Raw genomic sequence first — 72,089 nt, forward strand, 5'->3', positions numbered from 1 at the left:
ACTACTGGGCAGATATCGGTTCTTCGACTCTGTCACATTAACAACTCAAAAATGAAGATTTTTGTGTCACTATTTGCAACAAGGGTACTATGTAAGCCTTGGCCGGCCAGTGTGGCCACGCGGTTAAAGGCGCTTCAGTCTGGAACCGCGCGACCGCTACGGTCGCAGGTTCGAATCCTGCCTCGGGCATGGATGTGTGTGATGTCCTTAGGTTAGTTAGGTTTAAGTAGTTCTAAGTTCTAGGGGACTGATGACCTCAGATGTTAAATCCCATAGTGCTCAGAGCCATTTGAACCATTTTACTATGTAAGCTATATCTACATCAGTTGCTCACGAATGCACGCAGAGTGTTCCAAACATTTAGGCCCTAAATTACAACAAGCGAGATGGTGTAGTAGTGACACTAGGCACGCATTCAGCAGGATGGCAATACAGACATTCGGGATTTGGACATTCCGTGGTTTCCCTGAATTTAATGAATATTTAGTTGTTTTTTTTTTATTTAGACATTGTTGTTGTTGTGGTCTTCAGTCCTGAGACTGGTTTGATGCAGCTCTCCATGCTACTCTATCCTGTGCAAGCTTATTCATCTCCCAGTACCTACTGCAACCTACATCCTTCTGAATCTGCTTAGTGTATTGATCTCTTGGTCTCCCTCTACGATTTTTACCCTCCACGCTGCCCTCCAATGCTAAATTTGTGATCCCTTGATGCCTCAAAACATGTCCTACCAACCGATCCCTTCTTCTAGTCAACTTGTGCCACAAACTCCTCTTCTCCCCAATCCTATTCAATACCTCCTCATTAGTTACGTGATCTACCCACCTTATCTTCAGCATTCTTCTGTAGCACCACATTTCGAAAGCTTCTATTCTCTTCTTGTCCAAACTGGTTATCGTCCATGTTTCACTTCCATACATGGCTACACTCCATACAAATACTTTCAGAAACGACTTCCTGACACTTAAATCTATACTCGATGTTAACAAATTTCTCTTCTTCAGAAACGCTTTCCTTGCCATTGCCAGTCTACATTTTATATCCTCTCGACTTCGACCATCATCAGTTATTTTGCTCCCCAAATAGCAAAACTTCTTTACTGCTTTAAGTGTCTCATTTCATAATCTAATCCCCTCAGCATCACCCGATTTAATTTGACTACATTCCATTATCCTCGTTTTGCTTTTGTTGATGTTCATCTTATATCCTCCTTTCAAGACACTGTCCATTCCGTTCAACTGCTCTTCCAAGTCCTTTGCTGTCTCTGACAGAATTACAATGTCATCCACGAACCTCAAAGTTTTTACTACTTCTCCATGAATTTTAATACCTACTCCGAATTTTTCTTTTGTTTCCTTTACTGCTTGCTCAATATACAGATTGAATAACATCGGGGAGAGGCTACAACCCTGTCTCACTCCTTTCCCAACCACTGCTTCCCTTTCATGCCCCTCGACTCTTATAACTGCCTTCTGCTTTCTGTACAAATTGTAAATAGCCTTTCGTTCCCTGTATTTTACCCCTGCCACCTTCAGAATTTGAAAGAGAGTATTCCAGTCAACATTGTTAAAAGCTTTCTCTAAGTCTACAAATGCTAGAAACGTACGTTTGCCTTTTCTTAATCTTTCTTCTAAGATAAGTCGTAAGGTTACTATTGCCTCACGTGTTCCAACATTTCTACGGAATCCAAACTGATCTTCCCCGAGGTCCGCTTCTACTAGTTTTTCCATTCGTCTGTAAAGAATTCGCGTTAGTATTTTGGAGCTGTGACTTATTAAACTGATAGTTCGGTAATTTTCACATCTATCAACACCTGCTTTCTTTGGTATTGGAATTATTATATTCTTCTTGAAGTCTGTGGGTATTTCGCCTGTCATACATCTTGTTCACCAGATGGTAGAGTTTTGTCAGGACTGGCTCTCCCAAGGCCATCAGTAGTTCTAATGGAATGTTGTCTACTCCCGGGGCCTTGTTTCGACTCAGGTCTTTCAGTGCTCTGTCAAACTCTTCACGCAGTATTTTATCTCCCATTTCGTCTTCATCTACATCCTCTTCCATTTCCATAATACTGTCCTCAAGTACATCGCCCTTGTATAAACCCTCTATATACTCCTTCCACCTTTCTGCCTTCCCTTCTTTGCTTAGAACTGGGTTGCCATCTGAGCTCTTGATATTCATACAAGTGGTTCTCTTCTCTCCAAAGGTCTCTTTAATTTTCCTGTAGGCAGTATCTATCCTACCCCTAGTGAGACAAGCCTCTACATCCTTACATTTGTCCTCTAGCCATCCCTGCTTAGCCATTTTGCACTTTCTGTCGATCTCATTTTTGAGACGTTTGTATTCCCTTTTGCCTGCTTCATTTACTGCATTTTTAAATTTTCTCCTTTCATCAGTTAAATTCAATATTTCTTCTGTTACCCAAGGATTTCTATTAGCCCTCGTCTTTTTACCTACTTGATCCTCTGCTGCCTTCACTACTTCATCCCTCAGAGCTACCCATTCTTCTTCTACTGTATTTCTTTCCCCCATTCCTGTGAATTGTTCCCTTATGCTCTCCCTGAAACTCTCTACAACCTCTGGTTCTTTCAGTTTATCCAGGTCCCATCTCCTTAAATTCCCACCTTTTTGCAGTTTCTTCAGTTTCAATCTGCAGTTCATAACCAATAGATTGTGGTCACAATCCACATCTGCCCCTGGAAATGTTTTACAATTTAAAACCTGGTTCCTAAATCTCTGTCTTACCATTATATAATCTATCTGATACCTATTAGTATCTCCAGGATTCTTCCATGTATACAACATTCTTTTATGATTCTTGAACCAAGTGTAAGCTATGATTAAGTTATGCTCTGTGCAAAATTCTACAAGGCGGCTTCCTCTTTCATTTCTTCCCCCCAATCCATATTCATCTACTATGTTTCCTTCTCTCCCTTTTCCTACTGACGAATTCCAGTCACCCATGACTATTAAATTTTCGTCTCCCTTCACTACCTGAATAATTTCTTTTATCTCGTCATACATTTCATCAATTTCTTCATCATCTGCAGAGCTAGTTGGCATATAAACTTGTACTACTGTAGTAGGCATGGGCTTTGTGTCTATCTTGGCCACAATAATGCGTTCACTATGCTGTTTGTAGTAGCTAACCCGCACTCCTATTTTTTATTCATTATTAAACCTACTCCTGCATTACCCCTATTTGATTTTGTATTTATAACCCTGTAATCACCTGACCAAAAGTCTTGTTCCTCCTGCCACCGAACTTCACTAATTCCTACTATATCTAACTTTAACCTATCCATTTCCCTTTTTAAATTTTCTAACCTACCTGCCCGATTAAGGGATCTGACATTCTACGCTCCGATCCGTAGAATGCCAGTTTTCTTTCTCCTGATAACGACGTCCTCTTGAGTAGTCCCCGCCCGGAGATCCGACTGGGGGACTATTTTACCTCCGGAATATTTTACCCAAGAGGACGCCATCATCATTTAATCATACAGTAAAGCTGCATGTCCTCGGGAAAAATTACGGCTGTAGTTTCCCCTTGCTTTCAGCCGTTCGCGGTACCAGCACAGCAAGGCCGTTTTGGTTAATGTTACAAGGCCAGATCAGTCAATCATCCAGACTGTTGCCCCTGCAACTAATGAAAAGGCTGCTGCCCCTCTTCAGGAACCACACGTTTGTCTGGCCTCTCAACAGATACCCCTCCGTTGTGGTTGCACCTACGGTACGGCCATCTGCATCGCTGAGGCACGCAAGCCTCCCCACCAACGGCAAGGTCCATGGTTCATGGGGGAAGTATTTAGACATACAGCTTACAAATTTGAGAAATAACGCAGTCTCACAGCAGCTGTTGAAAGTATGCAATGAATAACTGTGCTGGATGGAAATGCCATGTGGCTAGGGCCTCCCGTCGGGTAGACCGTTCGCCTGGTGCAAGTCTTTCGAGTTGACGCCACTTCGGCGAGTTGCGTGTCGAACTGTGCTGAATAATCTATGGACACAGCTGAACTCTGGGTTTATCATTGTTAGCGGTAGATGTTCATGACCGGTGTAATCGTCGCTCAAGCAGCACTCTCGACTGTATTCCTCGAAACCAACGAAACCTGTGCAAAAAATTCTTGTTTGATAAGCCCTCTCAATCTCTGTGATTGAATGATCCAGTTTCTCGTAACTCGTTATCCACGGCGATAAATTTCTTCCGGCTTCGATGAATCCCGCAAAGAAATTTTATTTTCAAAACAAATTCTAGGGTGACTCGATAAGTCTGGTAAATTTCGATGAAAGAGCAGAACATTTTTGTTGGCCTTCAGAGTTGGTAAGCTTGATTATTCCAAGGATCGATGAAGAATTTCAACGATGTGCAGCGTACAGTTCATTGTTGACAGCCGTCTGAATTGATCAGTGTGTGGACTGCTATTGAAAATTGAGAAAACCGAGTTTCATGCTGTTATTAAATATTTTCATTTGAAGTGTTGGACTGGCGCACAAATCAAAACATGATTGGATGAAGTTCACACGGACTGCACCATCATTGAAGGGCATTTACTTTTGGATTATGAATTTAAACGTGGTCGAACAAGCACAGAAAACGAAGGGCACTCCGGCCGTGCGACTGAGGTCACCAAAAAGGAAAAAAAAAAAGATTGACAAAATCCACGACACGGTAATGCAAGGCAGCCGAGAAAAAATTTGTGGAGTTGCTGAGACTGTAGGCATCTCAAATGAGTGAGTGCATAATATTCTGCACGGAGAACTGCCTATGAAGAAGCTGTGTGCGAGGTTGATACCGCGATTGCTCTCAGTCGACCAAAAAGGCATCCGGCGCAACATTTAAACACAACGCCTGGCGATGTGTAATTGCAATCCGGCACAACATTTCAGTACAATGCCTGGCGATGCTTAATCGAAATCCGTCGTTTTGCGCCGATTTTTGACCGTTGATGAAACTTGGATCCATCATTACGCACCAGAGTTAAAACGGAATTCAGAGCAATGAAACAAGGATAGTGAAATTGCAGAGAAGGCAAAGGCCGTTTTGTCAGTCGGTAAGGTGATGGCCACTGTTTCGGATATAATATCCAATGCGAAGAGAATTAAACAAGAAAGCAAGAAACCAGAACACAAAAGTGTCTGCTGAAGTATAAGCCAAAACAAGGAATATGAGAGAAGGAGAGAGCAGGATGCTTATAAGTACAGAGTGAACTAGAGACGATGTAATACTTGGTATTGTTGTGATGGCTATGGATTTCTACGCTAAATTTTGGTATACCATGCAAATGTACTACAACCTAGCAACCAACAATTGTTTCTTAAAACAGACACCACAAATTATTTGTTTTACGGAGGTCATCGCATCAATGTGCATTATTCGAAGATTACGAACAGCACTTTTTGAACATGGGGAATACATACCTAACAGTGAAGGGAACTTTGCAGACCAATCATGCAGCCACGTTGCTCGGTGGATACTACACCGTTAGTGGCACACTTAAATTTTTGTTGCTGCTTTTTATTTCCTGTACGGTGCGTTCTGAAGTCTGAGTGCCATATCAAGAAACGCCCACTTTTTTCTGCCCGCGTTTGTTTTTTCTTTTATCTAAACGGTTAGTTTTTACTGCAATTACCGTATAATTATTATGTGGGTTGTTATTCTTCCTCTCGTACTTGGCACAGATTTAACATCGCTTACACAATCTTGCGCGTAACTTATAAACACCACAATTACACTGCACCAAACGAAATATCCATCCTCTTTACAATATTATTGGATTTCTCAGTATATATTATGAATTTGATGACAAAAAAAGTAAGGGCAACGGTTCATCTTAAGCAGTTAGGAATGATCTATGTGTGGACCTTTATATTGTGTCTGCGATGTGTAAGTTTCTCTACCGATGTAATTCGTATATACTTTTTTTTAACCTTTCTTTCTTGGGTATTAAATATTCGGCGCTGCAGGTACTCGATTTTCTCGTATCATTTCAAATATGAACTGGCAGAATTACCAAATCTATCGTTCGTCATTCCAGAACCCCTAATTCGCAGTCTACGTACATTCGTAGTCACACAGTGAAGACTAGCGTGTGTATAAAACTGTATAAAATGACAAACACGTTAGGTAAAACTTTGGAAGTGCCTGGGCGCCGTAAGAATCGTTGTGACTGGGAGAGTAGAGACATCTGGCGCCGTGTGCGGCCAACTAAACGAGGCATGGCCGTTCTGCTCATGCGCTGAATTGGGTTCTAGCGCGCTACCTCCTGCTATCGGATGTAACCCTGTTATAGAACTGTCCTCGGAAGGCTCTTTCGCTTTGAAGTTACGTTGCTGGTCAAGGGGGCGGCGGCGGTGACTGCAGCGGCGGCGTCTGTTGGCGGCTCCAAAGGCTGTTTGTCAGCTACATTGTATTTTATTTAGTAACATTAATTATAAACATATGTGTTTCTGGACGATATCGGTTTGATCCAATCAGTGTTTATAAACTCAGTTTGTCAGAAAACTTTAATGAATATATATAGTAAATGTGTCTTTCACAACGTCATTGCGATAAAAGTTTTTAACTATCTCTCTCTCTCTCTCTCTCTCTCTCTCTCTCTCTCTCGCGCGCGCGCGCGCGCGATTCCGCTCTTTCTCTGTTATTGGCCAAAGAGATGAAACCAAACTGCTGGCTGATGCCTCATTTTTTCAAAAAGAATTAGCATTTCCAACTCGTATCACATTTGCAATAGCAGATACTGGGTAAAGTGCAAATCACACTGCTTATTTCGATGGTCAGAAATTTTGTTTTGCGCTAATAACGTAATTGATGAAACGAAAATCCTTTTGCCGGAACGCGGGCACTGTGCGGCTGCGCGCTGCTGCCAGCTGGCAATGCGGCCACCTCCTGCACTTCTCTGTTAGCCTGGTTGCCTGGCGACGCGCGACACCTTGCGCGACTAGCGGACCGCAAGCGAGGAAGCGTTGCGGAAGGTCAGGGATAGTGGCGGCGCCACCAGTCAAGCAAGCTGTTCTCTCAGCGTTACACAACAGCTGAACGGGTGTAGGTCGCCCTTACACGCCAAGACTTGCTGCAGCCTGCCAATTAAAGCGGTACTGCACTCACATTAGAGCAAAATGAAACGTGACTTGGCATTTAACTAAACTGGAACAGTCTTCCTAAATAGCCTTCCAGAGAGAGAGAGAGAGAGAGGGAGAGAGAAAATAAATAGGCCTACTTTTTTTTTTTTAGCTACTGTTGCCAACTGATTTACAGACTTCTACAACATAATATGGTCATCTTCTGCAACAGCTGTCAAAAATCTTAAGCTTACTGCAATTAATTGAAGAGAATTTTACACCAGAAGCGTTTTATTTACAAAGAATCTTCTGTGGTCAAAATATGAATTGGATAAATATGTTTGTACATTTTTGGTTGTTTTAGATTAAAAAAAGCGCTTTGTTTATGAAGTTAATATGCAGTTTACTTACGGTGTTTCTGCCTCTTGTTTACATGCTCTCCAAACCACTGCTTCTTCCTCCGTTTTTAGCAGAGGTTGATGTGAAAATAAACTTCGTTACACATATACACTTCACAGTTTTCTTGCCTTTCTGCACTTTTTCTTACGCTGCATTTGCGTTATTTACACTTCACCTCACTTTTGAAGTAGAACAAAAGTTACCACAAGTAACGTCTCCTAGCAAAACACATATTATATGTGGTAAAAAAAGGAGAAAAGAATAATTGAACTGGTTGATTGTAATTGCGTGGACAACGATTGTGTGAACTTAATGTAATAAAGAGAAATCATTATGTGCCATGTTTTATACTTGTATAGAATTATGTACCGATTTTTTTAAGATAATATCTGTTTCGGCGAGTACTGAAACCGCCACAGACGATACTTATTAAATATCAAACAAAGATGAGAATATGTCACAACAAGTATAAATAGTAGTGACCGTGCATTAATTTCTCTGTCGTCTTCTTGGAGTTAGGTGAGTAGGAAGAGCCTGTGACGCTATATTGTATGCTTGTGTAGCATTCTTTTGTCAAGATTGAGAGAAGGACGCCATTAGGTACTGATTTGTAATGGTGTGTAATAATTTAATCTGTCTAAATGTTTTGAATAGAGTTACTTAGTAACAACTTGCATTATGATTTTTAATAACCTTGCCTGGTATTTTATCCCATCCTTGCAAGACATTTTCAGCTATTTAAATATTATTCGTGGTGCAGAGCTGCGCTACGAACGAACGAGCCGCTGCCGCGGCGCATTCAAACTGCATCAAATGAAACCAGTCATACCGCAAAGAAGCAAACAGGTAATAGTGAACTAAAATTATTTCTTTCAGCTTTCGGAATTTCAGGGCAGAGCAGCAGATTTTACGATGTGTTTTACAGGTGGACGCGGGTTGCGGATGATATATTATTAACAGTGCAAAAAGATAATTTACGTTCATAACATAAAAGAAATCTTGCTGTGAGCAGTTCTGGTCTGGCAAACATTATAGTAAAAACATCTTTTTCTCCGATAATAGTCATGTTCTCGTGTTAGTCGTGGTACTTATTGGTGTTTTACTGTTAACAAAAATCCACTGCAAAATTTTGATGTTGAAGAAACATTGCGTACTGTAACATCAGTACTGATAACGATATAATATTCAGTAACCTTTTCAATAACTGTAAAGTAAGGAAGATATGTTGAACTTCATAGCGAGTTACAGTAACGAAACAATGTTCCTTTAATAGAAAGCCAGATCCAGAATAATAAGAACATAATATATTTTATTTTGTTGAAAATTAATGATCCAAAGAAAGTCACAGCACAGCAACCCTAAAAAGTATTTCAGGGCTCTGTTCGTAGCAACATATTTTATCTCATATATTAGTTGTTACGCGAGCAATAACAAAGCAAACAGAGAGACAGCGAAACACAGTACTACAGTGTTTATGTCTGTTCATTTGTGAGCGACACATAACTTCTGCTCGGCTTCCAAAAGTGAGGTGAAGTGTAAATAACGCAAATGCAGAGTGCAGAAAGGCAAAAACTGCCAAATGTATGTATGTAACGAAGTTTATTTCGACATCAACCTCTGCTAACAGAGAGGAAAGGAGCAGTAGTTTGGAGAGTATGTGAACAAGAGGCAGAAACACTAAGTAAATTGCACGCCAACTTTATAAACAAAATGCTGCTTTTAATCGAAAACAACCAAACATGTACAAACACACGTATCCAATTTGCAGAGTGACCACAGAAGATGCTCTCTAAATAAAAGCGAAACACATTTGGTGTAATATTCTCTTTAATTAACTGCATTAAGCTTACGATGGAGAAACCAATAATTAGGTTTTGTCACATCTAATTATTTTAATGGCACTGACCTGTCTGGAAGACCTTAATTTCAACTGGCTGCGCCGAATAAAAAGTAGTTTTGACACCTTTCTTCCTCTCAAGACAGAACTGCTTGTGAAGTCTGTTGTGTTTCAGTCTAGGAACAATTCGTCGAAATCCTTAGTGGTGCGAGCGATATAAAGTGTGACCTTGAACTTCAACAAAATTTCTGAGGTTGTTCAGCAGTATTTTCTGAGTGTTTCGATATTAGAAATACGAGGACTCAAAAGTGGTTCAAATGGCTCTAAGCATTATGGGACTTAACATATGAGGTCATCAGTCCCCTAGACTTAGAACTAATTAAACCGAACTAACCTAAGGACATCACACACATCCACGCCCGAGGCAGGATTCGAACCTGCGACTATAGCAGCAGCGCGGTTGAGGACTGAAGCGCCAAGAACCGCTCAGCCACAGCGGCCGGCAATATACGAGGTCTCCTGCGGCTTGTTACAGAGTAATACGGTAATTACAGTAGGGTAGATTCGGTTTGTTACCTCAGCTGCTTTAGTTTCTGGTAAATTACCTTCACAAAAGCGAAAACTCGTGTAATATACAATCAGCAAAACGGTGTGGCGCATCTCTTATTTAAACGGGCTGTTGGAAACCTTGGTGATAACTTATGTATGTCCCAACTTCCCGTTCGTGAACGTTTGACTGAAGGTGAAACGTCCACCCAATACGATTCTAATACAGCAAACCCTCAAAAATACGCAACGAATAACTGATTAAGCAGTCTGTTTGTGACCCAGTACGTGTATTCCGCTACGCACAACACAAAAGTCTTTCTATTGTAAATATATATCTTTTCCAACAAGTAATTATATTGCTCGAATTTAGCGTAATATTCTTCAAGCGAACAAATATCTTGAACTGCCTGTAAAAAATTGAAAGTTCACATAATTGTTCATACTTTCTCAAAATATCAAGAAAACGACTTACTGCTCGAGCAACGAAACTTCAGCAGATATTCTGAAAGTAAATATTATAAGCACTGAGACTCGTAATCCCTGGCTATTTTTTAAATTCTTCATTCAATATTAATAAGAATCTCCATCCATTGTCCTGGCGCGGCACAACCAAAAATACAGGGTGATTCAAAAAGAATACCACAACTTTAAAAATGTGTATTTAATGAAAGAAACATAATATAACCTTCTGTTATACATCATTACAAAGAGTATTTAAAAAGGTTTTTTTTCACTCAAAAACAAGTTCAGAGATGTTCAATATGCCCCCTCCAGACACTCGAGCAATATCAACCCGATACTCCAACTCGTTCCACACTCTCTGTAGCATATCGGGCGTAACAGTTTGGATAGCTGCTGTTATTTCTCGTTTCAAATCATCAATGGTGGCTGGGAGAGGTGGCCGAAACACCATATCCTTAACATACCCCCATAAGAAAAAATCGCAGGGGGTAAGATCAGGGCTTCTTGGAGGCCAGTGATGAAGTGCTCTGTCACGGGCTGCCTGGCGGCCGATCCATCGCCTCGGGCAGTTGACGTTCAGGTAGTTACGGACAGATAAGTGCCAATGTGGTGGCGCTCCATCCTGCTGAAATATGAATTGTTGTGCTTCTTGTTCGAGCTGAGGGAACAGCCAATTCTCTAACATCTCCATCAGCTTTCTGTTGAGTGGTCGCCATCTTAGCATCAACTGACGTTGACGCCTAGTCAACAGCGCCTCAAGCGAACAAATGTACAACTAAATGAAACTTTATAGCTCCCTTAATTCGCCGACAGATAGTGCTTAGCTCTGCCTTTTGTCGTTGCAGAGTTTTAAATTCCTAAAGTTGTGGTATTCTTTTTGAATCACCCTGTATTACGTCAGACGCATACGAATACAGTTTAATGTACTGGCGTGTACACATTTTAAATCAAATGTCCTCCGGACGCCCTTTGCTGGTTGTCCGATTGTCGCGTTGCCATCGCCGGCCGGAGTGGCCGAGCGGTTCTAGGCGCTACAGTCTGGAACCGCGCGACCGCTACGGTCGCAGGTTCGTATCCTGCCTCGGTCATGGATGTGTGTGATGTCCTTAGGTTAGTTAGGTTTAAGTAGTTCTAATTTCTAGGGGACTGATGACCTGAGAAGTTAAGTCCCATAGTGCTCAGAGCCATTTGAATCATTTGATTTTCGGGTTGCCATCACCGGTCACGCTGCTTACGATCACGAACTACATACCCTGGTAGTCGAGTTAACTGCATGCTGGCATGGAATATATTAGAGCAGTTTTTAAATCGTTACATATAATTAAAATGTATGTATGTATGTGTGTGTATGTATGTTCCACATCTCCTCCTAAACCACTTGACCGATTTCAACCTAAGCTGGTATACACATACCTCACTATCAGTCAATAATCGTTGCAGTGATAAGAACCACCTATCTAGCAAAGGGGAAGAGTGAAGAAGCGTAGCCGGCGTCACGCGAATTCCCAAATTTTATTTAGCCAGTATTTGAGAATGAGAGCACTTAGCGACTTGCAAAAAGCTTCACACGTAATTTCAAACCTTTACGTAATTCTTTTCTCGCTACAAAATAAAAAAGGAAAAATGTGTATCGCTTACAACTTTTTCGCTCTTGATGCAATGAAAGTATCTCATGATGAAGTTACTATCCTTTACTACTAACCGTGTTCGTGACATATGTTACAGACGGCACGCACATATATCGCTGAATGCAAGTGAAAAATTATCTTACAGCACGACTCATAGTTCAGGACGAGGCCTTCGAGAAAGACAGGCCGCGGCGCGTACGTCACGAAGGTAGTCCTGAGCTCGTTCGCTCAACTCAGCAGAAAAGCTACGTCTCTAGACCTGTTAACTCGAAACTGGGTGTCTACGTACAAATGAGAATTGCGTCTTCTACTGGAATCCGCTATTATGGAGTATTACTGCTATTAGTCCTACAATGATCGAAAGTCCAAAGACGTACTTTTAGTTTATTACGGCTGTAATGCGGCACAGTGAAATTAAAATCATGCCAAAATGATTATCAGTTGCATAAGGTACCACTTCTTGTTTGAATACTTATACCCTATCATAAGTTTCTGTGACCATGTTATAGAATATAGACCATTCTTTGATTTAAATTCTGAGTAAGACACTCATAGCAGTGTTGAAATCAGGTTAATTTGTTAAAAATAGTGACCGAGGGCTGTTTTTCGTTCAGTTGTAAATATTCACGGTCTCTGAATGTGCAGCCATGTACAAAATTTTACAATGATTATTCATTTAGCTTTACTTCACGTTAAGAATTCTGGTGCCTTGTGTTGGTCTGATGCCGGGTGCTAAATTTGTCATGTAAAAGGATGAACTTTTCAACTATTAGAATACTCTTACCAAAGTTATAGACAATATTACCGTTGTTCAGGGCGAATTTGTTTGTCGTTTTTAAATACTGTTTGGGCCACTTTTTGTGATATTACATGCTGTCTAGGAGATGGGATAAAGACGCTGCATAAGACATATCCAGCTAAAACCATGCTGTCCAGTGTCATCATGGTATTCTACTGGATGAATACCGTGAATATTTTCTTGTTCAGTCCTTGTTACACTTCCCGCAAAAATACGTATTACAAGATTTATGTTTTTAAAAAACATTTGCAAAGGTCTGTATTCGCTGTTGTTATCAGTTACCTTAAACTAGAAAGCGTCTCGCAGAAAGTAGTTAGGTCTTTTCTGACGATCTTGTGTCGTAAACTAAAAGCACGGAGCGTTGAAGCATAGTTGTGATGCAAAACCAAATGCTAGATTAATACAATACAGAAAATCTAGACGCGTGAGTTCAGACAGCATTAGACCCAATAATCCTAAACGTTTCAACGCGCTGGAGGTATATATTCAGCATCATAGACATCTAAATACGAATTGTAATTACTGCGGAGATATTTTGTTGCAAATCGGAAATTGCTACTCCTTACAGTCAACTATTAACTTTGGTATACCGTAGAACAATTTCTTTATTCGCAGCATGCGTCAAACTATTTAGACCAAGCATCTTTTGAGTGAGCAGTAGATACGGGTAGCTTTTATAATCTAGTCGGAACACTAAAACCACCTGATAACATAATAATCATTGAAACTTCCTGGCAGACTAAAACTGTGTGCCCGACCGTGTATGGTAGAGCACTTGCCCGCGAAAGGCAAAGGTCCCGAGTTCGAGTCTCGGTCGGGCACACAGTTTTAATCTGCCAGGAAGTTTCATATCAGCGCACACTCCGCTGCAGAGTGAAAATCTCATTCTGCAAACATCCAGCAGGCTGTGGCTAAGCCATGTCTCCGCAATATCCCTTCTTTCAGGAGTGCTAGTTCTGCAAGGTTCGCAGGAGAGCTTCTGTAAAGTTTGGAAGGTAGGAGACGAGGTACTGGCAGAAGTAAAGCTGTGAGTACCGGACGTTAGTCGTGATTCGGTAGCTCAGATGGTAGAGCACTTGCCCGCGAAGGGCAAAGGTCCCGAGTTCGAGTCTAGGTCGGGCACACAGTTTTAATCTGCCAGGAAGTTTCATATTTGCGCACACTCCGCTGCAGAGTGAAAATCTCATTCTGGATAATAATCATTGCCTGAAATATTGTTAAGCTTGTCGTTCTATTATTCTGTTGGTTTTATTTCTGTCTAATTTATTCAGCATTAAATTCAGTAAATATATCTTTTTAGAACGCACTGAACGCAACGAAGAAAGAAGTAAAATAAACTATCACACACATGCGATATGAACCTGCGCCATTTTTATTATGAAAAACATTCTCCATTGTAGTAGGCATTACAATGGTTCAATGGCTCTGAGCACTATGCGACTTAACTTCTGAGGTCATCAGTCGCCTAGAACTTAGAACTAATTAAACCTAACTAACCTAAGGACATCACACACATCCATGCCCGAGGCAGGATTCGAACCTGCGACCGTAGCGGTCACGCGGTTCCAGACTGAAGCGCCTTTAACCGCACGGCCACACCGGCCGGCTAGGCATTACAATTATATCCTTTATTCATTGTGCGATATAGACTGAGGTGACAGAAGTCAGAGCATACCTCCTAAAACCGTGTCGGACCACCTTCCGCCAGGCGTAGTGCACCAGCTCGACGTGGCACGGACTCAACAAGTCGATGGAAGTCCCCTGCAGAAATATACTGAGCCATACTGCCTTTGTAGCCGTCCATAATCGCGGAAGCGTTGTCAATGCAATAGTTTGTGCGCGAACTGACCGCTCGATTATGTCCCATAAATGTTCGATAGGATTCATGCCGGGTGATTTGGGTGAACAAATCATTCACTCGAACTGTCCAGATGGTTCTTCAAACGAATCTCGAACAGTGGTGAATTGTCATCCATAAAAATTCCATCGTTGTTTGGGAACATGAAGTCCGTGGCTGGTTGCAAATGGTCTCCAAGTACCCGAGCATAGCCATTTCCGGTCAATAATCGATTGGACCAGACGACCCAGTACAGTCTATGAAATCACAGTCCACACCATTATGGAGCCACCATCAAGTTGCACAGTGCCTTGTTGACAACTTGGATCCGTGGGTTCGTGGGGTCTGCGCCACACTCGAATCCTAACATCAGTTCTTACCAACTGAAATAGGGGCTCATCCGACCTGGCCACGGTTTTCCAGTCGTCTAGGCTCCAACAGGTACGGTCACGAGTCCAGGAGAGACGCTACAGGCAATCTACATCTACATCTACATACATACTCCGCAATCCACCATACGGTGCGTGGAGGAGGGTACCTCGTACCACAAATAGCATCTTCTCCCCTTTTCCACTCCCAAAGAGAACGAGGGAAAAATGACTGCCTATATGCCTCTGCACGAGCCCTAATCTCTTTTATCTTTGTGGTCTTTCCGCGAAATGTAAGTTGGCGGCAGTAAAATTGTACTGCAGTCAGCCTCAAATGCTGGTTTTCTAAATTTCCTCAGCAGCGATTCACGAAAAGAACGCCTCCTTTCCTCTAGAGACTCCCACCCGAGTTCCTGAAGCATTTCCGTAACACTTGCGTGATGATCAAACCTACTAGCAACAAATCTAGCAGCCCGCCTCTGAATTGCTTCTATGCTTCTATGTCACACCGTCTGGTGCCACAGCCCACTAACGACAAATTCTGCCGCACTGTCCTAACGGGTAGGTTCGTCGTACGTCCTACTGTAGTTATTTTAGTTTCTGTAGTTATTTTACGCAGTGTTGCTTGTTTGTTATTACTGAAAACACAAACGCCGCTGCTCTCGGTCGTTAAGTGAAGGCCGTCGGCCACTGCGTTGTCCGTGGTGAGAGGTGATGCCTGAAATTTGGCATTCTCGGTACACGTTTGACGCTGTGGATCTCGTGATATTGAACTCCGTAACGATTTCCGAAATGGAATGTCCCTTGTGTTTAGTTCCAACTACAAGGGTCACTCCAAAAGAAATGCACACTCTTTTTTTAAAAATCGATCTTTTATTCCACATGTTTGAAAGTTCTACAGTGTGTAGATACATCCTTTACGAACAATATTTTCATTCCTCCACATAATTTCCAGCCCCCTCAACTGCTTACGCCGTCTTGGAACCAGCGCCTGTATACCTGCAAGGTAAAATTCTGGATCAACCTGTTGGAGCGACTGTTTGGCAGCGTGCACAATGGAGTCATCATCTTCATACCTTGTTCCACGAAGAGAGTCTTTCAGTTTCCCAAAGAGATGACAGTCACATGGAGCCAGGTCAGGACTGGAGGGCGGGTGTTTCAGTGTTGTCCATCCGAGTTTTGTGATCGCTTCCGTGGTCTTTTGACTGACATGTGGCTGTGCATTGTCGCGCAACAGCAAAACATCTTGTTTTTCCGATGTGGTCGAACACGACTCAGTCGAGCTTGAAGTTTCTTCAGTGTCGTCACTGCCTCGGGCATGGATCTGTGTGATGTCCTTAGGTTAGTTAGGTTTAATTAGTTCTAAGTTCTAGGGGACTGATGACCTCAGTAGTTAAGTCCCATAGTGCTCAGAGCCATTTGACCCATTTTTTTAGAATTTATGGTGGTTCCACTTGGCATGATGTTCACTCTTGCTCCTTCAGAATCGAAAAACACCGTAGCCATAACTTTTCCAGCAGAAGGTGTGGTTTTGTATTTGTTTTTTCCTGGGTGAATTTGCATGATGCCATTACGTTGATTGCCTCTTCGTCTCTGGTGAAAAATGACGGAGCCATGTTTCATCACCTGTCACAATTCTTCCAAGAAATTCATCTTCACCATTCTCGTACTGTTCCAAAAGTTCGCTGCATACGTTTTTCTTGCTTCTTTGTGAGCCACTGTCAACATCCTGGGAACCCACCTGGCACAAACCTTTTTTAATGCCAACACTGTGAGTATTCTGCAAACACTTCCTTCCCCTATCCCAAAGTAGCGTGACAATTCGTTCACTGTGATGCTTCGTCAGCAGTCACCAATTCGTTGACTCTGCACATCGTCAGGAGTGTGTGCAGTACGAGGCCTGCCGCTGCGAGGACAATCCTCAATATTGCCATGCCCGCTTTCATCACGTAACCTGCTTGCCCACCGACTAACTGTACTGCGATCGACAGCATCATCTCCATACTCCTTTTTCAACCTCTTGTGGATGTTTCCCACTGTCTCGTTTTCACAGCACAGGAATTCTATGACAGAACGGTGCTTTTGACGAACGTCAAGTGTAGCAGCCATCTTGAAGACATGCTATGACGGCGCCACTCACGGGAACAGGTTGAACTAAGTTTGAAATCAAGCGGGAAGGATGTATCTACACATTGTAAAACTTTCACACATTCAGAATGAAAACTGTATTTTTACAAAAAATAGTGTGCATTTCTTTTGGAGTGACCCTCGTACCATTCCGTGCGACCATAACCACGTCGGAAACCTTTTCACATGAATCCTCTGGGTACAAATGACAGCTCCATCAATGCAATGCCCTTTTACATGTCGCGTACGCAATACTACCGCCATCTTTTATGTGTGCAATCGCTATCCCATGACTTTTGCCGACTCATTGTATTCCATAAGCTCATACACAGGGTGAGTCAGGAGGAAAGATACATGCTTTGAGACGCGATAGTATTAATGATTCTGAATAAAAGACTTCTTATGGACATTTGCCCTATTGCGAATGGTTTCCGAGATAGAAGACGTTTAATATCGCTTTGGATGTTTTTCTCTAATAACTCTAAAACCCCACACTCCAATGAAAATGTGTCTCAGTACACACTTAAACTAAATTAATTTTGCTACAGAAAAAGGTCCTAAGACTAACAGTTTACGCGAAGAGAACGCGAGAATATTGAAAGTCTCGCGTGACGCCCGTGCGCTGTAGCTTAGGTACTTTTCGTAGGCCAGTTTGAGCTAATTTTCCGACTTGATAGACAACAAACGTCCTGTATCAAAATGTCCGTCTCAACTTCCTCTGTATTACCGTGGCACGTTATAAACGATGACAGTGAATAACACCGAAAATAAATAGAAATGTACATTAAAAGTGATCTCAGAAACCATTAAGAATAGGACTTATGTCCACATCAAGTTTTTTGTTCAGAATAACTAATGCCATCAACCATCAAAACACCGACTCGCCCTGTATATGCGCTCGAAAATGATTTAGTGCCGCAATTGGCCAATCGTACGAAGAATGTAATTGTACATCCTACTATGGACAATGATCTCTTTCACAAAATTTTTGGAGGCTGAGGACCCGCATAACAACAAAATTTTCAGGACTTCTTACTAACCAGTGACGGCTGTATTTCACCGTCACACTACTTACACTCGTACCACAAGCGAACCGATTTATTACTTGGAACACTGGCTCCGATATCAACAGGCAACGTTGACCCAATGCTGAATAAATATCTGTTTTGAATTTCTGCGTACTATTAATTTTCTCTCTCCGTCTGCCCTTTTCCCGCCTGTTCGACGGCGAAGTCGTTTCTTGTCAAAATGAATCCAACAAAAGATAAGTTCGCCTTGTTATGACCAGTCCACCCGCATTTCCCTATTGTAAAATTTATTATGAGCACTTCGGTCCAGGTGCTACTCGTTAACTTCGTATTCGTCTCCCAAATCCTTCTTGCCATTCCCAACAGGCGTCTTTCTATACACAGACGGGCCTAATTAAGGTCTCTATGTTACACTGTCTTGAGTTAGAAGTTGCAGTATACTCTCATTACAGGCACTGGCTTTAAGAATATTGATAATTTACCTACGAAAACGCACTTCAAACTATTTTCATATTCATGTTCATTTCTTTCTGAGACTTTTCCTCTGTTTACTTCTACAGTAAGTAAAATTTACTGCTGAAGAATAGCGTTTCTCAATACCAAATATGGAAAATTATCTCTGAAATATTGCTCCATTTCCTTAATTCACTGTTTACGCGACACGTAGGACATTTTCCTCTCCAGAAACGTATTCATTTTAATTAGAAAAAACATTATCGTGCGTATCGTTCTGCGAAAAGCTCTCTTGAGAATGGCTTGTTTAAGTAAGCGACTCTGACAGCGTTTGACACAAAAGCGTCCTTGCGCCATTCGGATCTGATCAATATCTCAGCTGACAGTTACCGTGGCTAAAGCGTGCCGTACAACACGGTTTGTCAGCAACCACTTAACGCTGTGATACCGCGAACTGCTTCTTATCTCAAATGCCGCACATTTTGTTTATCCGGCAATCGGGGTTCGTCCTTCGCCAACGCCACTGGAGGTCGTAGTTCTTCGATGAAGACGCTAAGATTTGTACAGGAAGTGCTGTGCTGACTCGGCGGCATGTGGGACGCACGCTTGTTCGTTACTACGTGGCGAGGTCGAGCACTGATTGTGCCATTATTTTCGTATTCGAGTCTGGAGACAGACCAAATCTAAGCTTTACGTGGTTTTATTTAAATCCAGGTAACAGCCGGAACATTACCTTCAACAAGGTCGCGCTCTTACCCTCCGTCTTTCCATCCCCGGTTACAATTCCTTCACTAACTACTTTTATATCGCCTGGACGACAAACTCTAATTTTATGTTAACTCTTCTCCGTACAGGGAGGTGGCTGTCGAGTTTTGCCGTGCGTGATACTGAGAATTTCTATTTTTCGATAGCTACATGGCTCAAAAACCCAAGGCCATACTGGTAAATTAATAAAAAAAAGTCTTCAGCTTGTCTGAAGCCTTAGAGAGGGAAAAGTATACATATTCACAAATCAAAATCGCGTGTTGAACACTTAGTGCGAAAAGGACATACAACTGTTCTAAGAGAGAGGGAATTGATGTGACATAAATAAGTTCAAATGGTTCAGATGGCTCTAAGCACTATGGGACTTAACATCTGAGGTCATCAGTCCCCTAGACTTAGAACTACTTAAACCTAACTAACCTAAGGACATCACACACATCAACGTCCGAGGCAGGATTCGAACCTGCAACCGTAGCAGCCACGTGGTTCCGGACTGAAGCGCCTAGAAACGCTCGAACACCATAAATAAGTGGAAACACAGTTTATCGCATGATGATAAATGGGATATGCCAATGTCCAACTCATAAAAATTACTTCTGAGTGGTATCTGTCCTTTTGCTACTCTTTCACTTACATTCAGTAATGGCAATAGCAGCAAAAATGGGTACTATCAAGAAACGGTAGACTGGTTGTATAATGACCTTAAAATAGAGGAAGAAAACAGGAAAGTGATTCATACTTAATAGTTCAAATATTAAAGAAAAAAACATAAACTTTTGTTGCTTCACAAGAATCAGTACTGATCAAATTCTCCCACGCATTATCGATACAAACTAAAACTTAAGCAAGCAAGCATACGTGGAATAAAATGCAGTGACTGTAATAAAATTCGTTTAATGAACAAGTAAGAACATTTTCGCTTGAAAGATACAGTGAACCATCAATAGACGCACATCTTCATGAGACAGAGCACAGAATACAAGACGTGGAGAATAAAATCACCCTCGTCCACTGACAATGAAAAGGCGCAAAGCCATATACAGGGTGTTACAAAAAGGTACGGCCAAACTTTCAGGAAACATTCCTCACACACAAAGAAAGAAAATATGTTATGTGGACATGTGTCCAGAAACGCTTACTTTCCATGTTAGAGCTCATTTTATTACTTCTCTTCAAATCACATTAATCATGGGATGGAAACACACAGCAACAGAACGTACCAGCGTGACTTCAAACACTTTGTTACAGGAAATGTTCAAAATGTCCTCCGTTAGCGAGGATACATGCATCCACCCTCTGTCGCATGGAATCCCTGATGCGCTGATGCAGCCCTGGAGAATGGCGTATTGTATCACAGCCGTCCACAATACGAGCACGAAGAGTCTCTACATTTGGTACCGGGGTTGCGTAGACGAGAGCTTTCAAATGCCCCCATAAATGAAAGTCAAGAGGGTTGAGGTCAGGAGAGCGTGGAGGCCATGGAATTGGTCCGCCTCTACCAATCCATCGGTCACCGAATCTGTTGTTGAGAAGCGTACGAACACTTCGACGGAAATGTGCAGGAGCTCCATCGCGCATGAACCACATGTTGTGTCGTACTTGTAAAGGCACATGTTCTAGCAGCACAGGTAGAGTATCCCGTATGAAATCATGATGACGTGCTCCAATGAGCGTAGGTGGAAGAACATGGGGCCCAATCAAGACATCACCAACAATGCCTGCCCAAACCTTCACAGAAAATCTGTGTTGATGACGTGATTGCGTGGATTCTCGTCAGCCCACACATGTTGATTGTGAAAACTTACAATTTGATCACGTTGGAATGAAGCCTCATCTGTAAAGAGAACATTTGCACTGAAATGAGGATTGACACATTGTTGGATGAACCATTCTCAGAAGTGTACCCGTGGAGGCCAATCAGCTGCTGATAGTGCCTGCACACGCTGTACATGGTACGGAAACAACTAGTTCTCCCGTAGCACTCTCCATACAGTGACGTGGTCAACGTTACCTTGTACAGCTCAACTTCTCTGACGCTGACATTAGGGTTATCGTCAACTGCACGAAGAATTGCCTCGTCCATTGCAGGTGTCCTCGTCGTTCTAGGTCTTCCCCAGTCGCGATTCATAGGCTGGAATGTGCCGTGCTCCCTAAGACGCCGATCAATTGCTTCGAACGTCTTCCTGTCGGGACACCTTCGTTCTGGAAATTTGTCTCGATACAAACGTACCGCACCACGGCTATAGCCCCGTGCTAATCCATACATCAAATAGGCATCTTCCAACTCCGCATTTGTAAACATTGCACTGACTGCAAAACCACGTTCGTGATGAAAACTAACCTGTTGATGCTACGTACTGATTTGCTTGATGGTAGTACTGTAGAGCAATGAGTCGCATGTCAACACAAGCACCGAAGTCAACATTACCTTCCTTCAATTGGGCCAACTGGCGGTGAATCGAGGAAGTACAGTACATACTGACGAAACTAAAATGAGCTCTAACATGGAAATTAAGGTTTTCCGGACACATGTCCACATAACATTTTTTCTTTATTTGTGTGTGAGGAATGTTTCCTGAAAGTTTGGCCGTAGCTTTTTGTAACACCCTGTATAATAGACACCCTGGAGATTAGCGGGCACCATTTCAGACAGTCACAATCAGGTAACCGAAATGAATGAGGTAGTATGATATCCAGTATAAAATACTTATATGACAAAACTAATGCACAATTCTTGAATCACTGCATTTCAAGTGCCTTTCAAAAACAAAGTGAAAAGTATCAATGAGCTGTAAGTAGTCATAAGACTGTTAGAATAACTCATTTCGCCATAGCATGTGTAACTTTTATGTTGTCCCTGTAGTTTTCAGCTCAGAGAACATCGACTCTACTTTGTCCTGTTAGAATCTTTTTATATCTGCGTGCCTACCGCAATCTACAGCCACTTGAACCTCTTTGCTGTATCTGAAGTTATGGTCTCCCTCTACAAAAATGAAATGACCGTGTGGCCTGCAGTCCCTACCTGGGGAAGTTCGGCCTCCGCGTTGCAAATCTCTTCAGTTGAGCCGGCCGGTGAGCCGTGCGGTTCTAGGCGCTTCAGTCTGGAACCGCGTGACCGCTACGGTCGCAGGTTTGAAACCTGCCTCGGGCATGGATGTGTGTGATGTCCTTAGGTTAGTTAGGATTAAGTAGTTCTAAGTTCTAGGGGACCGATGACCACAGAAGTTAGGTCCCATAGTGCTCAGAGCCATTTGAACCATTTTTTCCTTCAGTTGACGCCACATTGGGCGACTTGCGTGTTGATGATGATAACGAGGACAACAGTACATCCAGTCCCCAAGCGGAGAAAATCTCCGACCCGAGCGGAAATCGGATACGCTCCCACTGCAAGACAGTCAGACTCGCTGTCCACTCAACTAAGAAGGCAGATCTCTCTTTACAGTTTTTAGCACCACTCAACTAAGCTTTCCTCCATTACCAGATTAACTATTCTCCGATATCCCTGCTTTTGCCTCATCAAGCTATCTCTTCATTCAGTCAAGTAATGTCACAAAGCTCTTTTCTCCTAGATTCGAGTCGCTACCTCTTCATCAATTATCCCAGTTGCCCATTAACCTTCAGCATTCTTCCGTAATATTACATTTCGAATGCTTCTATTCTCTACTTTTCTGTTCTGATTGTGATCCATGCTTCACTCCCAGTTACTTTCCTGCCCAAATAGCAAACATCATTCTAATCTAAGTCCCTCAGCATCGCCTGATCCTCAAAGTCTTTTGCTGTCACTGACAAACACATCCTAATGAAAAAAAAGACGCACGGCGAAGATATTATACGAGTGGGTTTCTACTGCTCGTCTTCGTGCTTGCCAAACCCTGCCTTGGTCAGCAAGACCGCCGCATCTCGCCCCAGTTGAGAACGCTTGGAGCATTATGGGCCTCCAGCCAGCTCGGGATTTTGGTGACAGAATTTGGCTCGTTATCCCTCAGGAGGACACCCAACAACTCTGTCAATCAGTGCCAAGTCGAATAACTGCTTGCGTAAGGGCCAAAGGTGTACATACACGTTGTTGACTTGTTCAGTTTGTGACGCTCTTCCTCTTGACGAAAACATCCATTTTTTTCTGAAATTGTAATCATTTGTTTATCTGTGCATGCGCGTCACATCCACCAATTTCCTTCCCATTCGGATAATTCCCTCGTGTTGCGTCATTTATTTGTTTATTTTTTAGTGTAACTAAGCCATTTAAGTTGTTTTTTTTCCTCTGAGACTATATTCAATTCCAAGATTTCTCTTTACCTTCTTTCATTGCTTGCTCCCTGTTTGAATTGAATGGCATGGAGGACAGTCCATAAATTTCAAATTACACAATAGGATCTGGGCACTACTTGCACGCCAATTTCCTGCAGACGACCTATGGTAATTTGGGAAGTTTCCCAAGGAATTCAGCATTAGTGATTTGTTAAAGACTGCTGGAAAATCGAACTCTCCACAGACAATTCCTCCCAGGAATACAATATATTCTTCTTCTCGTGCGTCAGACTGTATTTTTTCTCATTGTACTTCTATTTTCACGATCTGTGAACTACCATTCTCAGTAGTCCACCGAGCCATAAAAAAACCATTGATGATTATCTCGATGTGTAAACAGTTTACAGGTATTGACTGTACAGTGAAATACTTACCCATTTCCCGGCCGAGGTGGCCGCGCGGTTCTAGGCGCTTCAGTTCGGAACCGCGCGACTGCTACGGTCGCAGGTTCGAATCCTGCCTCGGGCATGGATGTGTGTGATGCCCTTAGGTTAGTTAGGTTTACGTAGTTCTAAGTTCTAGGGGACTGATGACCTCAGATGTTAAGTCCCATAGTGCTCAGAGCCATTAGAACAATTTGAACTTGCTCCATTTGCACAGCTTCTTCTTCTTCTTCTTCTTCTTCTTCTTCTTCCATTGTTCCACATTGTCCCACATCGCAGCAGGGTCGGCGTGTTTATTTACGAATTTGGCATGGTTAGTTTAAGGAGTGGTCGGATGCCCTTCCTTTCAGCACCCCGTTTACCCCTCCTCCTCCGGGACGGAATACGCATACCCCTAGCTGTCGGCGTTAAGAGTTATTCATGTAAAAGTGGGCGAAAGTTTTCAAAATGCTTGCGAATCGTTTAATTGAGGTGGAACTTGTGTGCCAGCCGATATTCATCCAGTGGGGTATGGGAAACCGCCAGGAAACCACATCCAGGCCGGCCGGTACACCGACCCTCGTCGGTAATCTGCCGGGCGGATTCAACCCGGCGCCAATGCACCTCCTCATCGTACAAGCGTCGCCGTAACACGCACGGCTATCGCGGTGGGCGATCCCATGTGCACAGCCACTTTTCGAAAACTGCGTTTCTACATCTTAGAGTTGAGGTATTGGGGGTATCCATGTTACGTGGGGTAGCATCTATGTAAAATTCGTTGGAACACAGTCACAGTGAAGCAATACCGCCATTGTTACAAAATATTTTATTTTAAAAGTTTAAAGATTCGTTTGGGAAAAATACTTCTCTAAATTTTAGAGCAAATTAGGACATAACTTACTATATTTTCCAAATAAAGAATTTTAACCTGTAGTTCATCTGTTTCTTATCGAACTGCGCAGTCATGTCAAACATGTTGTTTTGCCAACACCTTTCTTGTTGTGCAAGTAAACAAGTAGGCAGTAGCTGATAACGACATATTCTCTGTAATGTGTTACACAGGCAGTCACGTATCGTAGGATGTCTTACGAAATTTTCACTTCACGGGAGCGAATTCTACATAGCCGGGGAACGCGCAGCGGAGAAGTGTGGAATGTCGATGCTATCGAGAAGACAACAGAAAGAATATCGGAACGGTAGTGAAAAGCGGTTTCGACATGGAATTTTCATAGAAACAGCGATAACAATAAACAGCTGTTTGAAGCGTTCTGTTACTGGTCACGTATCAGTTATGAGCAATGGTTTTAATTATGTTATTAATTCGGTAGCAGCCTTTCGTTCTCGGTATCATGCTTCGGACCAGAGCGATTAAGATTTTCGAAGGAATTTTAGCAGATTATGTAAAAAGCAGAAACGTTCAGTCATATTCTTATAGGAGATTGGTATTACAGAAATCCACGGATACATTTTCTCCTTTACATCACGCTCCTGTCAACTATGCAGTATGCACAGTTGTTCACGGTGTTTGTTTCCAGTCCGTCCTACGTCCATGTGTTAACGGTATATCTCCCTATGATTGCGTTATTTGCTTCGCAGTCGAGGCTACTAGTGAACTGTAGTGCGGTAGCACAAGACGGGGTAGCCCGAAAGATGGTGGGAGAAATCACTGTCTGCATTGTGTGGCCAGCGAGGGTAGTAAACTGAGGTGACAAAAGTCATGGGATAGCGATACGCACAGATACAGATGGCGATACTATAGCGTACACAAGGTAGAAAAGGGCAGAGCACTGGCGGAGTTGTCATTTTTACTCAGGTGAAAAGGTTCCCGACGCGATTGAACTGCAGAACAGAAACTAACAGACTTTGAACGCGGAATGGTAGTTGGAGGTAGACGAATGGCACAATCCATTTCGGCAATCGTTAGGGAACTCACTGTCCTCAGATCCACAGTGTCAAGAGTGTGCCGAGAACACCAAATTTCAGACATTACCTCTCATCACGGACAACACAGTGGCCGACAGCCTTCACTTAACGACCGAAAGCAGCGGCGATTGCACTGAGGTGTCGGTGATAACAGACAAGCAAAACTGCGTGAAATAACCACAGAAATCAATGTGGGACATACGACCAGCATATCCGTTAGGAGAATGCGACAAAATTTGGCATTAATGGGCTATGGCAGCAGACGACCGATGTACATGCCTTTGCTAACAACACGACTTCGCCTGCAGCGGCTCTCCTGATCTCGTGACCATATCGGTTGCATCCTAGACGACTGAAAAACCGTGGCCTGGCCAGATAAGTCACTATTTCAGCTGCTAAGAACTGGTGGTAGGGTTCGAGTGTGGTGCAGACCCCACGAAGCCATGGACCCAAGTTGTCAACAAGGCACTGTGCAAGCTGGTGGTGGGCCCATCATTCTGTGGGCTGTGTTGACATGAAATGGGCAGGGTCTTCTGATCCAACTGATCCGATCATTGACTGGAGACCATTTTCAACCATTCAAGCGATATGAAATGGAAGGAGCATATGAGAACTGTGGTAGGGAAAGCGAAGGGTCGACTTCGATTTATTAGGAGAATTTCAGGAAAGAGTGGTTCACCTGTAAAGGAGAGCGTATTAGGATGCTGTTATGACTTATTCTTGAGTGCTGATCGAGTGTTTGGGATCCGTACCAGATCGGATTGAAGGAAGACTTCGAAGCAGTTCAGAGGCAGTCTGCTGGATTTGTTACACTTAAGAGTCAACGGAGATGCTTCGAGAACTCAAATGAGAATCCGTAGAGGGAAGGCGACATTCTTTTCGAGAAACACTACTGAGAAAATTTAGAGAACCGGCATTTCAAGCTGACTACCGAACGATTCTACTGCCGCCAACATACACTGCACGTAAGGACCACGAAGATAAGATTCGAGGAATTAGGGCTCATGCGGAGACATATAGATAGTCGTTTTTCCCTCGCTGTATTTGGGAGTCGTACAGGAAAGGAACTGACTAGTATTGGTACAACGCCACGCTGTGGCTCGCGGAATAACTATGTACTTGTATGTTCCCAAACAAGTCTCCGGGCCACAATTGTTAACGACTGGTTCGAAGAACCTTCTGGACAATTCGAGGGATTGATTTGTCCACCCAGATCGCCCGACAGGAATCCCATCGAACGTATATGCGACAAAATCAAAATCCAGCACCGGCAACACTTTCGCAGTTTTGGACGGCTAGCAGAGGCAACATGTCTCAATGTTTCTGCAGTGGATTTCCAACGACTTGGTGAGTCCGTGCCACATTGAGTCTCTGCACTGCGCCGGGCGAAAGGAGGTCTGACACCATATTAGGAGCTATCCCATGACTTCTGTCACCTCAGTGTAGAGGTGATTGGATAAGGGTACATTGCACCACACTGCGAACCAGTATCCTGTGTTAACTCCTAAAACTCTCCACATTCTTCCGTGGAATATGGGTACAAGGTTTTCTTGATGATACGTCGGTAGGGTGTGGATGTTAAGCCCTGTTGGTGCTCTTAAAGAGGAGTACGCTACGCGGGTTTCACTCTCTCTTCGCCCCTCTCGTTGCAGCTGACAACACAGATCGACACTACAGTCTGCAGACAACTACAAAGCCACGTACACATACACATTCATTTCGTTTGCCTTTGAATTAATTAGTTCGTGTCACGCGTCCACATTACGAGCGTTAGTATGCTTCGGAACCAGTATCCGTGGGTCACAGCTAGTAAAACCCGCTGCTATAGAGCTGAGATCATAGCATTCCTGTGGATCTTTGAACAATGTCTCTGTACACATCGTTACTATGTCAATGGCTCACATAATTTGGATTCACGAATGCGAAAAATCGCTGCCGTCTATTGGACTCGGAGATGTAATTATGAATAGCGACAAAAGTTCTTGTTGAACTAGGAAAAACCTCCGAATGAATTAGTAATGTAATTTCCAAAATACCACAAGAGGTCTAGAATCTTCCAAATTCAGGAATGAGAATGTTCGACTTGCTCTATAATGTTAGTGAGAAATTTCGACTGGCACACTTCTAGCTGAGTAGGGGACTGTCCAGCTCTTTTCTCGGCATGAGTAATGTTCTACGTACGTGCATAGCCACTGGTAAAAACAATGAACACCTGTAATTTGCTAAACCTGGCACACCAGATTGCCTCGTACAAGGTTGTTTCTTGTCGACGAAACAGTAAAAACCTCGAGGATTTGAGATATCTCCATCATAATTTGTGGCATACCCTAATTTTCTAGCTACTTCAATTTCTGGAATACTAAGGTGTCGCTAAATTCAGCTTACGTAAGAAGTAGGAGAAACAGTAGGGACACAAAAGGATAGCAGAAGAGCCAGGAAACAATATAGAAGCCCTCTAGCCTTAGTCATTTGATCCAGAAACTGACGAAAGAAGGAAGGTCTCGACTGCATTTCACACGAGGATTGATGCCTCATCGTGGCACTGGCAAAAACAATGAACACCTGTAATTTTGGCAAACCTGGCACACCAGACTGCCACGTCGTGAATCGTCACATTTGATTCAACTACAGCAACGTCTTGCTGCATCTCACGATGGCTGCTGGTGGTTGGAATACCAATAATTAATAACAGTTTCGTGTGGCTCAATGGCCTGGAGCAAGTCTTTCAAGTGGACGCCACTTTGGCGACTTGCGTGTTCCCAACCTACCCCAGTTATGCAGCCAGGGAGAAAGAAACTTTCAGTTTAACTTGTCGTTGTCTGGTGATTCCTCACATCGTTGAGAGGTAAAGGCTAGATTAAAACGCAAACTGAAAAATCCAAGGTCCGACCGGGATTTGAGCTACGGTCGCAGGTTCGAATCCTGCCTCGGGCATGTATGTGTGTGATGTCCTTAGGTTAGTTAGGTTTAATTAGTTCTAAGTTCTAGGCGACTGATGACCTCAGAAGTGAAGTCGCATAAGGCTCAGAGCCATTTGAACCGGGATTTGATCCAGCGGCCTCTCAGTCAAGCGTTTTACGGTCTCTCTCTCTCCTCTCTCTCTTTTTGCGTTTTATTTGGGCGGATGACATATGATATCCCTTCAAATTCATCGTTGAAATCGTCACTCTGTTTTTTTGTTATAGTGAGCAGCCACAGCCACCCTCTGACCGAACACGCTAAGCTACCGTGCCGGCTAACTTCAAATGGTTCAAATGGCTCTGAGCACTATGGGACTTAACATCTGTGGTCATCAGTCCCCTAGAACTTAGAACTACTTAAACCTAACTAACCTAAGGACATCACACACATCCATGCCCGAGGCAGGATTCGAACCTGCGACCGTAGCAGTCACGCGGTTCCAGACTGAAGCGCCTAGAACCGCACGGCCACACCGGCCGGCGCCGGCTAACTGCTAGACCACCGGGCCCGAATGGGACATAATGATAAACTAATTGCAGTCTTGGGACAATGAAGTGGGGGAATAGACAGTTGTAGCCTGTACATGAGACTATACTGTATGTTACTCAACGCTCTTGTGAGTGGATGCAATGTTATTGAAAAACTAAAAACTAGGTGAATGTAAAAATGAAGCCACACACACCTGTTTTACCTAACGGAGTTCCAGCTACAGTGTTCAGTATACAGGGTGTATGATAATTAATAATGAAAATTGACACGGGAGGACCCATTCGACAACAGAAGTAAAAATGTTCCAGCAAACGTGGATCTGGAAACGAACCATTTGCGAGATAACTATGAATCAGTGGTTATGGACTGCCACTCGCGTAAGTATGATGTAGAAGGTCTCCATATTACAAGTTGCAGATTCGAAACGCTGTAGAAAGAGGACCACTCATCAGAACATCAGATTTGAACAGCATATGAATGTTGTAGGGGGAAACGATACGAGACAAAAAACTGACGAAAATTTGACCACCAGATGGCACTGTAAGCGTCAGAATATGCACACCGACCCCGGCGCGCGGTACGGGGATGTTCCTCAGTTTGCGCCCGAGATCCCCAACATGACCGTCTCCATAAACGATCGCGCTATTGGTAAAGCTCTTCTACAAGAATGTTGACTGTGCACCAGTAGCCCTGCAGAAGTTCCGGACACTCAGAGGTATGAAAATAGTCATTGGTCAGAGGTCTGCTGAGAATCTGGAGAAAATAATTCCAGAACTGGAAAAAAATTTCTCTCTCTCTTTCTCGCACTGCAGGAGGGGTCGAGCAGTGGTGTACAAACATGCAGTGCACGGGGAATCGCCCGAACATTGGACATGCTTGCGTGCACGCAGCATAAAATCCCAGGAAACATCCTGCATAGCTATCCATACAAAATCATCCATTTTCAGGAGTTGCTTCCTGCTGGCCTGCCAGCAAGACAAACGTTCGCTCTGAAATTTCTTGCTTGCATGGAACTGGAAATGGTTGGCCATGGAACATTCTGCGGATAGAGAAGCCCATTTACAACTCCAAGGACATGTCAACTGACACGTGCGCTAAGCGGTACCAGTTCATTCTGCAAAGGTGAGTGTGTGGTGCCAGGTAACGGCGTAGTTCATCTTAGGGCTGTATTTTCTCGAGGAGATAATTCCTGCAAGTTATGTTATCTGCACCGTCACTGGTAAATGCTATGATTCTTTTGCTCACCGACACCATTACAAACCTTCAACAACGTGGATGTATGAGTAGAGTCATTTTTATGCAAGATGACGCTGCTCCGCCCACTGCACAGCCCGTGAAGCGGTTGCTGCAGAGGCAGTTCGGATATGCTAGAATTATCAGCCGTCATTTTCCTACAGTTATGCCGTCAAGATCACATCTTAATCCGCGTGACATCTGGATGTGGGGTTATCTGAAAGATGTTGTGTCCAGTGCTCCAATTACGAGATTAGCTGAACTGAAGGCAGGCTTTGCGCAACGCATTCTGAACATGGCCACCGAAACATTCCGATCTGTTGTGTAACGCATTTTCCCGATATCAACTTATGGAAGAATACGGTGGCCAGCATACTGAACATGTCTTGAGCCGGAAGTCGATGTCATTTTGCTTTTTTATGCGGTTTTTGGCCCCAGGTCAATTACACTACTGGCCATTAAAATTGCTACACCAAGAAGAAATGGAGATGACAAACGGGTATTCATTGGACAAATATTTTATACTAGAACTGGCATGTGAATACATTTTCACGCAATTTGGGTGCATAGATCCTGAGAAATCAGTGCCCAGAACAACCACCTCTAGCCGTAATAACGGCCTTGATACGCCTGGGCATACAGTGAAACAGAGCTTGGATGACGTGTGCAGGTACAGCTGCCCATGCAGTTACAACACGATACCACAGTTCATCAAGAGTAGTGACTGGCGTATTGTGACGAGCCAGTTGCTAGGCCACCATTGACCAGACGTTTTCGATTGGTGAGAGATCTGGAGAATGAGCTGGCCAGGGCAGCAGTCGAACATTTTCTGTATCCAGAAAGGCCCGTACAGGACCTGCAACATGCGGTCGTGCATTATCCTGCTGAAATATAGGGTTTCGCAGGAATCGAATGAAGGGTAGAGCCACGGGTCGTAACACATCTGAAATGTAACGTCCACTGTTCAAAGCGGCGTCAATGCGAACAAGAGGTGACCGAGACGTGTAACCACCCCATACCATCACGCCGGGTGATACGCCAGTATGGCGATGACGAATACACGCTTCCAATGTGCGTTCACCGCGATGTCGCCAAACACGGATGCGACCATCATGATGCTGTAAACAGAACCTAGATTCATCCGAAAAAATGACGCTTTGCCAGTCGTGCACCCAGGTTCGTCGTTGAGTACACCATCGCAGGCGCTCCTGTCTGTGATGCAACATCAAGGTTAACCGCAGCCATGGTCTCCGAGCTGATAGTCCATGCTGCTGCAAACGTCGTCGAACTGTTCGTGCAGATGGTTGTCGTCTTGCAAACGTCCCCATCTGTTGACTCAGGGATGGAGACGTGGCTGCACGATCCGTTACAGCCATGCGGATAAGATGCCTGTCATCTCCACTGCTAGTGATACGAGGCCGTTGGGGTCCAGCACGGCGTTCCGTATTACCCTCGTGAAACCACCGATTCCATATTCCGCTAACAGTCATTGGATCTCGACCAACGCGAGCAGCAATGTCGCGATACGATAAACCGCAATCGCAATAGGCTACAATCCGACCTTTATCAAAGTCGGAAACGTGATGGTGCGCATTTCTCCTCCTTACACGAGGCATCACAACAACCTTTCACCAGGCAACGCCGGTCAACTGCTGTTTGTGTGTGAGAAATCGGTTGGATACTTTCCTCATGTCAACACGTTGTAGGTGTCGCCACCGGCGCCAACCTTGTGTGAATGCTCTGAAAAGCTAATCATTTGCATATCACAGCATCTTCTTCCTGTCGGTTAAATTTCTCGTCTGTAGCACGTCATCTTCGTGGTGTAGCAATTTTAATGGGCAGTAGTGTAAAAACCAATGTCATTACTTTTTATGCTGTTTTCGGCCTCATGAAAATTAGAAACCGATTTTCCCATCCAATGTGGTACGACCTTGCCGTGGCCGATGCGCTTATCTAACAAACAGTAGCACAACTGTTGACTGCCGACCTTGTGTATGTCATGCACATTGAACAGTACCGATGACGTAATGTGCAGCCCAAACTATAGCCGTCGTATTGCGATTTATCTGTCATTTGCATCCGACCCCATTTACGTTAAGACACTTACAGCGCCTTCTATTGATGAAATTTTCGCTATTTTTTTCCATGGCGTTGTAAGTAGGCTGTTTAGGTTTTTATGTTGGTAACGCCACGTAGCGCTCTCTATGAAAATCACTGACTGTGCTGTGTGCAGTCTGTGGCTGGTTGGCATTGTTGAAATATTCTCTATTGTAGTGTTGGGCAGTTGGATGTGAACAGCGCATAACGTTGTGCTGTTGGAGGTGAGCCGCCAGCAGTAGTGGATGTGGGGAGAGAAATGGCAGAATTTTGAGAGCAGACGATCTGGACGTGTGTCCATCAGTAAGAGAAAATTTGTAATATTGGATATCATGAACTGATATATATATGATGAGAGCTGCATCAAACCAGTCTCAGGACTGAAGACCACAACAACAACATATATATGATGACTTTGGAACATTATTAAGGTAAATACAGTGTTTGTTCTCTATCAAAATCTTTCATTTGCTGACTATGCCTATCAGTAATTATTGCCTTCAGTAGTTAGAATCTTTTATTCAGCTGGCAGTATTGACGCTCGCTCTATTGCAGTACTTCGAGTAATGAAGATTTTTGTGAGGTAAGTGATTCATGAAAGGTATAGGTTATTGTTGGTCATGGCCATTCTTTTGTAGGCATTTTTGAAAGTCAGATTGCGTTGCGCTAAAAATATTGTTTGTCAGTTTAGTGTTGATCAGAATAGGTAAAGAGCGAAATGTCTGAGTACGTTCAGTTCTGCTCAGCTGTTTGAAAATCAAATAATGTAAGAGGTTTATCAGCACAATCATTCATAAATTTTTCTAAGGGGACGTCAGCGTTTCCTCCGCATCAACAATATGCTGTCAAAATTTGACGTCACTTTGAGCAGTGGTTCTCTTTCTACAGCGTTTTGAAAGTGGTACTTCAGTTGTGGATACCCTATATTGTCGTAGTTAGTACAAATACATTTGAAATGTAAACTTTTCGATTTATTCCATATCTAACTAAGTTAGGGTATGTGGATGGGGTATCGGTACATTTTTCTGCTGATGTAAGACAACATTTAACGGGCGAATATCTCCAAGACGGATAAATGGAGCAAGGCCCGCACTTAGACCTCCAAATCATCTAACAATAATGCTGTGGAGATTTCTGTCCGGGGTAATCTGAAAAGCGAAATACACAGTGCTCCCGTCGATAAGGCTGAAGAACTAGAGAAGCGAATAGTAGAGACTTATCAAGATTTACGAGATGATCCGGGAGTACTGGAAAGAATTCGTGAATCACGGTAAACAAGAGTGCAGGAACGCATTCAGATGAGACGATGACACGTGGAACGCCTCACTAAACAGGTTCTAGAGTACATTAAATTGTAACTTGAAATGCCAGAAGCAGTATCGTATCTCTTGTTAAGGTAGTGATGGGTGAAATTTGAGTCAAATTAGATGGGGACTTGACTGAAAAGTTTGCATAAACTGCTGATTTTGATTCGATGACTGCATATATCAGCTGAGATATAGTAGATGTAATGATAATGGTTTCAACGTCGTCCGCCAACGGATAGCGCAGTGACATAGCCACCAGAGCGCCATTTGTGCCTACCATTTAACAAGGAATGGTCCTAGCTAGAAGGTTCAATGTGGTGCAAACGTGTGAAGCAAGAAAGGCAATCATGTCACAGAAACGTACTCGAGTTTCCTACGCCAACTGGCGAGTTTGAAAGGTGTCAAATTGTGATCTCCCGAATGGTGGGATGGTCCTTTCGGAGAATTGCCACACAAGTCGGGCGTGCTGCGTCAGTTATGCAGCGATGCTGGTGTCAGTGGTTACGCGAACATTCTCACACTCGTAGACGAGGTTCTGGACGTCCACACAGCACAAACGACCGCCAGGACCGTCGTATTGTAAGGACAGATTGCACAGCTATCACAGATAAAACGGATTGTGAGCCGAAACGTGTCAACACGAAATGTTGCGAACTGGCTATTTGCAGCAGGACTTCGGGCATGCACACCTCTCGCCAGTCTTCTTCTCACGTCACAGCATCGACGTGCACGGCTCAACTGGTGCCGTCAAAGGATCACTTGGAAGATGGAATGGCACGCCGTGGTCTACAGCGATGAAAGCTGATTCTACCTGCGCGCAAATGATGGTATTTTGTGCGTACCACGTAGATCTGGTGAGTGACGTCTCGTAGAGGGTTTTCGTCAAAGACACACAGGCCCCAACCAAGGCATTGTCGTCTGGTGTGCGGTAAGCTACAGCTCTCGTTCACCATTGGTGTTTCTAGAGGGGACGCTAACCACCGCTTGGTACGCTCAGGAAGTTTTTAGACCCATTCTTTTGCCGTTCTTGCAACAGGAAGGTGATGCGTTGTTCCAACGGGATATTGGTCGCCCACACTGCCTGTGAAACCTAAGGTGTTCTGCAAAACATGCGGCAACTTCCTGGACAAGCACGATCCCTGGACTTATCTCCAATCGGACATCTGTGGGATATGACGGAACGAGAAGTGACTTGTGCGACTCGTCAACCAACAACTCGGAATAGAATAAAGTGAACAGGTGGAGCACTCGTGGCACAACGCATCCCAGGACAGTATTCGCCATCTGCATGATCGACTGGATACCAGAGTCAGTGTCGGCATTGCCGCACGTGAAGGCTACACGTTGTACTAATATTGGTGTTTCAGCATGGGTCGATACGTGGAACCTCAGAATCGCTTGTGCTGTCGATCTGTAAATATTATTTCATATACACCACATAAACTGCTGCAACGATAAATATTGAGTGAATTGGGAACTTCTTAAAGGGCACACTAATTTTTTCCGACAGTTTATATTTACTAACTAGGACAATAATTCATACTGAAGTCATGGACAGCTGGTAACCAAACTTTCATAATTATCTCAGAAACAACTCGTTTGCACACACGTTTACTGGAACGTTTTTGTTTCTACTATGCTATACTGTCAGCCGTGTCATTTTTCGCTATTAAGTTTGGCACATCTTGTATATTTGACGGTAAATAGGTATAGTTCCTAATTTTTGATAGTTGTTCGCCAGTTTATTCGTTGTTGTTGTTGTGGTCTTCAGTCCTGAGACTGGTTTGATGCAGCTCTCCATGCTACTCTATCCTGTGCAAGCTTCTTCATCTCCCAGTACCTACCGCAACCTACATCCTTCTGAATCTGCTTAGTGTATTGATCTCTTGGTCTCCCAGATTTTTACCCTCCACACTGCCCTCCAATGCTAAAATTGTGATCCCTTGATGCCTCAAAACATGTCCTACCAACCGATCCCTTCTTCTAGTCAAGTTGTGCCACAAACTTCTCTTCTCCCTAATCCTATTCAATACCTCCTCATTAGTTACGTGATCTACCCACCTTATCTTCAGCATTCTTCTGTAGCACCACATTTCGAAAGCTTCTATTCTCTTCTTGTCCAAACTGGTTATCGTCCATGTTTCACTTCCATACATGGCTACACTCCATACAAATACTTTCAGAAACGACTTCCTGACACTTAAATCTATACTCGATGTTAACAAATTAATCTTCTTCAGAAACGATTTCCTTGCCATTGCCAGTCTACATTTTATATCCTCTCTACTTCGACCATCATCAGTTATTTTACTCCCTAAATAGCAAAACTCCTTTACTACTTTAAGTGTCTCATTTCCTAATCTAATCCCCTCAGCATCACCCGATTTAATTTGACTACATTCCATTATCCTCGTTTTGCTTTTGTTGATGTTCATCTTATATCCTCCTTTCAAGACACTGTCCATTCCGTTCAACTGCTCTTCCAAGTCCTTTGCTGTCTCTGACAGAATTACAATGTCATCGGCGAACCTCAAAGTTTTTACTTCTTCTCCGTGAATTTTAATACCTACTCCGAATTTTTCTTTTGTTTCCTTTACTGCTTGCTCAATATACAGATTGAATAACATCGGGGAGAGGCTACAACCCTGTCTCACTCCTTTCCCAACCACTGCTTCCCTTTCATGCCCCTCGACTCTTATAACTGCCATCTGGTTTCTGTACAAATTGTAAATAGCCTTTCGCTCCCTGTATTTTACCCCTGCCACCAGTTTATACGTTATACTTTCGTATGGTTCTGTACTTCCAAACTGTCACACTGTGTGTTCGAAAGTATCCAGACACGCCTATGTAACGCGGAGTTGACCACTAGATGTTACGAGAGACGGACACACCAGTATAAAAGGAGGCGAGGAGTGTTGTGTTGTCAGCAGAGAAGAAGTAACACCAGAATGGGTCACAAAGAAGAGCTCATGTCTTCGAACATGTTTGGAGAAACGCGTTTTAAGCATCAGCGGTTTTTATTTGGATCTAAATATATACCGGTTTCAGTCGTGGAACATCTTCATAACATACAAAGCAAAAACAGATAAGGTGAACACATAAATCATTTTCTTTTCCGAGTGATAGAAAATCCAAAAATGTTCAAATGAGTGTGAATTCCTAAGCGACCAAACTGCTGAGGTCATCGGTCCCTAGACTTACACACTACTTAAACTAACTTAACGCTAAGGACAACATTCACATCCATGCCCGAGGGAGGATTCGAACCTCCAGCAGGAGAGGCCGCACGATTAGTGACATGGCGCCTCCAACCACGCGGCCATTCCGCGCGGCATAGAAAATCCAAAACGTCATAATATGATAAAATAACACAACATGTTCCACAAAAGTCTGCTAGAGGTGTGCTCAACGTAAAAATAGTTAATGTAATGATTTACGAAAAGATAAGAAACCAAACAGGTGACAACTGTACTCTGTAGCTCTGTGATATGGATCAGGGACCGTGTCAGATATATCCGCATTACATGGGTATGTCTGGAGACTTTCAAACAGACAGTGTGACAGCTTGGCAGTATGTAAGAAATCACTCAACTGCACGAAAATATAATGAATAAATCATTTCAGGCGTATTGATACGATCCTACAAAGGCTGCACTTACAGCTCTTACCTATTTGCTTTTTCATCTTTTTCTACATCATTACGTTAACTGTTGTTACATTGAGCACATCTCTATTAGACTTTTGTGGAACATTTTGTGTTCTTAAGTTGCAATGTGCCACAAGCACTCCAGTTACAACGATGACTGTATTCAGGAAGTTACAAAGAATGGGACCCACCGTTCGAGCGGCTCCTCATAAGCCACGCATTTGTGTAGTCAGTGCTGAGCTACGTTTGAGGTGGTGTAAAGACGGACGCCACTGGACAGTGGATGACTATACACGAGTGATTTGGAGTGATGATACACGTTATACGCAGCGTTAATACACTGAAGCGCCAAAGAAACTGGTATGGGCATGCGTATTCAAGTTCAGAGATATGGCTCTGCAATCGGCAACGCCTAGACAAGACAACAAGTATCTGGTGTAGTTGTTATATCGGTTACTGCACGACACAAAACTTTACGCCTCGCCTGGGCCCGTTAACCCGACGGGAACATGTTGCTTGGTCGGGCGATTCTCGTTTCAAATTGTATCGAGCGGATGGACGTGTACGGGTATGGAGACAACCCCATGAATCCATGGGCCCTGCATGTCAGCAGGGGACTGTTCAAGCTGCTGGAGGCTCTGTAATGGTGTGGGACGTGAGCAGCTGGAGTATTATGGGACCCCTGATACGTCGAGATACGACTCTGACAGGTGACACGTACGTAAACATTCTATCTGATCACCTGCATCCATTCATGTTCGTTGTGCATTCCTACGGACTTGGGAAATTCCAACAGGACAATGCCCCAGAATTGCTACAGAGTGGCTCCAAGAACACTCTACTGAGTTTAAACACTTCTGCTGACCACCAACCTCCCCAGACAGGAAAATTATTGAACATAACTGGGAGGACTTGCACCGTGCTGTTCAGAAGAGATCTCCACTCCCTCGTACTCTTACGGATTTATGGACAGCCCTGCAGGATTCGTGGTGTCAGTTCCTTCCAGCACCACTCCCTCCGACCCTACACATTATTAGGCAGGAGTACCAGTTTCTTTGGCTCTTCAGTGTATGACGAAAGGGTTTGGGTTTGTTGAATGCCTGAAGAACGTTGTCTGACACGATGTGTAGTGCCAACAGTGGGGTACGGAGGAGGAGGTGTTACGGTGTGGGAGCATTCTTTGTCGTTTAGTGTCTCGTCCCGTCATAGCTTTTGAGGAAAAGCTAAATGCGGAAGGATACGAATAGATTTTACGGCAGAGTAGAGGAGTAGTTCGGAGACGATGATTGTTTGTATCAACACGACAATGCATCCCATCATAAAGTAGCAACTGTGAAGCAATGATTTGTGGGAAGTAACATTAATGAAATGCATTGGCCTGCTCAGAGTCGTGAGCAGATCCCACTGAAACATCTTTGGGATGAGTTAGAACGTCGACTTCACTGCAGACCAAAGTGTCCAACATCACTGCCTTCTCTGGTTACGACTCCTGAGAAAGGGTGGGTGCGTTCAAGACGTCACAATGGCGAACGGTGGACACACCCCACATTAACGTCCACTCATAAGGTACTTTTTGTAGCTGCGGTCAAAAGCTATAACTGTGTTCTCGCATATACCGATCATCACATTTATTGTACGTTGTACCGTCTGTCACATACAATCAGTTTAATGAGCCGTTAATCTCCTACACTCATGTGCGTCTGCATAATCTAGCACCGCGTTCTGCTGTGTTGGTAGATCACATCCAACTGTACTATCTGCGCATGAGCACACCCACTGAAATTTGTTGTAACACGTCCCACATTCGTAACACGACTGTGCAAGCCTCTGTTTACCATTTGAAAACATGTATCTTTCAGCATGTTATTAGTTATTAACATCGTTTTTATCTTTTTTAATTCATTGGAGGATGTTGTTTAGAACTCAGTGAAATAAACTTTCAAAGTCATTTAATACTAGTGATTAAATTAGTGTCATTTATAAATGATTACCTTGTCATTTCAGTTAATGCAAATAAAATATCTAGATGCCTGATTTTAATCGTTTGCTACAATGTGTTGAAAAACTATCAGAAACCTAAAGTGCCTTGCATCGTTCCAGAGTACTTAAACGGAGATGCACAGGAACATATGGTCACTGCAGATAAACATGCGTGTTGAAAACCATATTGTGACAGAGTATTAGTGGTCCGCATCCGAGCTTTGAAAAATTGGAATAGTCACCAAAGCCCAGACAGCTGACAGACTTTTTAGAAACAGACAAGAAAACAAAAATAATCAGTCGAATTAAATGCATGTACCACTTCAGTATACGATTGGACTAAACTGATAATGATTTCAAACATAAGAACACGAGAAATTTCTACAGGAGTATTAGGGGAGAACTAGCAAACTGCAAACTACCCTGTGTACGTTTCCATAGCTTGCAATTCGACGAAACACTAGAGATCTACATCTACATCTACATACATACTCCGCAATCCACCATACGGTGCGTGGCGGAGGGTACCTCGTACCACAACTAGCATCTTCTCTCCCTGTTCCACTCCAAAACAGAACGAGGGAAAAATGACTGCCTATATGCCTCTGTACGAGCCCTAATCTCTCTTATCTTTGTGGTCTTTCCGCGAAATATAAGTTGGCGGCAGTAAAATTGTACTGCAGTCAGCCTCAAATGCTGGTTCTCTAAATTTCCTCAGTAGCGATTCACGAATAGAACGCCTCCTTTTCTCCAGAGACTCCCACCCGAGTTCCTGAAGCATTTCCGTAACACTTGCGTGATGATCAAACCTACCTGTAACAAATCTAGCAGCCCGCCTTTGAATTGCTTCTATGTCCTCCCTCAATCCGACCTGATAGCGATCCCAGACGCTCAAGCAGTACTCAAGAATAGGTCGTATTAGTGTTTTATAAGCGGTCTCCTTTACAGATGAACCACATCTTCCCAAAATTCTACCAATGAACAGAAGACGACTTTCCGCCTTCCCCACAACTGCCGTTACATGCTTGTCCCTCTTCATATCGCTCTGCAATGTGACGCCCAAATATTTAATCGACGTGACTGTGTGAAGCGCTACACTACTAATGGAGTATTCAAACATTACGGGATTGTTTTTCCTATTCATCTGCATTAATTTACATTTATCTATATTTAGAGTTAGCTGCCATTCTTTACACCAATCACAAATCCTGTCCAAGTCATCTTGCATCCTCCTAGAAAGCAAAGAATCTTGAAGCATTATTTCAAAAAAACTACACAACTGCGAAGTTCCTACAGAAAAACTACAGTTCGACAGATTCATCCCACCGACACACTATGCGATACGTAACATCAAATTACACAGCAAAAAAGAACAAAATACTGTGGGGAAGACGGTGTAATCATTGAGATACTCAAGATCAGAAGCAAATAAATGGCCGGCCGAAGTGGCCGTGCGGTTAAAGGCGCTGCAGTCTGGAACCGCAGGACCGCTACGGTCGCAGGTTCGAATCCTGCCTCGGGCATGGATGTTTGTGATGTCCTTAGGTTAGTTAGGTTTAACTAGTTCTAAGTTCTAGGGGACTAATGACCTCAGCAGTTGAGTCCCATAGTGCTCAGAGCCATTTGAACCAAATAAATGATTGACAGACCATAGACCATTATTGAGAAACTACGGTTGAGCGAAATTATAAATTGGAAAACTGCTTCCATTCGCCCCCTGCACTAAAAGGTGACAATAGGGACTCAAACAATAACCGAGGCATTTCTCTTCCACCATTCCCCTTCAAAGTTCTCTTCTGCCCTCCTTACCAGACTAGAGCAATATGCAGACTGGTAGATAGCTAAATTCCAGGCAGTCTTTCGACAATCTCCATCTCGTGCAGAACAGATCTGAAACCTCAAGATGACGTTACAGCACTGCCAGTCGGTTCGCATAGTGGTCACATATGTAGATTTAAAGGAAGCCTGTCACACGATTGACCCCCCCATCCTTTTTAATGTACTACTTGAATATACTATGGATAAAAAACAGTTAATTTGATCCAACAGACTTCAACAAACATAATATCTGAAGGTAATTCATGGGTGTAATCTCCGAATCTTTTGATATACATGTAAAAATAGGGGTATGGCAAGGTTATGAATTACTGTTACCTTTTATCTGGTACTAAATTAAATCATCACAGTATTGCAAACAGAAATACTGGAATGAATATGGGAACAAAAAGTAAACGTATCAGTACCAAATGTCTTGCCTTTGCCAACGACGTAGCTATACTTACCAGGACGTGGTCTATAGGAGCTTCATGAGATCCATGACAAAACTGGCCTCCATATCATATGAGAAAACTAAGTTCAAATGGCTCTGAGCACTATGGGACTTAACATCAGAGGTCATCAGTCCCCTAGAACTTAGAACTACTTAAACCTAACTAACCTAAGGACATCACACACATCCATACCCGAGGCAGGATTCGAACCTGCGGCCGTAGCGGTCGCGCGGTTCCAGACTGAAGCGCCTAGAACCGATCGGCCACACCGGCCGGCGAGAAAACGAAGAACATGGACTCTAAACATAAAGACCCGTAACTCCTCACAAAAATATGTGGCAAAATTACTCAGACTAAAAACTTCAAGTTCAAATGGTTGAAATGGCTCTGAGCACTATGGGACTCAACTGCTGTGGTCATCAGTCCCCTAGAACTTAGAACTACTTAAACCTAACTAACCTAAGGACATCACACACATCCATGCCCGAGGCAGGATTCGAACCTGCGACCGTAGCAGTCGCACGGTTCCGGACTGCGCGCCTAGAACCGCGAGACCACCGCGGCCGGCAAACTTCAAGTACTGAGCTGAAATTGTCGCGAACACTAGTAATGACAAAGTGGCCAGTAAAACTCTTCCAGAAAAGCTGCATAAAATCTACAGAATCGTCCGGAATATTTACAAAAAGAAACACCGTTTCACAGAAGCCAAACAACGCCGTTACCGAGCAGTTGTTCTTCCAGAAGCACTTCGTGCATCTGAGACATCATTATTAACCACGAATGTCGTCATAACTTTTATCCACATGATAAATGAGCACATTTTATAACGACAGGTACTGCGGAAAGTATTTGGACCCAACGTCCATGGCGGTATCTGGATGAGCGAAAGTTCAGAAGACTTGTATTCCCAGAACGAGCAACGTTTCATTGCCTCTGAATTTTTCTGAACATGCAGTATAGTATCCATGGACGAATCACGATTAATCAAGAAACTTTTATAGATCGTAAACGGAACCCGAAAAAACCAAGGTACGTTGGCTAGCCAACACCCAAAAAGACCTCAAGGGAGCCACTGTTGACCCACTGGAAACTATATGGACGACATACAGGTACAAGATCACATTTCACAAGCTCACGTCCAAATAACTGAAAGAAAGGAACCTGAAACCAAAAGACTTATGGTCACAAAAACGACGGCAGATATAAACCGCTCATCCAAAAAGTTCCGGGATTGATATTATTCCTGTACAAGCGACCTCAACGCAGTAAGTGTGTTGGCAGCTTGAACCTACAGCTATAAACTACAGATGTGCGTTTAACCAGCCAATTATGAGCAAGCAATGTAAAGTGGAGGGCGTGCGGCCGCAGTGTGTCAACGGTCTTGTGTCACTCATCTCAACGGAGCAACATCTCTGAATCAAGTGTCCATAATATTCTCCAGAACGTTTTGAAGAAGAGAAACCGTGATCTTGTTAAAAACAAAACAATTCACAGGAGCCGTAAGATCTCTATATGATGAAAAACGGAGACGTAAGTGGAAAATTAACAAAACATGTACTCGTAAATAAACTATTCAAACAAGGGAACAGGATGTCATCAATATTGTTCAGTACATTTATGAGCGCTACGTCTATGGACATGGCCATGTGCGTAAGGAGCGTCATGATTTTGATTTTAAATGTTTTATTTATGACAGACCTTTGTATTATGGTGCAAATGGCTCTGAGCACTATGGGACTCAACATCTGAGGTCATAATTCCCCTAGAACTTAGAACTACTTAAACCTAACTAACCTAAGGACATCACACACATCCATACCCGAGGCAGGATTCGAACCTGCGACCGAGGCGGTGGCGCGGTTCCAGACTGAAGCGCCTAGAACCGCTCGGCCACTTTGTATTATGTTCTACCTTTTATCTACATGACAACTTGGCGTGAGGTCGAACTCAAAATGAACATATTTTATAACACAAATTTTTGAAGGTATGTAAACATACAGTTCCATTTCCGTTTCTTTTAATGCCTAACTAAAACTTCTATTTCAAATATTACGCCGTAACTCATGATAAGAGACACATTCCATGTATATGCACAGTGTTACGGACCTGAAGATAACAGTAACGTCTGTCGAAACTAATTGTTTGTAACTAAGAAAATACTTGTGCGATCTTGGCTGTAGAAAGTTGTTACATTTATAAAAAACATGTTTATAATACGGAAATCGAAGTTTAGTAGAGGATTATTATGCGGAAAATATTTCAATAAATGCGGTGAACTATGCTGATGATGTATTCGTTATAACGTATTGTGCAAAGAAGCTGCAAAAACGTGCAAGTTTCATTCCAAGTACATGACCTTACAATTTACATTTACTAAACAGAAACAACAGAATTTTAGGGCTGCGAGCAGTAAGAACAAAAATAGTTGTTGAAATAAAGAAACTCATTCTAAATATTGAGGTTGTTGCATATGACACGATAAGAATATAGAATTAGATGGAACGCTGAAGAAAATTTGGATATTCAACGGTGGTATTGTAGAAGTCCTAGAAATAACTAACGTATATATGGCGTTCTGCCGTTTGTTTGCAATTCCATTTCTTGTCTGTGGAAACCGCTGTGCACAACTCAGAGAGAACCGTAAGGTCCGGAATCAGGTGGTCGCGATGAAACTTCTAAAGGTTACACTTGAATTTCTCTTTGCTAAACAGAAAGAAGAACGATGTTTTACAATAACGTAAAATGGAACGGCTTCTAGGAAAAAGATAAATAAACAAAAGATAATGTTGCGAGCACCTGTGAACAGTCCCTGGAAATAAACTGATTATCAGTAGCAAACAGTGGGATGGTTTCAAAGTGGAGCCACCATTTTTGAAGATGACCTGTTACTTGCGACTTTATCCCTCAGGGACGAAACAAATATACGCATCTGGAGGAACTCTGAACCAATTTTGCCCATCTCTTTCTCTGCAAGTGTGTTTTCCGAAGAAATATTTCATCGTATTGTAAATACAGTGTGTTTCAAAATGAATGTACGGTTTTGTAGCTTTTATTACATTCAACTTACAATTATAAATAATACATCAAATGAAAGATCAACTCAAATAGTTTTTCTTATAAGTGTTCAATCGGAGCACCATTCGTCACATATCGAGTCTTCAGGCGAGCTCTTCCCAAACCTTAATCAGTGTCTGGAGTAATAGTTGCAAGACCGCTGTTTCTAAATTCGTGTAGATCAACTGGTAACGGAGGCACGTACTCGTACACATGATCCTTTACGACCCCTAAAGGTAAATATCGCATGGCGTCAGATCGTCTATGAACTTGGAGATCGTGAAAAACAAATTTTGTCGTCCGGCCACTTGCGGCCGGTTCAGCGGCCGGGTACAAAGTCGTATAAGCAGTTGCTTATTGAGCTCCATAGACTTTCCGCCGGGATACGGCATAAAAACCTTCAATGTGGGGGAGTCTTGCTGCAGTTGTACCATCTCATGAGTATATGCCCAGCCCAAGATGCGCACATTATGTCTATTCAGCTTCCCACGTAAATGAAATGTCGACTCATCACTGAAGACGACAAGATCTGGAAAATGTTCGTCGTCGTAAACCAACATTTCGTTTGCATAGTTGGCACGTAAACTGTAGTCCATAGGCTTTAGATACTATAAGGATGTAGTTGTAAGCGCCTCCTTAAAAACGTCCACCACACAGACGTCACTGGAATTGCTAATTCACGACTAGCGTTCCGAACTGATTTTGCGTGATGCCTCTGACTCATTCAACACGTTCTTCAGCCACTCCTGGTCTTTCTATATTCTTTCTTTTGCGGACGGGTATACAAAGAAAACAGTTAGAGTTGCTCTTTCAGTTGATGTAATATTTATTACTGTAAAGTGAATGTAATAAAAACTACGAAGCCTTAAAACCCGTATATTCATTTTGAAACACCCTGTATTTCGTTCTGGTTTGTTATAAGGATAGTTCTAGATTATATAACATAAGCATATTTTTTGTGATCAGGATAATTTAGTGATTGTTGCACTGTCTGGAAACAGACATCCCATTCAAACAATGCTTTTACTGATATTATTTGTCATTCTTCACATGGTCAAAGACTTTTGTATTGTTAAAAGTTGCGTTAGATATCGTGCTATATCCTAGTGTAGAATATGCCTTGAACCTAATAGATCTGGATTATTAACCTCCTACTTAACCAGCTAACAGACTGACTTAAAGAAATGTAATCTTTGCTATGTTGAGGCAACAGATATCCTGTATTTGCATCAATATATTGTGGGTGCCACAGAACGATACTAGACGAGCTTAGCACCTGCGGACTGTATGGTCTGTGCAGATTTTTTCCCCCTTTAACCGAATTTTTATGTTGTTCATAAATTGCTACACCTTCTAAACTTTTCACGCAAATTGAGGCCATAAAAGCATGGCCTTTTCGGAATGTACTTCTGACCAAAACGCTATTCCGGTAGCTGGAATCCGAGGTTTTTGTTAATCATGCCTTTTGCGTTCTTGTGGTAATATTTCCATAGAAACTTTCGTTCTATAACGCATATTTCTTTATATCTTACAGAGAAGTGAAACACCAGTTTTCATAGATTTAACTTTAAAAATGATTTAATATAACGATTTTTTTAAAATTTTTATCCTTATTTGTTTTATTTCTAATTGAGAAAGCAAATACAAATTTTCATAGATTTAGCTTTAAAACTGCTTTCATAATGGAATATTTTCACAAATACCTTCCTTTCTTATTACACCCTCATACTGTTTTAATTTCCAAAAACAGTGAAACAAGTTTTTCTTTTATTTCTAACAGAGAACCCAAACACAATTTTTTGTGGCTTTAGCTTTGAAAATGGTTTCATAGTGAAATAATTTCACAAAACTTTTCTTCCCCTCTTTCACTCCCTTGGGGGCTTGAATTTAAAAAAGCGCTGAAACAAGTATTTTTTTATTTCTAATCGAGAAGCCAAATACCAGTTTTCATAGATCTCGCTTTAAAAGCCGTTTAGTAGTTCTTCAATAATGATTTATTTCAGAAAAACTTTCACCCGCTATTTTACCCCGTTCGTAGTTGAATTTCAAAATACGTTAAACACGTAATTTTTTTTTTCTGTTGCTGACAGAAACCAATTTTCGTAGTTCTAGCTTTAAAATTCTATTAATAACGACATATTTTCAAAAAAAATTTTGTCCTATATTTTACCGCCTTACGAGTGGAATTTCGAACAATCCTTTCGTAAACGATGCCTGAACTATAAGATCCGCATCCTTTTCAAGTTTCAAGTTTCCACCGTTAGCGCTTTGGGATGGACGATGATGAGTCAGTGAATCAGTCGGTCCGTATTTCACTCTCTTAGAGGTTGAATCTCCAAATATGCCGAAACAGGTGTTTTTATTTATGATCGACAAACTAAATACCAGTTTTCGTAGTTCTAGCTTCAAAACTGCCTAAATAGCGACATATTTAAAAAAAAATTTTCGTCTCCTATTTCACACCCTTACGGGTGGATTTCGAAAAGTACTTTTTTAAACGACGCCTACATTGTAAGATCAATACTCTCTCCAAATTTCAGTTTTCTGCCCATAGAAGTTTTGGCAGGGCGCTGATGAGTCAGTCAGAACATTGTTTATATATATAGATTATAGGCAACTAGGGATCCAACATCTTACCAGCTTGAGATTCGCAATTTTCAGTTGTGTGAACATCACTGCTTTAAAAAATAAAATTATAGTTATTAAGCAGGTAATGAAACCATGAACATTTCTTCGAAGAAAATAAATTCAGACTTTTGGCCCCTCGGTGTAGAATTGAAACGGTCGTTTTATCATTTCAGAAGTTCAGTAAAAGTCATCTAAATATGGCCAATTTTCTCGGTACACCATGGAATGTCCAAACCAGTCTACAGTTTGATAAAAGTACAGCTTGAGCACCCATAATAATTCTGTGTGTAAGCGATTGACACGAGCAAGTATCGAGGGAAATTTTAAAAGATGAACTTTCTCGTGTTTTATGTCGTCCTTTCAGAAGATTAACAGTGTTCTAGGACAGGAATGGGTTAATGGAGGAGTTTTCTTGCGAAACTGGAGCCTCCGACATCTTTTATTTAACTTACGTTTAACTGCGAAAATGAAATTCCTTTTTCCCAGTGACGAACGAACAACAAATAGGCGTTCACGTGGATAGATAGGAAGTCACGAAAGGAAATGATAGTTATTTCGTCACGGGAAGGCGATAGATCTGGCGTTACTCTTGAGTCACACGGTTGCTTTGGTTTACGGCGGTGTGATAGAAGTGTGAGTCCCCCGTATCAGCACGTAACAGCAATAATACGTTGCGTGACCGAGAAAGGTCGATGAGCAATAGCTGCAAACGTAATGGAGATAAGCTGACAATGAGACGATGAGATATGATTCGACCGGTTGTAAGAAATGTTAACATTCTCTTTCGGTGAATCACACTTGACATAGCAATGACGAAGTAGGTCGCAGAATTCATTCACATGAAGTCCGTATAGTGTACTAGTAAATCGTGGAAAATATTTCATGACTGTGTCACCAGCAAGTCAAATTCGAATCAAAGGAACACGTCACGGATTACAAAGATGGATTGCAGTGGTGAGTGATTTGAAGTCCCTGTCAGTGAAACGTACAGCTCAGCTGGCTTACAATGCATATTTGACACACAGATGTTTCAGTTCGTTCTTTCTGCCTATGATTTCTCTCAGACACGTTGCCAGCATAGTTCTCTGATGAATGCTTGTTTTGAACTGATGTATGACCATACTGAGATATTTACTGGATAAGTAACTTGGTTGAAGAATGCAAAAAGCGAGCTTTATTCAAAGCATTGGTATGAAGATAAATGTCTTGATGGGACTTCAGCAACTTAAATGTAGGATTGTGTATAAAAGGGGTTTCGCAATCAGAACCTGAACTACTGTTGAACTAGATGTGTTTTCTATGCAAATATACTAAAAACGGATGAATTCGATTAAATAACGTCTCATGTTGCATAAAAATGTATTTTTTTCACGATCGATTTCGGCCTCTAGGCCGTTATCAAATAGCCAATTACTTTTCACAGGACGACTTCTGATGTGATAACTAATTGATCATTTGATAATAGGCTAGCATTTTATGCAGCCTGAGGGGGGCTATTTAATGAACGTGATAACGACATCTGAGAATGCCCTATATCTGGGATAAGGAGCATCTTGGACAAAATAACAGATGATTTGTCTTCAAACCCCACATCCCACTGTCTCTAATAATAGTGAGAAAAGTAAAAATGTCAAACAATAAGGTCCTGTGTTACTCTAAAGAACAAACTAAATTACGTAACTTACTACAGCCAGAAAACATTGAGATCTAGGTGTCTGAAGCAAGTCTTCCTTACACTTTTCTACCTCTCTCCGTGAGATTTTAACCTGGATATCGATGACGCACCCACCAAATGTGGTTCTGAAGTTGCTCCTTCTCAATATGGTTCTAAACTGATGAAAGATGTTGCAGCATTGTTGATGTGATTACGATAACAGATTTCTTCACTAATAAATCTGTTATTCACTAATAAATCAATCAAGTAGATCACGCCTTATTTCAATAGAAGAAAATTTCTTAAATGACGTACTTTGATAATGATTTGTTAATGCTGTTATCATCTTCTTTAAGCGACGAATGCCCTTTATTAAGTGCATCCGATATTGATCTTCTTCCCCTTATTACCTTGTCTTTTGTAAACTCTTACAATTTCAATTCACTATAAGGTCCCGAAGAGTTTTCTTCCGAATCAATATAATCAACCTCTCCCCCGCCTAGACTGTCAAACATCGGAATAATATTACACAACTGCAGCCGATTTTTATGTCAGGTGCTTCGGGTACACTGCAGTTGCATTAAGCACGATGACAGTTTGTTCTTCGAGCAACTCCATCCAGGACAACTTTAACAAAGACGACATAAACATTTTCCTTAAAAGGTTTAATGGTTCCTCAGAAGAAGTAGTTTTATCGAAACGTCTAGAGAAGAGGCTTTAATGTACACGTTGTTAAAACTTACTATACGAGAGAGGTTAGCTGGGAAGGTCCTTGTTTTTTAGTGCTGTTTGGGGTAGTATCCAGAGTTGCAGTAATGTCCGGGGTTTGAGAATTTTATGACTGCCAAGGATTTTTGTTTTACGTTTTGGATCTATATGTTCGACATCGCCTTTTTAAACATTCTTTTAAGGTAAATTGACTGTGAAATCGCTTCAAAAATTGATTTTTTGTTTTTCATCTTAAATCAATGTTTAGAGTGTTTTGAACAAAACAGTGCTTAAAATAAATGAACTGGACATCAGAAAGTTGTTTAAAAATCAGTTTAAATATCTCTCGCTGTGTGTTCACACCATGTTTCTGCAGTTTCAAATGTCAGTGATATCATTAGACTCTTGTTCGAGAAACATATATACTATACGATTGCTATTCAGTTTGACAGCCCTGTTGGAAGATAGGCTTTGCGATGCTGTTATGTTGCCCTTCCATGTATTTGGTTTTCGAGCTTTGCTTGCCCTATAAATTTTCCTGCAGTTTGAGTGGCTGTTATTTTGTCATTGTCGAAAGTTATTGTACCTGTATTTGTTTTAATGTGGGGCGGTTGGCAGGTGTGAAGTTCTAGAGTTGCTAGATACTTATGTCGTGGATTTAATATGAGACTGTCGCTGTTGGCAATTGATTCCACTAGAGTGGCCGAAGTTGAAAATTGAGTACCTGAGGCAACTAAAGACGCCAAAATAACAAAGAAAAATAAGAAAAGAAAGAGAGAAGATGAAGAGCGCGTACACCAGAAATATTATGCAATTGGAGTGTATTAGGAACAATGGGCGTGAGCCACAGATCAAATATAACTCTGAATTCAATTTCCCGAGAATTATATTTTCTGACATGTTTATTTTATGCACAAATAGCTATTTGAGTTGGATGTCTAAAATATTTGCTGTGTTTCAGGGTAGTATTTGGAGGAAAGTAAGCTACAGCCACTAACGTACTACCAACAGGAAGGAAAATACATACTAGTTAGTAATGAAAAGAAACCTTACTTTTTGTTATCAGATTTCTAGAATAAAAACTTGTGGCTGAAATGACGTGATTGTAGTCTACTTTTTAGACAGACATGTTGTTAATGTGTACTCAAAGTTTCAACACCAAAGTGAGATTGTTATTCAGTTCACATATTCCGCGTATGGACCGGGTTATCAAAATGTTACTTATTCATCTTCACACAAAGTATTGTAATAACATCAGCGTGAGAACTAATGTTTTTAATTCTATATCAAAATGTTCAGGAAGAAACACTCATATAGCCGTATAATTTCCATAGCACTAAGAGATCACGTTGTTCAGTTAGAGCCGTGTAGACTTTATGAACATCGTGTTTTCCTGGGCGTTCGCAGGCAAGATACCTTTACCGCCGTGCCACTCTCAGTGGACCATGGGGCAAGTGCTGACGTCGATGGGGAGGTGTGCCTACCAGTAACACCACAATTTTTCACGTAACTGTCAGTCATATGGCAACACAACAGTGGCAACGTGTTTATGTTTTATTCACGTGTGAAGTAGCTCGTCTACATTTTTTTTTAGTCATTTGATATTTATTCGTTTTAGCACTGGACAAAAGAAAGTGTGTGTATAAATTTAACCTGCGACAGGAATACGAGTTTTTCAAATTGTATTATGAAAGTGAAAGGTGGCTTTCATTTGTGACATTCATTTCGCAGATTATTCTGCATATTTGGAGTAAATAAACCCATATCATGGTTAATTAGTCTTATTAGGTGGATTAGAAAGAGAGATACGTGATGATTAGACACATGTCTGAAATAATACGGGCTTTGGTAATGATAATATTTAGTTGCATGCTGTAGGTGTAAGCAAAGTGGATTTGCCAGTGGCGGCGGGGAGGCGAAGGCCGGTGAGCGCCGGAAGAGCACTGTGCAGGGGCCGGGGGTCCCAGGGGATGCAGCCGCTGACCTGCAAGCATCAAAAGGAACGCCGCCGGGTGCCAGGTGAGAGAGAGAGGGGAAATGTCGATCAGACAGAGAGCGTCCAACGTACGCGCTGGCGCCGCCTTGTCGCGCGCTGTTTTAGCGGCAAATGGGCTGAGCTCTGGTTGGGCAGTTCATAAGAAAGTGCGGGAAACGCTGAGGGTCAACGCCCGCTGTTTGGACAGAGAAATTTTTGGATAGGTGGAGAAATTGTATCACTCCGCGAGGGAGATTTGGGAGACCTTTGCAACGTCGGGATTGGCTGATTAGAGTTTGGCGGCAAGATTGTCGCAAGAGCATCGTGCAGAGAGCGACAGGTGGAGAGCGTCTTGTGCCGTGAAAGCGGACAGTCGCAAAGTTCCGTAGCTCTGAGATAGGGACTTAGATTCTGAAGACTGTGCTGTGTGTGATCTAGAGTCTGCAGCCACAGTAGACATCAGCGCCCACAATAGGCATTGCATTGACTACTAGTATAATTGCAGTTGATTCCGCCTTATAGGCTGGAGGTCACCATTGAACATAGTCAACCAGTGCACAGAGCTATCATACTGGTATTGCACGTTAGTACAAAATACACTGGGCTGCACTTTAAAGGTTGTTGAGCCAGTCTTGAAAGCGTTGATACCACTTAGAGGAAATATAGGATTTGTGGTATTAGTAGTTTCTGAGTAGTTTATTCTGCTCAAGATATTTGAAAGACTTATCTTAATTCAGCGACTTCGCAGCTGCAGTCGTCGCCCCAGCAGTATCGCCGGAGCCAGCACGCTGGTAGACGGTATTGTAAAACTTGCAGCAGCGGCAGTAAAGTTCAGAAATAGTTGTTGGATCGTGTTCTTGCCATCCACTGAGCATCCGTGCAGTTTTGCTTACGATTCGTTACTGGTTATTTGTCTCTTTGCATATTGTTTGGTTTGTTTCTTGGTGGTGGTGTCCGAAGTACGTATTATTTCAGACACAAAAGAGATTGTAGGAATGCAGTCAGATCGCATTTAGCATTTGCTTATCCAGGGGCATAATTAAATCTAACTTCGCATCAACTTAACATTAAGAGCTGAGAGCCAATCTTACCAGTGTAGTATATCTAAGAACAGTGTACAATTTGTTTAGTTTGTTTTCATTCATGATTTGTTCAATATGATCTAATTTCTATCGTGAGATAATTTACAATAAATACAAGTTATTTACAAGGGCGATGTACTTGGGGACAATATTATGGAAATTCAAATGGTTCAAATGGCTCTGAGCACTATGGGACTCAACTGCTGTGGTTATCAGTCCCCTAGAACTTAGAACTACTTAAACCTAACTAACCTAAGGACATCACACACAGCCATGCCCGAGGCAGGATTCGAACCTGCGACCGTAGCAGTCCCACGGTTCCGGACTGCGCGCCTAGAACCGCGAGACCACCGCGGCCGGCATTATGGAAATTGAAGAGGATGTAGATGAAGATGAAATGGAAGATACGATACTGCGTGAAGAGTTTGACAGAGCACTGAAAGACCTGAGTCGAAACAAGGCCCCCGGAGTAGACAACATTCCATTGGAACTACTGACGGCCTTGGGAGAGACAGTCCTGACAAAACTCTACCATCTGGTGAGCAAGATGTATGAAACAGGCGAAATACCCTCAGACTTCAAGATGAATATAATATTTCCAATCCCAAAGAAAGCAGGTGTTGACAGATGTGAAAATCACCGAACTATCAGTTTAATAAGTCACAGCTGCAAAATACTAATGCGAATTCTTTACAGACGAATGGAAAAACTAGTAGAAGCCCACCTCGGGGAAGATCAGTTTGGATTCCGTAGAAATATTGGAACACGTGAGGCAATACTGACCCTACGACTTATCTTAGAAGCTAGATTAAGGAAAGGCAAACCTACGTTTCTAGCATTTGTAGACTTAGAGAAAACTTTTGACAATGTTGACTGGAATACTCTCTTTCAAATTCTGAAGGTGGCAGGGGTAAAATACAGGGAGCGAAAGGCTATTTACAATTTGTACAGAAACCAGATGGCAGTTATAAGAGTCGAGGGGCATGAAAGGGAAGCAGTGGTTGGGAAGGGAGTGAGACAGGGTTGTACTCTCTCCCCGATGTTATTCAATCTGTATATTGAGCAAGCAGTGAAGGAAACAAAAGAAAAATTCGGAGTAGGTATTAAAATCCGTGGAGAAGAAATAAAAACTTTGAGGTTCGCCGATGACATTGTAATTCTGTCAGAGACAGTAAAGGACTTGGAAGAGCAGTTGAACGGAGTGGATAGTACCTTGAAAGTAGGGTATAAGATGAACATCAACAAAAGCAAAACGAGGACAATGGAATGTAGTCGAATTAAGTCGAGTGATGCTGAGGGAATTAGATTAGGAAATGAGACACTTAAAGTAGTAAAGGAGTTTTGCTATTTGGGGAGCAAAATAACTGATGATGGTCGAAGTAGAGAGGATATAAAATGTAGACTGGCAATGGCAAGGAAAGCGTATCTGAAGAAGAGAAATTTGTTAACATCGAGTATAGATTTAAGTGTCAGGAAGTCATTTCTGAAAGTACACTCCTGGAAATGGAAAAAAGAACACATTGACACCGGTGTGTCAGACCCACCATACTAGCTCCGGACACTGCGAGAGGGCTGTACAAGCAATGATCACACGCACGGCACAGCGGACACACCAGGAACCGCGGTGTTGGCCGTCGAATGGCGCTAGCTGCGCAGCATTTGTGCACCGCCGCCGTCAGTGTCAGCCAGTTTGCCGTGGCATACGGAGCTCCATCGCAGTCTTTAACACTGGTAGCATGCCGCGACAGCGTGGACGTGAACCGTATGTGCAGTTGACGGACTTTGAGCGAGGGCGTATAGTGGGCATGCGGGAGGCCGGGTGGACGTACCGCCGAATTGGTCAACACGTGGGGCGTGAGGTCTCCACAGTACATCGATGTTGTCGCCAGTGGTCGGCGGAAGGTGCACGTGCCCGTCGACCTGGGACCGGACCGCAGCGACGCACGGATGCACGCCAAGACCGTAGGATCCTACGCAGTGCCGTAGGGGACCGCACCGCCACTTCCCAGCAAATTAGGGACACTGTTGCTCCTGGGGTATCGGCGAGGACCATTCGCAACCGTCTCCATGAAGCTGGGCTACGGTCCCGCACACCGTGAGGCCGTCTTCCGCTCACGCCCCAACGTCGTGCAGCCCGCCTCCAGTGGTGTCGCGACAGGCGTGAATGGAGGGACGAATGGAGACGTGTCGTCTTCAGCGATGAGAGTCGCTTCTGCCTTGGTGCCAATGATGGCCGTATGCGTGTTTGGCGCCGTGCAGGTGAGCGCCACAATCAGGACTGCATACGACCGAGGTACACAGGGCCAACACCCGGCATCATGGTGTGGGGAGCGATCTCCTACACTGGCCGTACACCACTGGTGATCGTCGAGGGGACACTGAATAGTGCACGGTACATCCAAACCGTCATCGAACCCATCGTTCTACCATTCCTAGACCGGCAAGGGAACTTGCTGTTCCAACAGGACAATGCACGTCCGCATGTATCCCGTGCCACCCAACGTGCTCTAGAAGTTGTAAGTCAACTACCCTGGCCAGCAAGATCTCCGGATCTGTCCCCCATTGAGCATGTTTGGGACTGGATGAAGCGTCGTCTCACGCGGTCTGCACGTCCAGCACGAACGCTGGTCCAACTGAGGCGCCAGGTGGAAATGGCATGGCAAGCCGTTCCACAGGACTACATCCAGCATCTCTACGATCGTCTCCATGGGAGAATAGCAGCCTGCATTGCTGCGAAAGGTGGATATACACTGTACTAGTGCCGACATTGTGCATGCTCTGTTGCCTGTGTCTATGTGCCTGTGGTTCTGTCAGTGTGATCATGTGATGTATCTGACCCCAGGAATGTGTCAATAAAGTTTCCCCTTCCTGGGACAATGACTTCACGGTGTTCTTATTTCAATTTCCAGGAGTGTATTTGTATGGAGTGTAGCCATGTATGGAAGTGAAACATGGACAATAAATAGTGTGGACAAGAAGAGAATAGAAGCTTTCGAAATGTGGTGCTACAGAAGAATGCTGAAGATTATATGGGTAGATCATATAACTAATGAGGAAGTATTGAATAGGATTGGGGAGAAAAGAAGTATGTGGCACAACTTGACCAGAAGAAGGGATCGGTTGGTAGTACATGTTCTGAGGCATCAAGGGATCACCAATTTAGTATCGGAGGGCAGCGTGGAGGGTAAAAATCGTAGAGTGAGACCAAGAGATGAATACACTAAGCAGATTCAGAAGGATGTAGGTTGCAGTAGGTACTGGGAGATGAAGGAGCTTGCACAGGATAGAGTAGCATGGAGAGCTGCATCAAACCAGCCTCAGGACTGAAGACCACAACAACAACAACATTTACAATATCGCTTTTGATTCAGTAGTAGGTGGTAGTTAGCCGTCACTGTCACATTAATATATATTATTGATATTTAATAGCAGCCACTACCCCAATGTGAATTCCTCCTACAAAAGTAACATTGAACGTATTTATTGCACACTCTGTACCAGAGAATTCTCTGTTGCACGTAAAGAAAACGATGATATTAAAGACCAAGGAAAATCAGTTGAACATAGGAGTGGCAGTAATGCGCTGTTTATTATGGTGTAAGTTCAGGAAAAGTATCAGATACTGATGAGAAGAAGAGGAAAGAAATTTTTATGGTTTCTTAAAAAGCTGATATTTCATGCTGCAATATTTCTAAAATGGCTGAGTTTACGATGTCTCTGGCTGGAACGTCTACTCCAGTTGAGAAACCTTTTCTCAACTATGGGATTATCTCGTCAGAACAAAGGGGTAGACTTTATTTACTATTAAACAACTGGTAAATATTAATACCATTTCAGGAATTTTTGTTGGGAATTTTGGGGAAAAAATGTCGCATCTGTTGAAAAGTACAACTCAAAAAATACAGTTTAATGTTTCAATAAGTGTTAATACTTTTAATTAATTAATCTGAAGAACATTCTGAAGATAGCAATAGCATTGCAGGGGCAGGTAACAGTTCTAAGAGGAAACTGATATCTCCATGTTTGGGACTGCACTTTATAAACCCATAATTGAACAGTATTATTGCTGTATGTGTGTATTATACACTGAAGAGCCAAAGAAAGTGGTAAACTTGCCTAATATTGTGTAGGGCGCCCGCTAGCACGCAGCAACACGACGTGATATGGACTCGACTAATGCTTGATGTAGTGCTGGAGGGAACTGACACCATGAATAATGGAGGGCTGTCCATGAATCCATAAGAGTAAGAGGGGCTGGAAGTTGCAAGGTATCCCAGATAAGCTCAATAATGTCTGGGGAGTTTGGTGGCCTGAGGAAGTATTTAAACTCAGAAGACTGTCCGAGGAGCCACTCCGTAGCAATTATGAACATATGGGGTGTTGGATTGTCCTGCTGGAACTTTCCAAGTCCGTCGGAATGTACAACTGTCATGAATGGCTACAGGTGATCAGACAGGATGAGAGGTGGCAGGAGCCCCCTCTCATATTACTATCTTACTCTGAGCAATTCAATTTTCCTCTCTAACTGCATGCAGTGAAAAGTTGCTATTCCTTCACATGCGGATTTCCCACACAGCGTCTTTCGTCACCCGGGTGGTCCGGTGACAGGCGAATTCTGCTGAGCTTGAAAGGGATAAGCCGATGGGTTACAGTTGGCAATTGGGCGTTCTGCGTACAAGCGACCTATGTTGTCTGTTTTGAGCAGTTTTGGCTAAAGTTGACTGTATCGGCGTTACTGTGTGACTTCGCTTGTTAAAATCAGTCACTGTACCGTCAGTGATTGTGTGGCGAGCCTTCTTCGTCTCCCTCAGAGGCGCATTTGTATTGCAAGGAAGTCTTTAGTCTGGAACAACCAGACCAGGATAATTTGTTTTGGGCTATACTCGCGACTTTATCATCACCATGACGGGACGTCGAAGCAACCAGCTATCGCCTCCGGTACGCCAGATCGTGTCCTTGCAGTTAAGAAGACAGCTTGGTAATGTATGTCCGCAGCACCGGCAGATTAGGGATTTTCCGAGGTGATAATCAGAGGTCAGCAGAGCGCGCCTGTTCGTCTTTTTTCTAACTTTGTTCTCTCTTGGGTGTTCATTGTCTGAGTTCTCACTACTGTAGCAGCAATTAATGTTGCGTTGGCTGTGTGTTTCTCTTAAGATTTGAGTTGCAAGGAATTGGCTCCACATACCACTTCGTCATAAATGTCACAATCTAGTTTAGGGACAACTTCACCTTCACAGCATTTATTTGAGTATCCAATTTGAGCCAATTTGATGTATTGTAAATGTTTCATGTGTTTTGTTTATGATTTTGAGTTTAGCCATAATAAATCATATTGTTATTTTGGACAGAACTTTCATTCTGTTAATTGGTAGATTTCTCACTATGTTAATGAACCTTTCCTTTATTTAACTTACTTATCAAATTAAATTATTGCAGGTGCCAAACTCTTTTCTACTCCACTTGCAAGGTCGATTACAGTCAGTTCGCGTTTCTTTTTAATCCATGTGCAACAGCTAAAGTCGGAATTAGAATAGGGCGGGGTGGGGGGGGGTGGGGGGGGGGGTTAGAGCATCATTTACATATGTAGATTCTAGAAGAATTTAGTGTTAAATACACTGCTAGCCCCGGCACCCCGCAAGGATGTTTACGTATGTTTCACCAGTCAGAGACGTATTCTAGACGTATTGGGGGTCCCACGTCCACGTCCACGACCCATACCATTACAGACCCTACACCAGCTTGAACAGTCTCCTGCTGACATGCAGGGTCCATGGATTCATGAAGTTGTCTCCATACCCGTACACCCATCCATTCAATACAATTTGAAACGTGACTTGTCCGACCAGGCAACATGTTTACAGTCATCAACAGCCCAGGTCCAGGCGAGGTGTAAAGCTTTGTATCGTGCAGTCACCAAGGGTACATGAGTGGGCTTTTGGGTCCGAATGCCCATATCGATTATGTTTCATTGAATTGTTCGCGCGGTGACACTTGTTGATGGCCCAGCATTGAAATCTGCAGCAATTTTCGGAAGGGTTGCACTTATATCACGTTGAAAGATTCTCTTCAGTCATCGTTGGTCTCGTTCTGGCAGGATGTTTTTCCGGCCACAGTGACGTCGGGGATTTGATATTTTACCGGATTCCTGATACACATGGTACACTCGTGAAATGGTCGTACGAGAAAATCCCCACTTCATCGCTACCTCGGAGATGCTGCGTCCCATCGCTCGTGTGCCGACTGTAACACCACGGTCAGACTCACTTAAATCTTGATAACCTCCCATTGTAGCATCAGTAACCGATTCACATTCTGCGTCAGACAGTTCTTGTCTTGTATAGCGTTGCCGACCGCAGCGCCGTTTTCTGCCTGTTTACGTAGCTCTGTATTTGAATACACATACCTATACCAGTTTCTTTGGCGATTCAGTGTAGAACTGAAACGTACTGTGGAGGAGAAAGCCGGTTAACATAACTTGTAGTTGGTAACTGTAGCTGGTAATAAATGCTTTCTTTCCACCTTCGCTCCATCCCGCCTTCACACGCTACTGTGCTTATTCGCCTACTCACTTGACGTTGCTTGTAAACATCTTGTATGCTAGCACATGGACATGGCAGTACTGCGAGTCTTGACACGGAGAGGCTTGTTTTAACCTAGTCGGTTCTGACTTTCATTTCTGTTTACTCAGGCAGGCACACAGCGCCAAATCAAATGAAAGTAACACTAGACGCAACATGATTCAATGTCTACAATGGATGATACATCTATTCTGTTGGGAACAACACATTTCGTATCAGGACCACACAACAAAATTATTAAAACAATGAAAAATTCAGAATAAGAATTACAGAACATTGAATTACTAAGACCTAATATTATCTAGATGGTAACAGCATTGTGTAACGTCATTATGTGAAATGGGAGCTGTTACCATGTAGAATCCGTAAAAGAGATAAGTTTGTTTCAGGCCATAGTCAAAGATGACGACCTTAACGTTATTGGTGTTATTAGAATTTCCAGAACTGTGTGTTTTTATGTCACAACGATTCGCTCTTGATTTTTGCTGTTTAAAGCCCTTATGTCAACCAAAGGTGCATTTTGCCATTCTGTGCATCCTAAGTCTTTATACACATCATCCACATCGTGCCATCTTGAAGAAATTTCTTCAGTCCAGCTAAAACCTACAAATATATTTTGCGTATAAGGGTCGTAAGATGACAGATTTCTAAATTTCTTTCCAAATCAGTCGTAGAAATCATTGTACAGATACTTTCACTGTATTTGAAAATACTAAGGAAATATGGGATGGGAACGCCATCTTTGCAGTTCACTGTAGCGTATGTGGAGTAAACACTTTGTACTTCGGCGTCATATCTGTTAGGAAGGTGTCACTGAAAACACTCAATAATTATTCCATGTATCTACGAATTGTATGAAAAGGAGCACAATTTCGGAACGGACGAGGATAGACGGAAATACATTGTTGCTGAGGGACCAGCTCGTCTTTCAGCTGAACTACACCGAAGCGCCAAAGAAACTGCTATAGGAATCCGTATTCGAATACAGAGATACGTAAACAGGCAGAATACGGCGCTGCAGTCGTCAACGCCTATTATAAACAATAAGTGTCTGGCGCAGTTGTTAGATCGGATAATGCTACTACAAAGGCAGGTTATCAAGATTTAAGTGAGTTTGAACGTGGTGTTACAGTCGGCACACGAGTGATGGGACACAGCATCTCCGAGGTAGCGATGAAGTGGGGATTTTCCCGTACGATCATTTCACGAGTGTACCATGAATACCAGGAATCTGGTAAAACATCAAATCTCCGACAACGCTGCGGCCGGAAAAAGATCCTGCAAGAACGGGACCAAAGACGATTGAAGAGAATCGTTCAACGTGACAGAAGTGTAACAGCTCCGCAAATTGCTGTGGATTTCAGTGCTGGACCATCTACAAGTGTCAGAGTGCGAACAGTTCAACGAAACATCATCGATATGGGTTTTCGGAGCCGAAGGCCCACTCGTGTAACCTTGATGACTGCACGATACAAAAGTTTGCGCCTCGTCTTAGCCCGTCAACACCGACGGAAACATGTTGCCTGGTCGGACGAGTCTCGTTTCAAATTGTATCGAGCGGATGGGTGTGTACAGGTATGGAGACAACGTCATGAATCCATGGACCCTGCATGTCAGCAGGGGACTGTTGAAGTTGGTGGAGGCTCTGTAATGGTGTGGGGCGTGTGCAGTTGGTGTGATACGGGACCCCTGATACGTCTAGATATGGCTCTGACAGGTGATACGTATGTAAGCATCCCGTCTGATCACCTGCATCCATTCATGTCCATTGTCCATTCCGACGGACTTGGGCAATTCCATCAGAACAATACGACACCCCACAGATCCAGAATTGTTACAGCGTGGCTGCAGGAACACTCTTCCGAGTTTAAACACTTCTGTTGGCCAGCAAACTCCCCAGACATGAACATTATTGAGCATATCTGAGATGCTTTGCAACGTGCTGTTGAGAAGAGATCTCCACTCTCTCGTACTCTTACGGATTTATGGACAGCCCTGCAAGGTTCATGGTGTCAGCTGCCTCCGGCACTATTTCAGACATTGTCATGTCGTGTTGTGACACTTCTGCGTGATAGCGGGGGCCCTGCACAATATTAGGCAAGTGTACCAGGTTTTTTTGTCTGTTCGGTTCACTTTAGTGGAAACACAACTTGAGATTGCCAGACAGAGATTTGAACCTCAGTCCTCGGAAATAGCGACCACCGCTTTAACCACTGCACCAAGTCACTCGGTATCATGAAACGAGCTCTACAGTGACATTGCGTTAATATATTGTACTGACAGTCGAGCTGGTTGTGTGAGGAGAGAATGTAGAATGAACATACACTATTATGCAAAAGTTGCACTGACAACTCGGTGGAAAGAAATGAAAGTACCGGAATATGTTGCCAGAGGTCGCCCAATCGTGTATAAAAGATGAACATCATACGGCGTGAGATCAGAGTGACTATAGTGCAACACGAGGCAGTAGAAGGAACGGGAAAAAAAAGAGCGTCTTTTTATAATTTTTTATTAAAAATTAAATTCCTCCAGCTGTACTTAAGATTTTTTTAATTTACATCGCTACTAGTTTTGGCGTTGCGTCAACGCCATGTTCAGGCCAGTACACTTTGCTGAAATCAGTTGTGCGTGGCTCAGTCTAGAAGTCCGCGGTGAGATCAACACGTGCTCTACATGGATGGCGGGCAGTAACTAGTCAATCTTAAGTACAGCTGGAGAAATTTCATTTTTAATAAAAATTATGCCGGCTGTCTCACTTTCATCCAGTTTAAAAATGGATGTACGAAGAAAGACAGCGTCGGTCAATCAGCGAGCAGTCCAAGAGCACCGTTTTCCTGTTCTTCATTACAACATGGCCCGGAGACAATATTTTGATGCCTTCACGCCGAGAAGAATCACCGGGAAACTGGAAAAAGAACCAGTCTGACGAGTACAGTCGAAGTGTTTGATACTGCTCACAGTATTGGTTCACTTGCATTGCGGAACCACCACTGCTGCCCAGAGGAAAGGAGGTGGTCATCCATGGTCAACTACAGCACAAATGACCGCTACATTGCAAAACAGGCAAGAAAGAACCCACATTAAACAGCGGGTGCAATTGCAGCCACACTTAATAGAACTGCAAGGCATGCAACTTCACGCTCCATAGTAGCACAGCGACTACGTGGCGATGGTCTCTCTGTCCGACAACCCCTTCCGATGACGCACTCACATCGGCGACACCATTTGCAATGGTACTAAGTGCAGAGGGTCTGGATCAGCGTGTTCGTCTCGGATGACGGCAGGCTCCCCTGGGAAGTGATTGTGGACTTGCACATGGAGACAGGTGGGGACGAGTAACACACCTAGGAACACTGTCGAAGATATCGTTCTGTGGTTCAAGTGTTATGGTGTGGTGAGGCATAGCGCTGCATGTGCATGCTGACCTCTAAATCTTTGAACACAGTACACTCACCAGTCAACGTTATTGTGACCCCATACTCCTCCTCAGGCTCGTCTTTTCAGGGATGCATTCGCCCCTGACTTCATTTTACGAGGGTGAGTCAAACGAAAACCTTAAATATTTTTTAAAATATTATTTATTGTGCAGAAGTGGTACAAAGCTGCATCACTTTTCAACATAATCTCCCCCACGCCCATGCAAGTCCCCCAGCGCTTACAAAGTGCATAAATTCCTTCAGAAAAAGTTCTTTTGGTAGTCCGCGCAACCACTCGTGCACCGCGTGGCGTACCTCATCATCAGAACGGAACTTCTTTACTCTCATTGCGTCTTCGAGTGGTCCAAACACATGGAAATCACTTGGGGCAAGGTCTGGTGAGTATGGTGGATGAGGAAGACACTCAAAATGCAGGTCTGTGATTGTTGCAACTGTTGTACGGACAGTGTGGGGCCTGGCATTGTCATGTTGTAAAAGAACACCTGCTGACAGCAACCCACGTCGCTTTGATTTGATTGCAGGCGCAGATGATTTTGTAGGAGATCTGTGTATGATGCACTGGTGACAGTGGTCTCGCTAGGTATCCCCCCTGCGGGTCCGGGGTAAGAATAGGCCCGAGGTATTCCTGCCTGTCGTAAGAGGCGACTAAAAGGAGTCCCCCCCCCCTCAAGGGGGTAGTTTGCACCTGCGTCCGGAGACGGACGGTTCCAAGACTTATATTTTTGGTCATTTTGGTTTTTCACTTATTCCGGTTTCTTCCTTCCTTTGTTTGGTTCCTTTCTTTGACCTTCTCCCTCTCACTGTCTTCCTTACTTTTTACCTTGCCTTCTTCTCCTTGCCTTCTTGTCCACCCTCTGGTCTCCGCCTCGGCGTTTGAGACAGTCTGTCCTTCCTCTCCCTCTCTCCGTTTTTTTTTTTTTCCTCTTCTTCTTTCCTCCCTGTGCGTGCCTGAAGGCCGACCCACGCGTTCGCACGCGTAGCCGGTGACGGGGTAACGCGTAATTCCCTGCCCTGGGTAGACAAGTAAGGCACTAACGTACCCCCTGGTAAACGCCAGGCCCAGGGAGGGGTGATTGCCTGCGCTGACACCTTCCGACCATGCCGATTGGTCCCTCCGTCCGTTTCCCGGGAGGTGTGACCTGAGGTGTAAACATTCACCTAAGGCAGGAGCGCCCTCTGAGAGGGTCCCCACAAGGAAGGAGCGCGCCATTGGAGACGCTGGCAATCATGGAGGATTCCTCCGCAATGGATTTCTCTTCTTCTTCTCTCTCGACTTCTGCCCAAAAACGGAAACTTGACCAGCCACCAGTGACAAAAGTACTACCGTCTGCCCCAAAGTTCCTCGTAGTTTCTAGATCTGAGGACGGAAAGGATTTTTCATCTGTCAACCCTTTCGTTATTCAGAAGGGCGTAGATGCCATAGCCGGATCTGTCAAGTCTTGCACCAGGATGCTTAACGGTACCTTGTTGTTAGAAACGGAGAGCGCCTTTCAGGCACAAAAACTGCTTCGGGCCACACTCCTGTATACGTTCCCTGTCCGGGTGGAGGCTCACCGCACTTTGAATTCGACGCATGGTGTGGTATATACTACATCACTCGACGGATTGACTGACGAGGAGATTCAGTCTTTCCTCGCTGAGCAGAGCGTGACGGCTGTTCATAGGGTCATGAAAAAGGTCAACAATGACCTTGTACCGACCCGGACACTTTTCTTGACATTTTATAGTGTTCAGCTGCCGTCGTGCATCAAAGCGGGCTATGAGGTTATTTCTGTTCGCCCCTATGTTCCGACACCTACGCGCTGATAACAGTGTCAGCGTTTTAACCACACCTGCCAGTCTTGTTCTATTGCGGGTAAACGTGTCACTTGTGGCAGGGACGCCCATGAGAGTGACTGTCCACCTCCGTCTCCTCGTTGCGTGAACTGTCAGGTTGACCATGCAGCGTCCTCCCGCGACTGTCCCATCTACAAGGATGAACGCTGTATACAGAAAATTCGGGTCAAAGAGAAAGTGTCCACCTCGGCTGCTCACAAGCTATTTGCTAGTAGGAAGCCCACGCTGCACCCAGCGGGGAAATACCGTACTGTCCTCGCCTCTCTTCGGACTACCAGGGAGGTGTCGACGCAGACATGCGATCTGACCTTTAGCACTATGGTCGTCCGTTCGGCCAATGCTAAGATCGCCCGGTCAACGTCTCCTCTTTCTCCCATCGCCTCTAAGACACAAGCATCTTCATCAGCTTCTGCCAAGACTAAGACCCAGAAGTCAGATGCACGGGCCTTCAAGAAGGAACCGTCCCGTGAAGACTTCCTACGTACCCCGAACTCCCAGCCATCGACCAGTACTTCGACTAAACGATCTTCCAAGAAGGCTCATAGGAAGCAAAGTTATCCTTCGCCGCCACGGCGCATTTCTTCTCCTGCGCCACCCAGCGGTTGCCGCCCCAGGCCGTCATCCGTTTCTCCTGGTCGCACCATTGGTAGCCGAACATCTGACCGTTCACCGGCGAAGGAAGCTCCCCCTCCCGGCCATCTTAACAAGATGGCCGACGAACCTATTGAACAAATGGACGATGACTGTCCGCCTATTGATAGCGGCGGCAGTGCTCGCTCGAAGCCAGGACCTCAGCGGCCTTCGAGGTGACCCCTTCTTGCATCTTCTTTTTCTTTTTCTTCTCACAATGGCACTTCTTCATTGGAATATTCTCGGCATTCGCTCCAACCGAGAGGATTTAAAGCTGCTGCTACGCTTGCACTGTCCGCTCATCGTAGCTCTCTAGGAAACGAAGCTACGCCCATGCGATCAAATTGACTTGGCACACTATGCCTCTGTGCGTTTTGACCTACCCCCTGTGGCAGGTATTCTGGCTCATGGAAGGGTTATGTTGCTGGTCCGGGATGATATTTACTACGATCCCATCACATTGCACACCAACCTGCAGGCAGTTGCCGTCCGAATTACTCTCCCCACTTTTACATTTTACATTTGTACCGTTTACACTCCATCGTCGTCTGCTGTTACCAGGGCAGACATGATGCAAATTATTGCTCAGCTACCTGCACCATTTTTGTTGACTGGAGACTTCAATACCCACCATCACCTTTGGGGCTCTCCAGCACGCTGCCCGAGAGGCTCCCTGTTAGCAGACCTTTTCAACCACCTCAATCTTGTCTGCCTCAATACTGGCGCCCCTACTTTTCTTTCAGACACAACTCACACCTATTCCCATTTAGACCTCTCTATATGTACTACCCAACTTGCCCACCGGTTTGAGTGGTATGCACTTTCTGATACGTATTCATCTACATCTACATCTACATCTATACTCCGCGAGCCACCTTACGGTGTGTGGCGGAGGGTACTTATTGTACCACTATCTGATCCCCCCTTCCCTGTTCCATTCACGAATTGTGCGTGGGGAGAACGACTGCTTGTAAGTCTCCGTATTTGCTCTAATTTCTCGGATCTTTTCGTTGTGATCATTACGCGAGATATATGTGGGCGGTAGTAATATGTTGCCCATCTCTTCCCGGAATGTGCTCTCTCGTAATTTCGATAATAAACCTCTCCGTATTGCGTAACGCCTTTCTTGAAGTGTCCGCCACTGGAGCTTGTTCAGCATCTCCGTAACGCTCTCGCGCTGACTAAATGTCCCCATGACGAATCGCGCTGCTTTTCGCTGGATCATGTCTATCTCTTCTATTAATCCAACCTGGTAAGGGTCCCATACTGATGAGCAATACTCAAGAATCGGACGAACAAGCGTTTTGTAAGCTACTTCTTTCGTCGATGAGTCACATTTTCTTAGAATTCTTCCTATGAATCTCAACCTGGCGCCTGCTTTTCCCACTATTTGTTTTATGTGATCATTCCACTTCAGATCGCTCCGGATAGTAACTCCTAAGTATTTTACGGTCGTTACCGCTTCCAATGATTTACCACCTATGGCATAATCGTACTGGAATGGATTTCTGCCCCTATGTATGCGCATTATATTACATTTATCTACGTTTAGGGAAAGCTGCCAGCTGTCGCACCATTCATTAATCCTCTGCAGGTCTTCCTGGAGTACGTACGAGTCTTCTGATGTTGCTACTTTCTTGTAGACAACCGTGTCATCTGCAAATAGCCTCACGGAGCTACCGATGTTGTCAACTAAGTCATTTATGTATATTGTAAACAATAAAGGTCCTATCACGCTTCCTTGCGGTACTCCCGAAATTACCTCTACATCTGCAGATTTTGAACCGTTAAGAATGACATGTTGTGTTCTTTCTTCTAGGAAATCCTGAATCCAATCACAAACCTGGTCCGATATTCCGTAAGCTCGTATTTTTTTCACTAAACGTAAGTGCGGAACCGTATCAAATGCCTTCCTGAAGTCCAGGAATACGGCATCAATCTGCTCGCCAGTGTCTACGGCACTGTGAATTTCTTGGGCAAGCCGGCCGAAGTGGCCGTGCGGTTAAAGGCGCTGCAGTCCGGAACCGCAAGACCGCTACGGTCGCAGGTTCGAATCCTGCCTCGGGCATGGATGTTTGTGATGTCCTTAGGTTAGTTAGGTTTAACTAGTTCTAAGTTCTAGGGGACTAATGACCTCAGCAGTTGAGTCCCATAGTGCTCAGAGCCATTTGAACCATTTCTTGGGCAAATAGGGCGAGCTGAGTTTCACATGATCTCTGTTTGCGGAATCCATGTTGGTTATGATGAAGGAGATTTGTATTATCTAAGAACGTCATAATACGAGAACACAAAACATGTTCCATTATTCTACAACAGATTGACGTAAGCGAAATAGGCCTATAATTATTCGCATCTGATTTATGACCCTTCTTGAAAATGGGAACGACCTGCGCTTTCTTCCAGTCGCTAGGTACTTTACGTTCTTCCAGAGATCTACGATAAATTGCTGATAGAAAGGGGGCAAGTTCTTTAGCATAATCACTGTAGAATCTTAAGGGTATCTCGTCTGGTCCGGATGCTTTTCCGCTACTAAGTGATAGCAGTTGTTTTTCAATTCCGATATCGTTTATTTCAATATTTTCCATTTTGGCGTCCGTGCGACGGCTGAAGTCAGGGACCGTGTTACGATTTTCCGCAGTGAAACAGTTTCGGAACACTGAATTCAGTATTTCTGCCTTTCTTCGGTCGTCCTCTGTTTCGGTGCCATCGTGGTCAACGAGTGACTGAATAGGGGATTTAGATCCGCTTACCGATTTTACATATGACCAAAACTTTTTAGGGTTCTTGTTTAGATTGTTTGCCAATGTTTTATGTTCGAATTCGTTGAATGCTTCTCTCATTGCTCTCTTTACGCTCTTTTTCGCTTCGTTCAGCTTTTCCTTATCAGCTATGATTCGACTACTCTTAAACCTATGATGAAGCTTTCTTTGTTTCCGTAGTACCTTTCGTACATGATTGTTATACCACGGTGGATCTTTCCCCTCGCTTTGGACCTTAGTCGGTACGAACTTATCTAAGGCGTACTGGACGATGTTTCTGAATTTTTTCCATTTTTGTTCCACATCCTCTTCCTCAGAAATGAACGTTTGATGGTGGTCACTCAGATATTCTGCGATTTGTGCCCTATCACTCTTGTTAAGCAAATATATTTTCCTTCCTTTCTTGGCATTTCTTATTACACTTGTAGTCATTGATGCAACCACTGACTTATGATCACTGATACCCTCTTCTACATTCACGGAGTCGAAAAGTTCCGGTCTATTTGTTGCTATGAGGTCTAAAACGTTAGCTTCACGAGTTGGTTCTCTAACTATCTGCTCGAAGTAATTCTCGGACAAGGCAGTCAGGATAATGTCACAAGAGTCTCTGTCCCTGGCTCCAGTTCTGATTGTGTGACTATCCCATTCTATACCTGGTAGATTGAAGTCTCCCCCTATTACAATAGTATGATCACGAAACTTCTTCACGACGTTCTGCAGGTTCTCTCTGAGGCGCTCAACTACTACGGTTGCTGATGCAGGTGGTCTATAGAAGCATCCGACTATCATATCTGACCCACCTTTGATACTTAACTTAACCCAGATTATTTCACATTCGCATTCGCTAATAACTTCACTGGATATTATTGAATTCTTTACTGCTATAAATACTCCTCCACCATTGGCGTTTATCCTATCCTTGCGGTATATATTCCATTCTGTGTCTAGGATTTCGTCACTGTTCACTTCCGGTTTTAACCAACTTTCCGTTCCTAATACTATATGCGCACTATTTCCTTCAATAAGAGATACTAATTCAGGAACCTTGCCCTGGATACTCCTGCAGTTTACCAATATTACGTTAACTTTTCCTGTTTTTGGTCTCTGACGACGGACGTTCTTTATCAACGATGATAATGTTCTCTCTGGTAAGCCGTCAGGTATTTTATCGTTTCGCCCAAGGGGGGGTCCCTCTAACCTAAAAAACCCCCGTGTGCACGCCACACGTACTCTGCTACCCTAGTAGCTGCTTCCGGTGTGTAGTGCACGCCTGACCTGTCTAGGGGGGCCCTACAGTTCTCCACCCAATAACGGAGGTCGATGAATTTGCAACCATTATAGTCGCAGAGTCGTCTGAGCCTCTGGTTTAGACCCTCCACACGGCTCCAAACCAGAGGACCGCGATCGACTCTGGGCACTATGCTGCAGATATTAAGCTCAGCTTGCACTCCGCGTGCGATGCTGGTTGTCTTCACCAAATCAGCCAGCCGCCGGAAGGAACCAAGGATGGCCTCAGAACCCAAGCGGCAGGCGTCATTCGTTCCGACATGTGCTACTATCTGCAGCCGGTCACACCCAGTGCGTACAATAGCTGCCGGAAGGGCCTCCTCCACATTACGGACGAGACCCTCCGGCAAGCACACCGAGTGCACACTGGCATTCTTCCCCGACCTACCCGCTATTTTCCTGAGGGGCTCCATAACCCGCCTAACGTTGGAGCTCCCTATAACTAATAGGCCCGCCCTCTGTGACTGTCGGGACCTTGCCGGAGAATCGGCCACTGGCCCAACAGGCGAGGCATCCTGTGGTGGCTCGGAAACGATGTCATCACCACTAGGAAGCACCCCGTACCTGTTGGAAAGGGGTAAGGCAGCTGCCACGCGGCCAGATCCCACCTTCGCCTTTCGGCCAGGCACGCGCGAGCCCACCACTGTCCGCCATTCACCCTGGAGTGATGGCTGACCGGTAAGATGCTCACTGCCGGAAGACGCAGCGACATCAGGGGTTCCATGTGATTCCAAGGCCACCGAAGTAGGCATAGGTCTCACCACAGTTGCCCCAACGCCACTACGAGCCGACGCCTGCGCCTCGAGCTCGATGAGCCTAACAGACAAAGCCTCCACCTGCCCCCGAAGAGTGGCCAATTCTCCTTGCGTCCGCTCACAACAACCACAGTCCCTACACATGACTATGTTTACCCTACTCTATACGGTGACAAATTCCCAAGATAATCTTCTGATGAGCTACTCTGATAATCAAGAAACACTCACTGAAATACGAGACGCGAAAACTACGCTAGGTTTTCCCAGAAAAACTATTTAAAGGCTAAGTGCAGCAAATAAGTACAAAAACGCTTTATACAAACAGTACTCGCTGCTGCTGGTGCTCTCGCTCTGGCTGTCACAAGACAACTGCTGATTCAAGTGACTAGTGGCTAACGGCCGCGAAACAAACAAAAGACGGTTTTAGGGCGCTTTCTGTTCTAAACGATCAAGAAAACACTAAGAAATCTAACACGAAAACTACGTAAAGTTTTATCAAGAACTGTTAGTTACTATGCAGAGCAGATAAACACAAATAGAATCCCTTCCTTAGTGGAAGGTCGTAAACAAAATGCAAAATAAACGCTTTATACAAACAGTACTCGCTGCTGCTGGTGCTCTCGCTCTGGCTGTCACAAGACAGTGGCTTGTTGTGGCGACCACTTCCCTTGTGTTATCCATTTCCTGCATCATACCCCCTCTCCATGCTCAACTAGCTGGAACATCTCCAAAGCAGACTGGGGGCTCCTCTCTTCCAGGGCGACCTTTCAGGATCAAACCTTCGCAAGCTGCGATAGTCAGGTCGCACACCTCGCGGAAGTCATTCTCACTGCTGCTGAATATTCCATCCCTCACACTACTTCTTCTCCACGTCGCGTACCGTTCCCCTGGTGGACCACAGCATGTAGAGACGCTTTACGTGCTCGTCGACGTGCTTTACGCACCTTTAAACGCCACCCTACGATGGCGAATTGTATCAATTATAAACGATTACGTGCGCAGTGTTCAAATGGTTCAAATGGCTCTGAGCACTATGGGACTTAACATCTATGGTCATCAGTCCCCTAGAACTTAGAACTACTTACACCTAACTAACCTAAGGACAGCACACAACACCCAGCCATCACGAGGCAGAGAAAATCCCTGACCCCGCCGGGAATCGAACCCGGGAACCCGGGCGTGGGAAGCGAGAACGCTGCCGCACGACCACGAGATGCGGGCCGTGCGCAGTGTCGTCGTGTTATTAAAGAAAGCAAGAAAGCCTGCTGGGCTGCTTCGACAAGCACCTTCAACAGTTTTACTCCTTCTTCTGTTGTCTGGGGTAGCCTGCACCGGCTATCTGGTACTATGGTCCACTCACCAGTTTCTGGCTTGACGGTCGTGAATGACGTCCTTGTGGCCCTTGAGGATGTCTCCAATGCCTTCGGCCGCTTTTTCGCAGAGGTTTCGAGCTCCGCTCATTACCACCCTGCCTTCCTCCCCCGAAAACGGGCAGAGGAGGCAAGGCCACCTAACTTTCGCTCCTCGAATCGTGAAAGTTATAATGCCCCATCCACGATGCGGGAACTCGAAAATGCACTTGCCCGGTCACGGTCCTCCGCTCCAGAACCTGATTCTATTCATATTCAGATGTTGAAGAACCTTTCTCCTGCAGGTAAAGGTTTTCTTCTTCATACTTATAATCGCATTTGGATTGAGGGTCATGTTCCCACATGCTGGCGCGAATCTATTGCTGTCCCGATTCCTAAGCCAGGAAAGGACAAGCACTTGCCTTCCAGTTATCGACCGATCTCCCTTACCAGCTGTGTCTGTAAGGTGATGG

The sequence above is a fragment of the Schistocerca nitens genome, chromosome 1 (genome assembly GCF_023898315.1).
Source record: "Schistocerca nitens isolate TAMUIC-IGC-003100 chromosome 1, iqSchNite1.1, whole genome shotgun sequence".
In the NCBI taxonomy this organism is placed as follows: domain Eukaryota; kingdom Metazoa; phylum Arthropoda; class Insecta; order Orthoptera; family Acrididae; genus Schistocerca; species Schistocerca nitens.